The following is a 72,089-nucleotide window of genomic DNA, read 5'->3' on the forward strand; positions in this document are numbered from 1 at the left end:
TCATAGCCATTACCAAGCCATTCCAACTTTCAAGCAAAGAACACAAAATCAACATAACCATAATTTCTTCATCAAAATTGATACCCATAGAAGATAACTGACTATTAATAGTACTAAACTCATTTAAATGATCTATAATAGATCCACCTTCTACCATTTTCATATTAAATAAGCGCTTCGTAAGAAATACCTTGCTTGAAGTGGAGGGCTCTTCATATAGTGTCGCTAGGGTTTTCATCAACTCTTCTATTGTCTTCACTTTTGTTATATTAAATGCCACTAATGGTGCTAGGCATAATTGAATGCTTCCAAGTGTGTTTTTGTCCAAAATATCTCATTCATCATTTGACATAGATCCTTAATTCTTGGTTTTTCCTTCCAGCAGCTTCCATAAATCTTTCTGATAAAGATAGTCCTCCATTTTCATTTTTCATAACTAAAATTTTTATCCATTAAACCTATCAACCCTCAACTTACCCTCATCTACCATTGCTCTCACTCAACCATGAGACTTTCTTGTAGAATATAACTGAAAAATAACCTCGCTCTAATACCACTTGTTAGGATTAAACCACAGATAGAAATAACAATTACATGCAAATATAACCAATATTAGAAAATAATAGATCACATAGAAAAGAACACAAGACACCAAGATTTAACATGGTTCACCCAAACCCTAGGCTACGTCCACCAAATAGCAAGTCCAATAATTTTATGATCTAGTGATTACAACTAGATTACAATCCATAATTCCTTATGGCTCAATACTGCCGCAAGAACCAATTTTGCATCACCTTATAAAATAATCCCTAACCCTAAGCCCTTTTTATTAAATTATTAAACTACTCTAGGGTTATAATTAGTAATTACAGTCGGCCTAAAATCTCAATAAAATAGGGCCTAACTTTTTTTATGAAGTATGTACAGTACTTTCCTAATTAGTCACCATAATCTAACAATCTCCCACTTGGAGATTGATCAGGCTCCACACTAAACAACATTAAGATCTTTAAGACCAGGTCATAAGTTTCAACAATTGGCATGTAAAAACATCTTTTCTTAGTAAACTTGGTGTTCCTGTCAAATGTTTGTGGTTTCAAACCCTCTTGTTGTTTTGTACTGTAAATATCATTAGAAAGGTTGAACATAAACTCCTTAGTTTTAGAAGCATCCATTACTCCATCATTGACAACATATTATTTTTGTTCCAAGGTTTATTTTTGTCCTTGCCATTTCCATTGCCATTTTTATCTTTGCTCACAACAATGTCACCTCTCTTGATAGCAACATCGTCAATATGATATGCACTCTCAATGATTACATTAAAGGATGTGAAAAACTATTTTCTTAAGTCAAAGTAAAGTTCTAGTACAAGTATGTTGACAAAGATGTCAATTTTTTCAACCTTAGGAACTTGCCAATGGTACCTAGAGTATAGGGATCTCCATCCCTGAAAGTGTGTTGCAAAATGTTCTCCTCATTTTCGTTTAATGTTGCACAAGTCCAACATAATTACGAGATGTTGAATGTTATAAAAGTATTGTTGGATAAAATGTTGTGTGAGTTCATCAAATATTTTGAGAGGGGGAGTCAATTTTATGAACCACTCCATAGCTTGCCTTCTTAGAATCCTAGGAAATAATCACATAAGATAGGTGTCTTCATGCATGAAATCAATGCTAATAACATAAAAATGCCTCACATGATTGTGAGGGTAATCATTTCCATCACATTTGTCATACTTAGGAACCTCTATATCCTTAGGAAATGGAAGCATGTATAAAATCATATCAAGTTGGAGAACACATATTGACTCAATAAATGAAATTTTAGGTGGTTCCTTGGAAGTTTGTAATTTTGCAAGTTGTTTCCTCAATTCTTGTATTTCTTCTCTCAAGATTTCAGCCTTGGTGCGCTCTCACTTTTTGATTATTCATTGTACATCAAACTCTTTAGGGAGTTTCCATCCCTTTGTTTTCATTTGCTAGAAGTATTGGTCCCCATTTTTCTCCAAATCTTTGAGCATTAGTTTTGGAGTGACCTCATCTTGCTGAAATCTTATGACATTTTTTCTAATGATCTCATCATCACTTCTATGATGTGATTGTGATTATCTAGGCGGTGATGTTCATGCTCCCACATTGACTCTAGGATTCCTTGGAGATGTGTTGTTGTCATCATTTCCATCAAGGGGAATGTAATAAAATGGATTGCACTAATAGCCTCCTCTAGTTTCATCATTGTGTGTATGAGTGTTAGACTTAGCTTGTTGATAGCCTCTTTCTCTAGTGTGCATGGATTCCATTATTCTTTCATTTTCACACACTTGCTCTTCTAAGTAGTGTTTTATCTATTCATGATGCATGTTGGTCAAAATGTTGTCTTTAGCTGTAGGTGTGTTGAAGGGTGTATCAAATGTGTTTTTAAAGCTCTAAAGTATATTGTGTCAAATGTTGGTTTTTTGCATTTGATTGGAGTTAGGGTCTTCCACACAAGGTTATCCACAAGTGTAAGGTGGAGTTTCTAATTGTGTGAAAATGAAAGAGACATGACTACCATTACCAACTTAGAACCTAGTTGTGATCAAAATGTAAGGATGTGTCTTTGCTTAATAAGACAAGAGAAGTGTTTTAGATATGAAGCTCATACAATCAAGAATAATCACTTGTCAAAGTAAAATATATGGCTTGTCAAGAGTGTTCAAGAATTTACAACACTAGTGACTCAAGCTGAGAGAGCGAGCAAGAATCTCAGTAGCAAATAGCTAGTGTAGAGTAACTAGATATTTACAAGTGATCATCAATGACATTTTGAGACTTACATCTAACAAACTAGACTCATATTTTCAACTTAGGAAAACACCTAACATACAGATTTGAGACTAGATTTGGGAAGGAATGAGTGTTCAAGAATTTACAACACTAGTGACTCAAGTTGAGAGAGCGAGCAAGAATCTCAGTAGCAAATAGCTAGTGTAGAGTAACCATATATTGACAAGTGATCATCAATGACATTTTGAGACTTACATCTAACAAAATAGACTCATCTTTTCAACTTAGGACAACACCTAACATACAGATTTGAGACTAGATTTAGGAAGGAATGAAGTGAAAAAACCCTAGATCAATTAAAGCACACTTTAGACTCTATTTTGACAACAAAATAACCTAGGTGGTATTTTTCTAGAATCTAGGAAATAATAGGACAACAATTTGTATCGTGCGACAAAGTTTATAGTAACCAGGTGACACTTTTCTCTTGGGTGATAGATTTTCTTAAGAAGGGTGACAAAGTTCAGTATAACCAAGCAATGGAACTTAAAGTAATCAGGCAATACAATTTTGGAAAATAAGTATCGCATGATATTTCTCCAGAGATAGTGCAATAGTTTGCCAGTGAATTGTGAAAAAAGGATAGTTTTGACTCAAAATAATTTTGTTTTAGTTCTTCAATAAAGTAGTTTTCAGATTAGAGAGTGTGAGACTATAGTTTATGTCAAAGAACAATATAGTTTGCAAATAGTAGGGGTATTTAACATGTCTCAAACAATTGAACAAGGGACAAAACAACCTTGCCAATACACATTTGTGAAATTAGAACATCATTCCTACCAAATTTACTGAGATGTTTGATTTGTGAGAATGTTTACACACGTTAGCACATTTGAAAACACTTGCCAAGCAATCTACTTAAAAGTCACGATTCACTACTGAACAACTTGGCCCATGCTAAGTGCTCCTTCACCTCACACCAAGTGGTTGCCCACAAGAGATATTGGCTTTGTCATGGAGGTGTCATAGGAACAACCAAGGGAACATAGATGGTGACTCTAAAATCTTGGGGTGATCTGGGTAGTCCACTAGGATTGATCCTTGCACCAAGAAGTTGAGCGGCAAAAAAGGCTAGCTACTAACTTAAAATGTTTAGAAAGGGCTTCTATTTGTAATATTCCTCTTGTACCCAATTAATTGACACTCCACCTTGCAGTGGGTAATAGACCTTGTGTCCACAAGAGAACCTTAAGTATTCCTTCTTAGCATTTTCCTCATGGTCCTAATCTCACAAGTACTCACACTAAGTGAAGACAAACAAAACGTCTACCAAAGTTTTGTTTCCTTGATAGCCTTGAGTTTATAGTGGGTTGGAATAGTCGAGTTCACTTGTCTCCACTTGGGTAATTCCTCTTGGTTGCCCAAGAGCAGACCCTCTAAAGGATTCTAACAAAAAATAGATTAGATCCACTTTCAAGCATCAAGATTTCTGATTCACCATGCAGGTAAAGCGCATACTCTTTTATTTTGATCATTTCTCCCAAACACACCAAGAAGTTTCAATTATCCCCTTGCTTTTGAAATCCAAAGGTAAGTCAAGATTTTTTATTTACCATAGGGGTGAAGAGAATATTCTTTTATTGCCAAAGAATCCCAATCACAAGTTTAATGTGCCTATGAAATGAAAGAAACTAGTAGAGTGTCACACATAGAATAAAAGAAAGACAAGAAAGTTTGATTTTTGTGCTTTGGGAAATCTTGAAAAAAGGTGTTAGTAGCCCTTGCACATTTGAAGCTTTTCCATGCATTCTTTTTGAGGTAATTGTGCAAGTGTTTTAAGGCAATACCCTACAAGCACAACCATTAGTCCCACAAGTTAGTCCTAAAATAGCATAAAATCTGCAAAATAAACCTCTATCAAATAGTCACAAATCTTTAAAATCTTAAAAACAACAAGAAACAACTAAGAAACTAGCCTAATAACCCAAACAACAAAAAAATTCAAGCCAGGTGACAATTTTTGCTAGAAGACTATTGTACGATACTTCTCAGTATACCTGTGTGATAGTTTTCCTTCATGTGATATTTCTTCTTAAGTTGGGCAATAAAACTTACTATACTGAGGTGATAAAGTGTAATAAAGGTGTGTGATAATTTTACTAAAAAAGTATCACCCGATAGTACAAACAACTATCGTATGATAATAGAAAATTATCACCCAACATTACAAACACATGTCGTATGATACTGGAAAAGTATCGCCCAACACCTATGACTATAAAAAAAATGTGAATAGAAGCTAAAAATGCAGCAAGATAAATAGCAAAACTAGGATGTTCTACTCGATGGTGGGTACCAAAAATGTACACTCAAAAGGTGTCATACTCTAAACCCTTCTATCCAAGTGATTCCATGAGATCAAAATGCTTGGATGTCAGCTTAGAGCTCCCTATCCACAAAGTGCAAGAAAGTATGTTTCAAGTATATGAGGGTTCTCAGTCAAACTTTAGAGATATGTTTCTTGCTAGTAAACCATGAAATGAGAGGTTTCTTTGAGACAAGATACAAGAATGGAAGTGTCCACAAAGGGATTCCTCAAATATGCAATGCAAGCATGAATCTACTCTAGAATGGAATCAACAAATGCAGCTAGATTAATCAAAAGAAAGTATTACAAACCAGCCTAGTTATGCTATGTGAGCTAGATTATAGTAGAGGAAACTAAGCCATTATGAAATATGATTCTAAGATTAAATGCTATGGATGCTAGAAAGTAGACAAGAAGTACAAGTTCTCCACAAAAGCTCTTCAAGGATTTGAATGGTAAACCTATAACATAACAATACTCAAGAATGTGGATCATTGGAGAAGGGGAGAGCTCTTTCTTTTAAAGATGTATAGATGGTGGAGATCAAGATCAAATGATGAATGATCAAGGGTGGATTTTGAAAATGGGATTGATCCATGTGCACACACAAGTCAACCAATAAACAAAGAGTTGACCTTGCATGTGAGACAAAAAGAGTCTTTTCCTTTAATTTGCAAAATAGAAATAAGACTTTATGTGTGCACACTGAGTGGGTTAGAAGAATGGGGTTGTTTATTTAATTAAAAGGGGAATTTTATTTTAATCAAATAATGAAGTTAGGATAGCATAGTAAAACTATACATTATAATCAAATTAATTAATTTTTAGCAATTTGGTCTAGGAAAATGATTAATTAATTTAGTCAAAATGCTGAGAAGGGGGCTAATAGTCTATACAACCATTTTTAGGTTATTAAATTTCATACAAACCTTTGTGGACCTATTGACATAAAGAGATACAATGGAGATAAGTATTTTATTTTATTTGTTGATGATTATTCTTGAATGATGATAGTAATGTATCTAAAAGATAAGTCTGAATCTTTTCAAAAGTTCAAGTGGTATCTGACTAGAGTTGAGAAAGAAACATGAAATAAGCCAAACTTTTTAAGATTAGATAGAGGAGGTGAATTCATTTCTAATTAATTAAATGAATTCTTCACTGATAAAGGAATCAAAAGACATGTATCAGCTCTTGGTACACCTCATCGAATGGTATAGTAGAAAGAAGGAACATATCAATCATGGACTATGCAAGGACCTTGATGATAGAAAAGAATGTTGCAATCATATATTGGAAGGAATAAATTAGTACAATAGTTCATACCTTAAATAGAGTACAACTAAATAAAGATTCAAATAAGACTCCTTATGAACTATGGTATGGCTATAAACCTAATGTAAGTTCAAAGTATTTGGTGGAAAATTTTATATCTTGAAGGAGACTAGGAAAGGTAAATTTGATGTCAAAAGTGATGAAGGCATATTCCTAGGATACTCCAACAGAAGTAAAGCATACAAATGTTTGAATCTAACTACTCATAATATCATAGAAAGTGCACACGTGAATATTGATGAGTTTGCAGAAAAGGGTGAAGAAGAGAGCAATAAAGAACCTGAAGACTACAAAAAGTTTATTTATTTTGAACCTAATACATTGTCTAATCCAATTGGAAGTCAAAAAACTTTACCTCCCAAGTCACCAAAATCTCCAAAAGCACTCGAGTTGCAACTAGTGCAACTTGAGTCACAGTTTGAAGGACTAGAGTCACAGTTAGAAGCTACTGAGTTATAGCCACTACAACCTGAGTCTAAAGGACTCAAGTCACAAATAGTGGGACTTGAGCATGATGAAGAAGATCATGGTTAGGAAAGTGAAAAAAGCTCTAAATCCAAAGTGCCTATACTTGCAAGATATGTCAGAAGGCACATTGCACCTAGGAAAATCATTGGAGACAAGTTAGAAGGTACACTGACAAGGAACAAATTGAAAGGTACATTTTTGCTTACAAAATTTGAACCTAGAATAGTTAAAGATGCTTTGAATAATGAAAGTTGGATTGAAGCAATGAATGAAGGGATAGAATAAATAGAAATGAATAAGACTTGGACTCTTGTTCCTAGACCCAAGGATAAGAATGTAATTGGTACAAAATGGGTGTTCAGAAATAAGCTGAATGAAGATGGAGAAGTTTTAAGAAACAAAGCAAGGTTAGTATGCAAAGGTTATTCTCAAGAGGAAGGTATTGATTATGGTGAAACTTTTTCTCTTGTTGCAAGATTAGAAGGCATTAGGAATCTACTTGATTATGATGGACATTAAGGATTTAAAGTGTATCAGATGGAAGTGAAATCTACATTCTTGAATGAAATTCTAGAAGAAGTCTACATAGAGCAACCTAAAGGTTGTGTAATTCCTAGGAAAAAAAGTATATGGTTTGTAAACTGCCCAAAGCATTATATGGTCTCAAACAAGCTCCTAGAGCTTGGTATAAAGGACTTCATAATTATTTTATGAAGATTGGTTTTCAAAGGACAAATGATAACGACAATCTATACATCAAAGAAGGACCACACAAGAAGATTGTGTTCATAGAAATATTTGTGGATGATAAATTGTTTACTGGAAATGATGACTTGTGCCAATCTTTTTCAGAGGAAATGAATAAGAAATTTGAGATGTCAATGTTTGCAGAAATCAAGTTCTTTGTTGGCTTGCAGATTCAATAGAAGAAAGATGGTATCTACATTACTCAATCTAAGTATATCAAGGAGATACTAAAGAAGTTTGGAATGGATGATTCAAGACTATTTGGAACACCTATTTCTACTAGACATAAGCTTTCCATAATTGATGATTCCAAGGAGAAAAATTAGACCACATATAGATCTATGATTAGAAAACTTTAGTATGTCGTACATACTAGGCCTGATATTGCTCTTGCAGTTGGTATGGTGGCAAGATTTTCAGCTAATCCTAAAGAAAATCATATGATGGAAATAAAGAGAATGATGAGGTATCTAAAGGGCACTAAAGATTATGGATTATAGTACAAGAAAGGAGGCAACTTAGATTTGAAAGCCTTCACTAATGCAAATTGGCCAAAAAGTGTTGATGACAGGAAGAGCGCTAGTGGTGGAGCATTCTTTCTTGGTAAGAGACTAGTTTCTTGGATAAGTAAGAAGAAAAATTGTATCTCTTAGTTTACAAAAAAGGCATAATATGTTGTAGTAGTAGTCAATTGTTCCAATATTTTTTGGTTCAAACAATTGTTGGCAGGTATGAAGGTAGAAATCAAGGATCTAGTGGTTATCTTTTGTGATAACACTAATGCAATTAATATATGAAAGAATTCTATGATGCATACCAAGACCAAGCATCTTGCAATAAAATATCATTTTCTGAGAGAATTAGTGCAAGACAAAGATGAGATTGGAATATGTGAATACTAAAGAAAAAATTGCAAACATATTCGCCAAGCCATTATCTAAGGATGCATTTTCATATCTAAGAGGTAAGCTAGGGGTTAATCCCCTATTTGAAGCTTACTAAACAACATTTAGTGATGCATCAACAAAGTATTCTTGAAGATCAGTCAAATTGATGCAATAATGAAAGGGTAGATTACATATGAATCTATACATCAAGAACATTGAAAATCACTAAATATTGTCTTTGGCATAAGATATCAAAGAGGGAGAGTTTGCTATCATATCATAGAAATTTTGTAAAGAGAGGGTTTTCTATATTAGAGAAATTTATTTGAATACTTGAAGATGTTAAAGAGGAAGAGTTTGAAAAGTTTGGTGATAGAGGGAGAAACTCAAATCAGTGGAAGAGATTGATGTCAGAGGAAGTTCACACTGATAGAGAGAGTTCTCATGGTCATAGAATCATAATGAAACTAAGGATATTATCCTTATTTTTATTTTTCTCTAAAATTTCATTGTATTATGACATGTTGTGTTGCCATCAATGCCAAAGAGGGACATTGTTGAAAACAATTGATCAATTGTATATTGTCTTTCATATTACACAAAATGTCATATCTTTACTAGTTAGTGTCTATCAAGCTCACTTGGGTGATGAAGATAGTTTCTTGTGTCTTTTGAGCATTCTAATGTTTACTAAGTTTAGAAGATAGTGTCTACCAAGTTCACTTGGGCACCAAAGAGAAGTTCACAGAAGCTTAGTGTTAACCGAGCTCACTTGATTAACAAAGGAAAGTTGGATGGAACTATTGCTAACCAAGCTCACTCAGTTATCAAAGGAAGTCTATGAAGTTGAAGTGTTAACTAAGTCCACTTGGTTAATATAGGAAAATCATTTTAGAAGTTAGTGTCTACCAAGCTGGGTCGGCTAACAAAGTATTTTCTTGTTTTGGCATATTGAGTTTAATGGATTTGTTTGATGGTTCAAGCCAACTGAAGAGATGAATAATTATTATCATAAGTTGTATTCAAGCCAACTTAACAATGTATATGATATAAGTATAAGGTCAAGTTGAGGATTGAATGTGCAAGAATGTGTGTAGGATAAGAAGATTCTTAGAGGAAGCGAATTGGAAGGATAAGAAAAATATCCTTGTTGGGCTGCAAAGATTTCTGATTAGGAAGGATCAAGTATTCAAGCTAGAATTGAGATCTAAAATCAGCAATAAAATTGCATTAGCAATAAGGTCATATCATTGTTACTCTCTAACCATTGTAGCATTGCATCAAATCTCTTAATAGAGTTATTGAAACAACTATTTGTAAATCCTCTAACAAGGTGGCATTTCTATATTGAAGTGTCTAAAGACCTCTAACAATGCCACTCCTAACAGGACTATTAAATCCTCTAACAGAGTTACACCTAATAGTATGTATTATAACCTTTAACAAGGTTGGCTCCTAATAGGGTTCACTTCAGAAGAGTGAAAAACAATAACTAGTTGCAATTGGTGGTTTTTCCAAATTGGGCTTCGACGTTAAATCTTGGTGTCACTTGTGTTCATGTTATTTCTTTTATGTGTATGCAACTAAGTTAATTAAGGTTAATCACACTTAATATCTTAATTAAGGTTAACTAAGGACACTAAATATATGCATTTTTTCAAATTATATAATTTATTATCATAAAACTAAGAGATTAGTTACATACTGCTAAAAATTTACATACTTATTCTTTTTTCTATTTCAAATACTAAGGTTCTTTATCAAGACCCATTTTTTTACATAAGTTATAGATGGATGCTAGAGAAAAAAGAAAGACCATTTTGTTAAAAGAAAACCAATTTTGTTGTAATAAAAAAGAGGCAAGGGGAAGGATTGCAAGATAATATATACATATAAAACCTCATAACTTTCCCTCTATTGTAGTCATCCAAACTCTATGTAGGTGAACACATGAATATTAAAAACATGATTAAAATCATGCAAGAAAAGGGGTATAAATTAGAAGACTAAAAATTAAAGGAAATTCCAAAATCTAGACTAAATCTTGAGAAAGTGCAAATGTTACTAAAGGAATATGTAATAATTTTGAAAACAATATAGAGATAGTAGCTAAATTTAAACAACTTAAAACAAGAACTAGAACAGACAAGATCAACAAGGAATGATACCTTAAAAACTGTCATAATTTACAAATGGGAAGATTTACTTCTAGAGGGGGGCAGTGGTGGGGGGGTGGGGAGGTGGGGGGGGTGGGAGTGAATCAAAAGTACCAAACTTTATCCTCCAAAACTTATTTAACTAAAATCAATCTCATGCATCTAACACATATAATTATCATAAAAGTAAAGACATGCATGAAAATAGATAACACAAGATTTGGTCACCTAGAAACCCTCCAAAATGAGAAGGTAAAACTAGGGTGGGGATGACACCTACAACTTATCACTGTATCAATATGTAATTGGTTAAGGTTACAAAGTTTGACCACCATTAATGGTCTACCCTATGAAAGGTCTGCCCTATTAAAGGCTTTACACCCTATTAAAAGCGAACTGTCTAAAGGATTTACAAACACTCACTTGGAATGCCACCCTGTTAAAGGTTCTACAAAATAGCTATTAAGCCAACCTATCTTCATAGGATTTTCATTCTCCTAATACAATGGTTAGAAAGTATAGTAGAATGCATTGACCCGATGACTTCAATCTTCAATTGCTAATTCCAGATCCTTGTTCTGTCCAATCTAATATGATCCTTCCTAATCTAATATATCTTTATTTTAAGTGTTGATGCTCTGTTCTGATCAACTTGATTCTACAATGCTGCTCTTGGACTCTAAGTCTTTACACCCCTTAAAAACTTTACTAGCATTCCTTCATGCATTCCCACATGACCTCTTACATGCACAAATTATGGGGTTTCAACCTCCTTATAAAGGTTTCGAGACTTAGGGTTAGGTATGAATCTACGATCAAGATTCATCCATCTTTTCTTGCTCAATTCTTTCCATATTTCTTGATTGGTTGCATGCTCTCTCCATTTTTTTAATTGGTTGGATGCTGATTATAAAGGGAATGTAATAGATTTGATCTTATCTTTTAGATCCTTTGAGATTCATCTTGAGTCAACTCAAAAATGGTTTACATATGACTTTGTGAGGGCACAAACTTATATGTTGATTATGTGTTACTCCGCACTTACTAATTGATGATGCTCAACACATATAGGAATTCTATTTTTCTCAACTCCTAGAGTAACTTTGTCTTGCTTGACACCTATACTTTACTTGGCACATATACTAGCTCAGCATCTATTGTCACTCGACACTTGAATAACTCAGCACTTGTTGAATTTATGGCTCGGCATAGACTATAGCTCGATATCTATATTATACTCGACATCAACTTAGAAATTTCTTAAGTGTGTTGACACTCAATTGTCAAAACCAATCTAAGACCAACAATTTCCCCCTTTGACATGAGTGTCAAAAACACTTAACTAAGCATTATGAATATGATCTCTAAGAGGAAAATATACATCTTGTTCAGCATATGTATAAAAGTTCAAAAACTTGTTCAAAATTTTGTAGAAGACTATATACCTCAAAAACTTGTAACTCCCCTTGAGCTGATGTGCCATTTTTGTATCCAAAAATCCTTATGCTAGATTTGTTTCATGCTGATTATTCTTATGCTCTTTATCTCTGCCTTGTCATTCCTTCCCTTGTCTACTCTATTTCTATTTGTTCTATTTTTACTCCCCTTTTCACATATCTTCCATTGCAATTTTTGCATCCTTTTGGCTTTATCTCCTTATCTCTCCTCAAAACTCAAAATTTTATTATCTCCCCCTTTGGGTCTCATTTATTATCTCCATAATGTATTATCTCCTTGGTATCTCCCCCAATTTATTAAATCTCCCCCTTTTTGACACTTACGTCAAAGGGTTCTAGGAATGAATTGAATACTTAGCCAAAAAAGATTTATTTACCTCCATAATGATCTTTAGAGCAACATCCCAATTGTCTAATGCAATTTCAAGTGCTTTAAGTTGGATGGTTGCCTTTGCTACAAGGTGTAGCATTCCAATGTAGAAAGAGTGGGATCTTTCTTCAAGACATTTTCTGCATAGGTCATTTCTTTGTGCAAAACTTCCATGTGAGGGGTTATGGCAGACTAGATTTGTATTAATTTGGCCTTGGTGTTTGTCTCATCTACTATGAGTATAGCTAATTCCTTTTGTGTATGAAGTGTTGTAGCAAAATGCTTCTCACTTTGAGCTAGATCCTTTGGTAGCTACATGTTAGATACTTTAAGGTTCCTTTCCAAGCTCAATATCCTTTAGCTAGTCTCTTGTATGAAGTATGAAGAATCACACAGTTTGGAGTACAATGAGAATATATTCTCAAGTACTTCTTTTACCTTCTCTATCTTCTTTGCCAGCTCCACCTATGAAAGTGCTATCTCAGCATATTTTTTCTCATTTACCTTCATCTAGAATTTATTTATAGACCATTCAAGCAATTTGCCATTGGTTTCTAAGTCTTTATTTTGTACCTAGTCCACTATGTTGGATAATTGCTCCATTATGGGCTTTGTCTCATCAGTTACTTGCAAGCTGAAAGCATTTAGAAAGGTGTCCTTACTTTCTATCAATGCTTGCCTTTTTCTATACTCATTCCTAAGTATCTCTTGCTTCTTCTTCTTCTCCAGTGCCTCTTACACTTCATTGATCTACTCTATGTTCATTGTTTTATAGTTATAGCTTGGAATGACTATCTCTTCATCAAGTGAAAGGTCTCCATAGTGAAGTACCCTTGCTACCTTAGTAGAGCTCAAGCCTAGTGCTAATATTTGTACAGGTACTGCATCAGTGCTTAGTTTTTGTGTTGTTCCAGTGGGAGTCCCTGTTCTAGGAAATTTTTCAATGTTTGAATTGCCTCTTGTTCCTTCTCCCTAGGGGTTTTCTCCTCTTCTTTTTTACCTTGATCAATGATTGTGATCTAAGTAGGTGCACCTTGTCCTTGTATTATGATGATAGAGGTATCCTTCTATTATATTTTCTCCTTAGCTTGTTTCTTGGCAATTGAAGTCATTTTGACTATGGTGTCAACCTTAGTAGATGCATCTTGTGCTGCTTGCTCTTGTGGTTGTCCACTTGTAGCTGTTGGAGTTTGTGAAGGTGGTTCTTGTGGATTCACCTTCTCCTTTATTATCTCAGCTATTGCCTTTTGAAGTTCCTCCACACTCACCAAGACTAGATTGGTTTGCAATTGTTCTTGTAGTGTGGTTTGGTGAAGGATCTTTTTAAGATCCTTTGCAATTAGTGGGTTGATGTTCTGACTAGAGGTGTCAAGAACATCCTTTACAATTACTATCTTTGTAGGTGTGGGTGTTACATGCGGAGGGCTAGGTGGTGGCATCTATGTGTCTTGCACACTCTATTCTTGTTGTTGTTCCTCAGCTATTGCCATATCACCCTTTTGTGTTTCCTTCTCCACTATAACTTCTTTCTTCTCTTTCTTTCCTTCTTCCTCATTTTCATTTTCCTCTTCTTCCTCATCATTATTCCTTCCCTCAAAGGGATCTTCTTGTCCTTCCTTAACTATTTGGAGGCCATAAATCACTTTCCACATGAGAGTGGACTTCTTCACAACATCTTTAATTTTATTTTGCAAAATGTTGAATGCTCTGTATTTGGGTACAAATTTGCTCCCATGCTTCTTACTTGCCTTGCTTATTTGACCTTTTGTGAGGTCAGGCATCACATGAGCCAATGTTGACTCTCTTATTTCTTTCTCCATGTTTAGGCAATAATTCCATTTATTTTCTACAATTGTATATAGCTCCTTAGGCATAGTATTATCCAATTCAAGTGGAGTATTCTTGAACTTGGCCATCATAGTGTAAATTGATTCTTCCACTATGTTTTTATGTTCTCTTGTTAGCTTATTAAAATTAATGCCTTTAAGCCTTGATAAGTCTGCATTTCCCTAATATTGTCACAAATTTTTTCCAAATCTAATTTTGTGGAGCAACTTACCACTTTGAACTGGTTGTTATCATCAAACTCAGTTCTCTCTTCATCTGACTCTGGAGGTGCCACATATTTACTTCTCTTTTTCTCTATTGGTCCTCCCTATTCTGTGGCTTTCTTCTTTTCTTGTTCTTTGGCCACCTTTGTTGTAGCCCTTGTATCTGCCATTGTGGTAGGCTTTTTTGGGCTTGGCTTAGCTATTTTCTTCTTGCCTTTAGGTTGTGTTGCAGGCTATTTTTGTGCTTTCCTCTTTTTGGGCTCTGCCTTAGGTGCTTCTTCTTCTTGCTCGACACCTTCTTCTTCTTTAGCATCCTCACCCATGCATTGGGTTAGTCCTAGTGGTTCTTGGTCTTGTTCCTCCTCCTCCTCCTCCTTATCCCCTTCTTCTTCTTTTGCCTTTGTTGTGCCTTCTCCAAATTTGGCCTTGAGCTTCTTCACTAGTTTAACCTTTTTTTTTAGTGTAGAAGTAGTCTTTAGCTCCATATCCACCTTGGATCTTACTACATCATATGTGCCAAAGTGTTGGGAACTTTTGTCTACTTCTTTTGCAAGTAGAGCTATTATTGTTGTAGATGCTTCATCAATATTTATCTCATACCCAAGTGGTCTAAGCCATCTTACCCTTGGTATGGCTGCTTGAATGTAAGTGTAGTCAATATCAACAAGAAAACATATATCATTTATATGCTACTCCACAAGTGAGACTGGAATCCTAACTCTTTGTTTCATTGAATTCTTGAAATCTTCAAAGTAGTTGGTCATGAGTGTCTCAAAATTGGCTCCCATTTGTTCGATGTATTCATTCACTTGGGCTACTATGCACCTATTTGTCTTCCAGCTAACCTTTCCAAAGAAGGAAATTCATTCTATACTTAAAAGAATATACATATCAAAATTGCTCTGAATTTGCATTGAGCTCCCTTTGTTCTTCTTATAGCTCCCAAATTTTCATTGATTTGTTGTAATTGCAGTTCTACTAGATCATAAGTATGATTCTTTTTAACAAGTTTATAACCAACATCCACTGCAATACATGGAACACTATTGAGTCTGCTTGATTGATAAAACTTGTGGGATATGACTCTGACAACAAAATCAACAAGAGGATCCTTAATAGTATCTATGGTCATGCCTCTCTTGTTCCACTTGGCTCTAGTATTCTTCTCAATAACTTATTTAGAGTCACTCCTTAGTGTCTTGGGCTGATCTAGGGTTGGATACCCTATTACCCTATGGATAATCCTTTTTGATATCTTAACTGGCCCATCTTTTAACCAAAAGCTACCATCATGTATCCTATTGAGTACAATTCTAATCCATTTAGTCTTAAAAATAGTAGGGAAATCTAGGGCACGAGTTAAGCCCTTCTTCTCAACGATTTGAAATTCTTCCTTCAAGACTCCATTTTCAAACCACTTATCATATGCCTTCCTGATTTCCATGTCTCCAATAGCACCTATTTTGCAATTATAGCATCTCGTAACATCTTGAACCATTACTACCTTAGGATGAATCATGGATAGAGCTCTAACTAGGTCATTCTTGTATGCAACTTCAGGGACAGGTAAAAAATTAGGTTGCTTAACTTCATTTGACACTAACTAAACTTCAAATAGCTCTTTATCCTAAGGTTTTCTAGAACTAGAGGCCATTTGTGCAATCTAGGGTTTCAACACAAAGAAATTTTGAAACTGTGTAGCTTAGCACAAGTATAAATACCTTGAATCATCAAAATTGTGTTGAATCCGTGTGGAAATCTACTCAAATGCTTGAAACTCTTTTTGGAAATCATTCAACTCGCTTCTCATCTTTGCTCTTTTGTTCACGATGGTGAAAAATGATTCAAAATGAAAACATATACCCTTGTTTCATAGCATTTAATGCTTAGTGCATTTAAAACTATCAAATTAGCTCCTTAAGCAATTATGCTTTACTTGGCTTTCATTGTCTTTGTAACACTTGTCATATACTAGAGTTTCCCTTACTTGGCTTCAACTAGAATTTCCCTTTGCTCGACATCCACTACTAACTTAGTTATAAATAACCACTTAGCTTCTACTAATTTTGGCAAACAACTCGGCATATACTATGTCTTTACTTGGCATCTGAAGGCAACTTTTCTTACTCGACAACATTTGTGAAAACTTGAAATTTTAACTTTGCATCTTTATTTATGTTGATCTCTCCTTTTCAGTACTTACTTGTCTTGGAACTAATGTATGATAAAGATTTGTATATTAGTTCCACATACCTTATTTTTCTTATTTGGTTGTAGTGTGACCACTTGACCTTTTAGGTGAAGTGATCCCTTCATTGGATGTGTTGCCTCCATCTTTCTTCTTCCATGTTTTATTCATCTCTCCTCTAATGTGTTCAACATCTACCTTCTCTTTTCCTTTGTTGAGCTTTGAGTTGGGTACCTTTAACCTTGTTGGGCAATTCTTGCTGATATGTCCAATCTTCAAACAACTAAAGCATGTAGTTTGGCTTAACCATCTGCTATAATTTCCACCGAAATGTGTTCTTATGCAATTTTTAGGGATGTGTCCATATTCCTGACACTAGTGATAGCTTTGCCTAGTGTTGTAGTCCCAATTGTAGTGATGTCCATAATTATTTTCCATTGTTGGTTGATTAGGTGTCCACATAGGCTTTGATCTAAACTCAAAAGCTCTATGTCCATACATCTTGCAATTGTAGCAGTGACCTTCAAATCTTGATTTTCTGATGGTTCTAGTCCTATAATCATGTGCATGATGTCCTTTCTTGTTGCACTTGTGATAGTGACCCATATTCTTAAGTTTGTCATGTTGATGGGTGTTCTTGATCTTGCACACATTAGAGGTATGTCCCTTTTTACCACAAAAATGAAAAGCAGGTTTAGTATTCTTACCCTTGTCACTTCTTTCTTCTGCAATCTTGGATGACTCTCCTTTTTCAGTGTTGGTGTATCTTAGTCCTAAAATGTCATTGCTAGCTCTTGGTGATTTCAATAGCTATTAAAAATACTTGATAGCCTCATTAGGTTTGTTGAAGCTCTCTGCAATCTCCTTTTCTCTTTTCGAGTCATTTTGTAGTTGTTTATTTTGCATCTTCGGTGTGGAGATCTCAATGTCCTTGATATGCATTCATCATCTAGCTTAGGGTGTCTAGTTGCATGTTGAAAATTCTTGCAAGCTCAATTGACTTTTCCTCCAATTTGTTGGCAAGGTTTCTCTTGTCATCTTCTCTCATAGCCTTATCTTCAATAGCTCGTTTCTTTTGTTTAATCACTTCACAAAGCATCATGGCTTGTGATTCTTGTTCAATCTTGAGAATTCTGATCTCTTCTGCTTGGGCTCTATTTTTCTCCATTAGATCTGCTACTGCTACATCAAACTCCTTGGAATCTCCATTTGTAAACACTTTTGAGGCGTCAATCTCCTTGTACTGTGTATAATTCTTAGCTATGACAATCTCTCTTTTTCTCTTTAAGGATTTTCTCCATTCTTCCCTAGCTTCTACCAAACAATGTAGAATGAGACGTATCTCAATCTCCTAGTTTTCTATGATCTTCCCAAGTTTGTAGACTTCCATTTCTAGATCTTTTTCTCCAAGCTGTAAGGCTTCTCCTTGTGAGAACTAGGCTATGATACCAATTGTTGGAAATTACAAGTGGGAAGATTTACTTCTGAGGGGAAGGGGGGTGAATCAAAAGTACCAAACTTTATCCTCTAAAACTTATTTAACTAAAATCAATCTCATGGATCTAACACATCTAATTATCATGAAAGTAAAGACATGAATGAAAATCAATAACACAAGATTTGGTCACCCAAAAACCCTCCAAAATGAGAAGGTAAAACTAGGGTGAGGATGACACCCACAACTTATCACTGCAGCAATATGTAACTGTTATGGTGACAAAGTTTGACCACCATTAATGGTCTGCCTTGTGAAAGACCTACCTTGTTAAAGGCTTTACACCCTATTAGAAGTGACCTATCTAAAGGATTTACAAACAATCACTTGGAATGTCACCCTGTTAAAGGATTTAACACCTTGTTAAAGGTTCTACAAAATAGCTATTAAGCCAACCTATCTTCATAGGATTTTCATTCTCCTAATACAATGGTTAGAAAGTATAGTAGAATGTATTGACCTAATGACTTACAATCTTTAATTGCTAATTCCAAATCCTTGTTCTATCCAATCTAATCTGAACCTTCCTAATCTGATATATCTCTGTTCAAAGTGTTGATGCTCTGTTCTGATAAACTTGATTCTACAATGCTACTCTTGCTCTAAGTCTTTACACCCCTTAAAACTTTGCTAGCATTCACTCATGCATTCTCACTTGACCTCTTACACACACGAATTATCAAGTTTTGACCTCCTTATAAAGGTTTCAATATTTAGGGTTAGGTATGAATCTGTGATCGAGATTCATCCATCTTTTCCCTCTCAATTCTTTCCATATTTCCTAATTGGTTGCATGCTCTCTCCATTTTTCTAATTGGTTGCATGTTGATTGGATAGGGAATGTAATAGATTCGATCTTATCTTTTAGATCCTTTGAGATTTATCTTGAGTCAGCTCAAAAATAGTTTACATCTAAGTTTTTGAGGGCACAAACTCGAATGTTGATTTTGTGTTACTCGACACTTATTGATTGCTGATGCTCGACACATATAGGAATTTTGTTTTTCTTGGCTCCAATAGTAACTTTGTCTTGCTCCACACCTATCCTTTACTTAGCACATATACTGGCTTGGCATCTATTGTCACTCGACACTTGAAACTTGCTTGACACTTGAATAACTCAGCACTTGTTGAATTTTTGGCTCGACACATACTATAGCCCGACATCTATAATATACTCGGCATCAACTTAGAAATTTATTAAGTGTGTTGATACTCAATTTTCAAAACCAATATGAGACCAAAAAAATAATGAGAATAATTAACACAACACAATTTGGGTAGTTCATATCAATGATGGAAGACATGAAGAGGCCAAATCTTGGGCTAAAGTATTAAATGAATCATCAATCAAGAAAAAGTAAAAACTAGTAAAACAAATCAAGAGACAAATAAGGGAGAAAGATACAAACATGATAACTTGGTAATATTATCATTAAAAGTTTTAAGGAATTTGGTGATAAGGATAGAACAATTATTCTAGCAAGGCATTTTCTGAAAGACAAATTGAAGTAGACATGTGATATTCAACAAGAAAATGGGAGCAAAAGGAAAATAAGAGAAGGGAAGGATATGCATGCAAGAGTTACTTTAAGAAATATGGGAGTTAAATCTATGATTCTAAAGAATAGGGATGCTTAGAGTTTCTCATTTTTAACATGATGAAGATTGTATAGTGCAACAAGAAGAATTGATGAAGGAATAGGAGAAAGTGAAATTAGCAAGAGATGTCAAAACATGGGTATGGGTGAAAAGTAGGAAAGATCAAACTACCAAGCATTGGACATAGAAATAATAGGGACTTAGGGCTCCACAAGAGTATATAAACATGGTAAGTTGGAATTTTAGTGGTTACCTAAGAAGAAGAAAATTGAGGTTGGTGCTAATAACAAAGGGAAAGGAGATTATTTTTCCTATAAAAATACACTGAAATGATGGATAAAGAGTAAAAACTTTGAATGCTACAATAAAACCTCTTTCTAGAATGAAGAGACCAAAAAAAGTAAATGACATGACAAAATAACAATCTTAATAAAATAAATGTGGGAGGGTATCATGTAAAATTGGAGAAAGATATGTAATTGCAAGAAGGAAGGAATTAATTTCTTCATTGAATCATGAACCCAAAGGATTTTGGAGGGAGTAATTTTTTTATAGAAAACATAGAGAAAACAATATCATATGAATTCAATGTTTGGATTATGTAAAACTCATATACAAACAAACAAATGAGAAGAATAACCCACCCACAATTGATATAATAGGTGAACTCTTTTTAGTGGTAGACATCAAAGAACATTTAAATAATTTGGAATGTAGTAAAGCATATGATATTAATGGTTTGCACAATTTTTAAAAAAAATGGGGAAATGGTCTCCTAGCTCCACATATCAAGGAGATATTTAATTGAGTTACTCAAAATGTCTTTCCAAATGAATGTACAACTAGTATTGTTATACCTCTCTGCAAAAGTGGTGGCAAGAATAATCCTTCTAATTACCATATTACAATGGCTAACCCTATTTTGAAAAATTATCTAGGAGAACAATAGAACATAAAATTAGTAGATAAGAAAAAAAAGGAAAAATTAGCTAGAGTACAAGATGGATTTAGGTCCAAGTACTTTACCATTAACCATTTCATGATTGTAAGATACTCCATTAAAAAAGCTAGGGCTACCAAGGGGAAGAAATGTTTTCCTACTTTGTTGACTTCAAAATGGTTTTAGACATTGTTCTCAGAAATTAACTTTGACAAAAAATGCAAGAACTTGGGTTCTCAAAATAATTTAGATCTTCTATTCATAAACACTATGTGTAGGCCAAAGAAAAAAATAACTAAAGAGGGTATGCAAAAATGTTTTTGATAGTGACATTTAAGTCAAATAAGGATGTCCTTTTGTTAGGATTAACCGTAGACATAAATAACAATTACATGAAAATATAACCAATATCAGAAAATGATAAATTACACAGAAGAGAACACAAGACACCAAGATTTAATGTGGTTTACCCAATCCCTGGGCTACATCTACCAAATAATGAGTCCAATATTATTCCTATCCAGTGATTACAACCTGATTAGAATTTGTAATCCCTTACAACTCAATATTGCCACAAGAAGCAATTATCACATCACACCTTATACAAAATTCCTAACCCTAAGTCATTTTATACAAATATTTTTGCCACTTTAGGGTGAAAATTAGTTACAATATGTTGTCTCAAAAATGCCAAAAAATAGCCCCAAAAAAATTCCTTACCTCGCTGACAAATTATAGAGTATGTATAGTACTTCCTTGATCAGTCACCACGAACTGATAATCTCCCAGTTGGGGATTGATCAGGCTCCACATAAACAACAATCTCCTGCTTGGAGATTGGTCTTGTAGCAATCCTACTACTCCATGAGGCTCCCACTAGATCAAACCACCCTGAACTCTACTGTGATTTTATTCTATTCAATCTCAAAGAACAACTAAAATCGGAGAGGAGTTCAACTTCTCCCTTGTCACTACCTTTATAAAATTATCTATTAGATTGTCATCTATATGTATCTTGTCCAGCTTTAACTTTCCATCATCCAAAACTAACTAAATGAACTAGTACCACAACTATATGTGTTTTGTCTTTGAATGTAGAGAATAATTAATTGCAAGATGAATGACACTTTGGTTGTCTAAAAAAAAATAATCATCCCTCTATGGGTTTCCCAATTCTTCTAGGAAGAATTGAAGCTATATCATCTCCTTAACTATCTTTGTAGTAGTAACATACTTTGCCTTTGTAGTGGATAAAACATTCACCTTCTATAATCGAGAAACCTAGCTCAATGTTGCCCGACCAACAATAAATACATAACCTGCAGTACTCCTCTTGTTATTAATATCCTCTACCAAATCTAAGTCTACATAGCCCTATAAATTAGTAGTAGAGCCCCCAAAATGTAAACACTTACTCAATTTTCCACTCAAATACTTGAGAATCCATTTAATCACATTCCAATGCTCAAGCCCTAGATGACTCATATACCTGCTAACGACTCCCACTGCATGAGATATTTTTGGCCTCATACATACCATCAAATATATCAAGATTCCTACAACTAAAGCATTAGATACCTTGGACATCTTATCCTCCTCTTCTTGTGTCTTTGGACACATCTCCATAGTCAAATTCAAATGACTAGGTAAAGGTGTGTCAACAACTTTAGCATTCTTCATAGAGAAACATTGCAACACCTTCTCAATATAATCACCTTGAGATAATGTAAATTTTTTGTTCTTCTTATCTTTACAAATTTTCATACCAATTATTTGTTTTTCTACCCCAAAATCTTTCATGGAGAATGAATGTGCTAACTGGTGTTTTAGCCCATTGATGTAATCCATGTTAGACCCAGCTATAAGCATATCATCAACATATAAATGTAAAATAATGTATTTTTCATCATCCAACCTCTTTAAATAAACAAAATGATCTGCATGACACCTACTATATCCATGCTCATGCATAAAACTGCCAAATTTTAGATATCATTGTTGAGGTGCTTGCTTTAATCCATATAAACTTTTCTACAATTTGCACACTAAGTTCGCCTTACCTTTGACCTCAAATCCATATGGTCATGTCATTAATATCTTTACATCCAAATCACCATGAAGAAAGGTTGTTTTAACATCAAGTTGCTTTAAATGCAAATCTTTAGTAGCCACAATACTTAAAACAATGCGAATATAAGTCATTTTAATAATAGGAGAAAATATCTCATCAAAATTAATGCCCTTTTTCTATGAAAATCCTTTTACAACTAACCTAGTTTTAAATCTTTTCTTACCTCCATCCTCTTCTTTCAACTTGTAAACCCATTTATTTTGTAAGTCCTTTTTACTGATAGGCAACTTACATAAATCCCAAGTCTTATTTTTTGGAAAGGAACCCATTTCTTCTATCATTGCAGACTCCCACTGAATCTTAGTATCCACATGTGCATCTTCATCATAATATTTAGGTTTACTGCCATCAATTAATAAAATAGAGTACAAAGAGGGAGAAAATATTTTTGGAGGTCTTAGCCTTGTTGATCATCTAGCATTCACTAGGGTGTGTGGTATTTGTTGTTGTAGTTATTGCAGATCATGAGAAGTTGCTAGAGCATCATCTTTTGGAGTATCATCCAACACTATATAATCATCTTCTTTCTTCTCATGTTGCTGCAATAGATCTTTGTACAATATTTTCTCATTGAAGATGACATCCGTTCTTCTTTCAATTTTATGATTTTTAAAATCCTAAAGCATATAAAAAAATTCATCAATGCCATATCCAACAAATATACTTTCCTTTGACTTAGTTTCCAACTTAGTTCTATTTTCAAAATCTATATGTGCAAATGCTTTATAACCAAAGGTTTTGAGAAAATAATAACTCATCTTCTTACTAGTCCATGCTTCTTCTAGAATACCACAACCCAAAGGAGTAGAGGGACCTCTATTAATAAAATATATAAAAATATTGATAGCCTTTGCCCACATGTTTAAGGGAAACCTAACATGCAATCTCATGCTCCTTGCATGCTCCATTATTGTCCTATTCATGATTTTAGCCACTCCATTTTCTTATAGAATCCTTGGAACACTTTTTTGTCTATGAATACCATCAGTGGAGCAATAATGTTCAAATTTATGACTACAATATTCAGCACCATTATCAGATCTAAGACATTTTAATCTCTTACTAGCCTCATTTTCAATCAAGCATTTCCATTTCTTAAAAGTTTGAAATACATTCGATCTCTATCTAAGGAAATAAACTCATACTTTTCTAGTTGCATCATCAATAAATGTAACATAATAATGAGAGCCACTAAGGGAAGATACTTGAGCCGGTTCACATACATATGTATTCACAAGCTCTAATTTCTCTTATTTTTTTCTTTCCCACTCTTCACAAAACTCACTCTCTTTTTTTTTCATATACACAACTTTCACCAAGTTGTCATGCTGAAATTAAATTCCTACTCAACCTTGGAACATGTCTTACCTCATGTAGTAGCTAATGATTCCCATTCTACAACTTAATCTTAACTTTTACCTTTCCAACAATCTGCTAAGGTTTATTATCCCACAAATAAATAAGCTTGAAATCCCCTTAGACATAATAAATAAAATAACCTCTATGGGGTGTAGCATGAAGTGAAGCCCCATAATCTAAAACCCAAGAATAATCAACACTTTCTAAGGAAATAAGCAAAGAATCCTCTTTGGATTTGTTACTTACCACATTTGTCTCCTTGTTTCTATCTTGTTTATCTCCTTTATTGTTCTTTTGAGTTCAACAATCTTTCTTCTTATGCCCTTGTTTTCCATAGTACTTGAAATCTCTTGGTCCTTTGGATTGAAACCTCTTCCCCTTTGATTTTCCTCTTGATTTCCCATGATTTCCATAATTGTTTCCTCCCTTAGTTGTTCTACCTCTACTTAGTGAATTCAAAGCACTTCCTCATGTAGATCCACCTGAGGTTTTCCTACAAGTTTCCTCACTTAGAATACAACCAATCACATCATCAAATTTTAGGGTGTTAGATCTAGAAACAAAATTACTCACAATCATTACCAATCCATTCAATCTTTCCAGCAAAGAACACAAAATCAAGAGATCCCTAATTTATTCATCAAAATTGACATTCATAGAAGATAACTGACTAGTAATTAAATCATACTCATTTAAATAATCTGCAACAGATCTGCCTTTTGCCATCTTCATATTAAATAACTGCTTCATGAAATACCTTATTTGAAGTTGATGACTTTTTATACAATTTTGCTAGTGTTTGCATAAACTCTTCCATCATCTTTGCTTTTGTAATGTTAAATGTTATCGATGGTGTCAGGCATAATTGAATACTTCCAAGTGCCTTTTTATCTAGAATCTCCTAGTCCTCATTTGTCATAGTTCCTTGTTTCTTGGTTTTTCCTTCCAATGGCTTCCATAAATCCTTCAAAAAAAGATAGTCCTCCATTTGCATTTTCCATAACTAAAAGCTTTGCCCATTAAACTTCTCAACCTTTAGCTTACCCTTGTCTACCATCACTCCCACTCAATTGTGAGACTCTCATTCAACCATAAGACTTTTCTATAGAGAATAGCTGAAAAAAAAAAAACCTTTCTCTCATACCACTTGTTAGGATTAACCACAGACATAAATAATAATTACATGCGAAATATAACCACTACTAGAAAATAATAAAATGCATAGAAGAGAACACAAGACACCAAGATTTAATGTGGTTCATGATGTAGGAGTATCGAGCTTGGATTTTGGTGGAGTTATCTTTTTCATGGTTATGAATGTGTTGGAGACACATTGGAGAACCTTTTCTCATGATTGCATAGAGATTGGATGGATTGAGTTGAAGTTTGAATTGTTTTTACCTTGCTACTAGAAGTTTGTTTTTTAGTTTCTAGGTGCTTGTTGCAGGTTGTATAACTACTTTTGTGCAATGAATGAGAGGATGTAGATTTTAGGGTTTGAAGAGGACCTAGAGTACTTCCTTTTATCAAAGGCACAAGTCCTAATTCATTATAAGTTGGGAGATATGACAATTTTCTTGGAGTTTCAATTTTTGGCAGTTTGCACAATAGATTTTTGTGCCTGACTTTTGGGATGGATGCCTATATATCCTTAATGAATCAGCCTTTACACCCTTAAGGAGTTGTAGAGCACCTAAAGTTCTACCTTTAGTTTGAAGCATAAGTTCTAATTTAATTGGGGCTAGGAGATATCATGATTTTTCTCGGGTATCGATTTTTGAACATTTAATCGCTATTGGAGGCTGACTTGTGGCTCTTCAAGTATTTAATGTTAGCTTTATTTAATTTGTAATTTCTAGGCTATCTTGTGGCTTAATTGGGTATAAGTAAGGGGTCTTGTGGAGTATTTTATTTCATTCATGGATGGAGTGATTCATTTATTCAAAAGAGGAGTGAGTGTGGAGAGTAGCTGAAGAGCGAGTTTTTCCTGAGTTTATAGATAGAGTTTCGAATGTGAGGTAGTTTACAGTAGGATTATAATAGATTTGTGAGTGTGTGGATAGAATGTCGAATGTGAGGCAATTTACACTTGAATCTTGGATCAAGTTTGAGAAGGGCTAGTAGTTAGGGCTTGGAAAGCAAGGAGATTGCTTGGTGGGCTTGCAAACACAAATTTAGATCTTCCTTGGAGGTTTCTACTAGAGTGTTATCTAAACTAGCTAGTGTTTGGGTTAGATCTTGAGGGATTTTGCAGAATTGTTATTGTAATTACTTTGTATTTGGCCATAACCAGGAAGGCCTTACTGCCTAACACATTGCATGGTATAGTTATTTTATGAATAAATTATTGTAATTTGGTATCATATCTTGCATTGTTATTGTGTTTTCACTGTGTGGTTGTTTGCTAGAGGTTAGGACATCTCGTTTGGGGATTCTCCTGCCTTGCATTGGATCAAGTGGTATCAAAGCGAAGGTTGTTCCTAAGTGTGCAGACAGATCGTTGAAGTTGTGGCAGTTTGCATTAGGACTTTGGGAGGACATGCAAATGGATCTATGGTTGTGAAGATGGAAGGTTGATCTTGTTTAGGAAGATTAATCTATTGGTGATTTGCTGTAGAGAGTTAGCGAAGATTTTGGAAGATGGCTCTAAGAGGATTAGACCCTGAGATGATTGAAAATCTTCATGATGTGCTGCAAAGGAGGTTTTTTGAGATGTCTACTTGGGTTGAAGCTAGTTTGGTTGTTCAAACTAAGAAGGTGGTTGCTTAGTTTGAAACTAGTTTGGATGATTGAGATAAGGACAAGATGAGGAAGGTATTCCATAGATGTTTGTAGAGTTGGAGTCTATTGATTCAGAAGAGAGTTGTTTGGCTGATTAAGAGACTTGTTTGTGAGAGAAGATGGCATAGCAAGATCAAGGTGGAAGAGGTTGGTTTTGTTGATCAGTTTGTGGAGCTTGATACAGAACCTATAGAATAGCTGGAGGTTGTTACTGAAGATATTCCTAATCTTGTTAGTGCTAGGATGGAGATTGGTTTTTCATGATTAGTCGATTGGTTTTGACATGGAAATTGTAGAGCACTTGGTCATGGATGATCTAGTTGCTATTGGTGATGACGAGTTACATGTTGCAAAGCATCTTGTTTTGAGCAATGAGATGGTTGGTGTTGAGAGTTTTGCATATGTTGCTAAGGAGTTACATATTGCTGCTAATGTGGAGTATTTTGTTGCTGGTGTGGATTCACTAGTTGCTGATGTGCATAAGGATTTGCTAATGAAGCATTATGTTCAGTTTGTTCTTGGGTGTGAGAATGTTGATTGGGTTGTTGATATTATTTGATTCTAATGTTTTAGTGGATGAAGCATAGATGGTTGATTTTCAAATTTTTTCTATTGACTTTGATGAAGTGGAAACCTTTGGTGAAGATGAAGAAGGTTGCAAATGTTTCTTTGGGCATTAAAGTATGAGACATACTTTTCTATTTACTTGGGGAGTTTGATGTAGGAGCATCGAGCTTGGATTTTGGTGGAGTTATGATTTTCATGGTTAGGGATGTGTTAGAGATACATTGGAGAACCTTTGCTCATGATTGCATAGAGATTGAATGGATTGAGTTGAAGTTTGAACTATTTTTACCTTGTTGCTGGAACTATGTTTTCTAGTTTTTGGGTGCCTGTTGTAGGCTATGTAAGTTTGCAATGAATGAGAGGATGCATATTTCAATGACTAAAGAGGGCCTAGAGTACTTCCTTTTATCAAAGGAGCAAGTCCTAATTCATTATAAGTTGGGAGATATGGCAATTCTCTTGGAGTATCAATTTCTAGCAGTTTGCACAACGAATTTATGTGTGTGACTTTAAGGATGAACGCACAAATATCCTTAATGAATCATCCTTTGTGCCCTTAAGGAGTTGTAAAGGACCTAAAGTACTACCTTTAGTTTCAAGCACACGTTCTAATTCAATCGGGGCTAGGAGATATCACGATTTTTCTTGGATATCAATTTTTAGACATTTAATTGTTGTTGGAGGCCGACTTGTGGCTCTTCAAGTATTTAATGTTAATTTTATTTAATTTGTAATTTCTAGGATGAATTGTGGCTTACTTGCGTATAAGTAGGGGGTCTTGTGGAGTCTTTTTTTCAATTATGGATGGAGTGATTTCATTCATTTGGAAGAGAATTGAGTGTGGAGAGTAGTTGAAGAGCAATTTATCCTCAAGTTTGTGGATAGAGTGCTGAATGTGAGATAGTTTACAATAGGATTATGATGGAGTTGTGAGTGTGTGGATAGAGCGCCAAATGTGAGGTAGTTTACACTTGGATCTTGGATCAAGTTTGAGAAGGGCTAGTAGTTGTAGTTTGGAAAACAAGGAGATTGCTTGGTGGGCTTGCAAGCACAAGTTTAGATCTTCCTTAGAGGTTTCTACCAGAGTGTGATCTAGACTGGCTAGTGTTTGGCTTGGATCTTGAGGGATTTTGCAGAACTATTATTGTAATTGCTTTGCATTCAGCCATAACCAGGAAGGCCTTACAGCTCGACACATTGCATGTAACAGTTATTTTATGAATAAATTATTGTGATTTGGTATCAAATCTTACATTGTTATTGTGTTTCTATTGTGTAATTATTTGCTAGAGGCTAGGACATCTCCTTTGGGGATTCTCCTACCTTGCGCTGCATCAGTTCACCCAATCTCTGGGCTACGTCCACCAAACATTGAGTCCAATATTATTACGATCTAATGATTACAACCTGATTACAATCCATAATCCCTTACAACCCAATATCGCCACAAGAAGCAATTATCGTATCACACCTTATAGAAAATTCGTAACCTTAAGCCATTTTATACAAGTATTTTTGCTACTTTAGGATTAAAATTAGTTACAACATGTCAGCCCAAAAATATTGAAAAAATAGCCCCAAAAAAATTTAGAACCTCACCAAGGAATTATGGAGTATGTACAGTACTTCCTTGATGAGTCACCACAAACTAACACCTTTATCCCCTTGTTGGTGTTTGAAAACACTGGAGGGTTTTCAATTGTCCCCATGAGAATATGACACATCTAGGGGCAGCTAACTCCCATTATCAACATATCATTTCAGACACAGGGCCAACTATAAGGCTAAACCCTTCTTCTTCTTCAGGCTCTGCAAGACCGAGGCGGGTAGATCTTAGATTCAATTGATACCATACCAATGCAAAACATATCCCTGAATCTATTTAATGCAGATGAAAACCCCTTATATCTCCTAATAACTCATGAAATGACACAAATCTACATTAGCTAAATGCAAATCTATGAATCTCATAAGTTGAGTGAGGGTTAACCAATTATAACTCCTTTAACATGAAAGGTGAAAACACTTTTGATTTAATAATGTTGAATTTCAACAAAACCTCAGATATGCAGTAATAAGACCTAATGATCCTGTAACTGATCAGTGCCTTGACCATTGGGCAGTCCCATGAATCAAATGCACACATATGGATATTTGATAGTTGTTTATATACTCAGACATTTGATCTATCTATTTAACTTGTAAATAGACATCAATGCTCAAATTAAATCCCATTCTTACATGAGATCTCCATCAGTAAACTTGCAACCCTGTTGATTTCCTGAAGCATTTACACAACCTCTTGGGTCATAAGCAACAATGAATAACATACAGCCTTGAGGGACTGCAATTACAACCTAAGCTCTATGTCAAAGATTGTAAAACATTGAAAATTAGCTGATAAAGGAGACAAGATTCAACTGAAACTCAACTTGTTGTTCTTTGTATTAATTTTCTTGAAACTTATACAGTCATATGCATGAAATGAAAAACATGAAACAACCTAACAGATCTAAACTATCTGTATTAATCTTCCTATTGATGTTCATACAAGAGAGAATATGCTGAAAGAAATGGTTTCGTAGTAAAACAATGAAACCCTGCTGGTATTGCCTAGAGAAAACTGCCAACCTACTAGTTTCTCAGTGACAAAGACTGGAACCCTTACAATAGATGAGAAAAAGAAAGATATAGGAGAAGAGTTCATTCTCGGATCTGATCTGAACATGACATCTGTCCACTTGGAAAACCTTCTCAATAGGTTAAAAACAACTCTCTAATCTCTCCCCTCAACTGGTGAATCAAATCTTCATTATTAGGCCTCTACAAAAGCACAAAATATCTGAGGTATTTGAAGAATAACTGATTTGATTCCTGATTTGAACTCATAACAATAGCATAAAATCAGTTAAAATTGAACTCCAGAAGGATGAAAACTTTTCCAAAAATTTTTTTGGCATCAAAAGACTCCAATACATGTTCCCCAACTGATTGTAACATTTCATGATGAATTCTACCCCTTTTACTGAGAATGCTCCAGAAATTACAAATTAGCCTATAGACTGAACCAGTGAAGACCTGTGCATAATTTGACCCCAAATTTGGAAAATTCAAATTCTCCCAGTTCCGACGGTATATTACAGTGCATATTTCAGACAAAAAATGCTCCCCTGGTAGCAATTTGAAAATTAGACCCCTAGACTGAATCATAGCATTAAAATGAAAAAAAATAAAATTTTATATAGTAAAACTATATAAAACCTTAAGCTTCATTTAAATTTTTCCATCTTTGAATTATCTATGTTTGAACTTTTCTGAATCTTCATTTCATATTTCACTTTTATTTTTACCCTTTGCCTCTTGTTGAAATCTGACTGGCTGCCATCTATTTGAAATATTTTAATTAATTAATTAATATTAATTAATTAATTCCACTTCCTTCTCGTAACATCAGAGCCTTCATATTTTATCTTCACACTCATATGCCTTTACGTTTTCATGGCCTGAGCATATCCCTGTAGCCCTTTTAAATTTTCTTTACGTGCATACACTCATGTGAATGCTTTAAATTTTCCTTTTACGCCCATACGGGTACCAGCGTACCACCAGAAGCCTTTAAACTATGCTTCACGCTCATATGGGAAACTTTGCACTTTACGACCATACAGGAAGCCTCACGCGTACCACCATGAGCGTTTAGAGTTTGTTTTACGATCGCACGGTGGAAGCATTCTCATAGCATCATAAAAATTTATACTCCACACTCCTGACCTTATGCTCACGTATCAACGTAGGATGTTTGGAGCTCCAAGTCAAAACCACGTTCGAATTTGCATGGCTATTAGTTGGATGGGCCCCTCCCTCGAGCATCACTTGTTTTGAAAAAGCAGAAATGAAAAACATTTTATAACTCGTATGCTCTGCTATAAATATAGTAGATGTCTCTCCACATTATCAATGTGGGATATCTCTTCTACACTCCCCATTTTTTTTAAAACATAGGCCTCCATGTGAATACTCTGTTGCAGGTCGCTAATCAATTTTCTCTCTTCTTGGAACATAGCACATTTCCTTCTCACTTTGGATGAAGACTCTTTATTCTTCTATGCGTAGGCTATTCTCTTGTGCATGGAAACTCCCTGCCTCTATCATGGACTGTCTTTCCTATACTGGCGTGGAACTGTGTTTAATGTGCCATTGTTTCTCTTTTGCATGGGCAGACTTTGCTATTTGGAGTTCCTCCCTCATGTTGTTGGCAGCTTCTTTTAGTCTGGCATGGGCGTATTCCACTTGATAGCACAAGTTGGGGACTATTATTCTTCTTGCCTACAAAATAACCTCACTCAAATCTGATGACTTATTGGTTGATATTTGATGAGACTTGCCACTACTGCTACTAATGAATTCAACACCACTAGCCTTCAGCTTTCCTAAAGAGGAATCAAAGACGATTCTGTTGGCTGTCATATTCAGGAGAACTAAAATGTTGTCTGGATTTGCATACTGTAGGAGATTTGCAGTTGTGTGTCTGGTCCCATTCTTGTAAAAAATGGTAGCACTAATCTTGGTGCCCTCCAAATTATCAAGAGTAAACCCATTGTAAGGAAGCACTCCAGCTTCCAAAAGGCCAACTCGGACAGCATCGCTCCAAACAAAAAGGTGATCAGGTTTGAAGGCATTCAATCTCTCCACCCATTCACATGACTCGTTTACAAGCTTCTCGTCCCAACCCATCTTTTGAATGAATTGAAGGCTTTCCCTACTATAGAACCCAACATTGATTGACGTTCCATTTCTATTGTTGGCTCCATTTTAACATGTTTGCACATGCTGCTTCCTTTGATTGGCAACGAGTTTTCATTACTTGGTGCTTATTTCTTGCCCAAGTCGTGGGCTTTGCTCCTTCAGTCGTGTGCCTTGAGAAAGGCTTTTTCTAATGCTACCTGCGTGATCTTCTCTATCACTACCGGCTTTCTTATGCATGGATCTGCATGTGCGTGTATTTTATTTGGCGCTCCTGCTCCATGCCTTGTGTGGGCTTGCTTGCTAAGACACCTCCTCTTCCTACTTGCGGGTTGGCTCCTTTAGCGTTAAACTCCTCTGTTTTAACTTCCTCCGATTGTCTCTTTCAACCTGCATCTTTTTGCTTGCTCTCTGACTTCTTTGCAATGTTAGCCAGCTCCCCTTTTATTTGCATAGGGTCCGTGGCTAGTGAGGAGGCTTCAAAATGCATTGACCCAGAAGGAAATAAGCTGAGAGTTGATGGTCAATCAACAGAGTATTGCTTCTACATAGCCATTGCATCTCCTTCAAGGTACATGAAGAGAGCTTGATCAAGTTCCACTAGGTCGTAAGCTTCAAGATTATCTTTGATGAAGTCTGATCCAGTGTGTGTCCTCATGCAGCTTCTTCTTGCATGAGTGCTCCTTGCAACTCTTTCCATTGAATTTCGAGGCTTGTCTTCTTTTCTAGCAAGGTTATTTAAATCCATTACTTTAGGATATATTCTATCAATTGTCACTCGAAATTCATTTCTTTGGATATTCCTACGACCTTGTTCATGGGGCCTTCTGGCATCTAGAATAGACCACAAACCCTCTGATAAATTTGGCGATGCTCTTAATCCATTTGTCCTCACTCCATGCATAGTTCTATTTCCCAACTTGATCAGAACACTAACTCCTTGTCCCTTTGATATTGTCATATTTCATGATGAATTCATGAAATGTTCTTTGATAGATTAGGCTGCATTTTGAAGCTGCAATCTTATTGTCATAGTCAGTAAGCTTTGCATGAGTTTGAGTTTCCAAATTATGACAAACATCCAATTCAAACATTGCTTGAACTCAAAATGTTACCGGCTAATATGACTTCTGTAATATAGACTTTCATGGCATTCTTTTCAACTTTTCCATTGCTAATATTACTGGGCATGTCCAACTAAGTTCATCAGGTGTATACTTTGACAGATCCACTCAATCTCACAAAGCTTGTTTCATATATTTAGAGTTTATAATAATCAGAATCATTATGATTATTCTTTTCAATACATCTCAAATCCTTACTGGCTGTCACAAATCTGATGAATTTAGCCGAGCCCCAAAGTGGGTCTAGCGAATTTTTTTTTTGTTTCTAGACAATTGAAACCTCAAACTGGCCCATCAATCATCTCGAACTAATTGAAATTGATTTGGAGCATTAATTTGATCATTAAAAACTCATTTACCCACTTTTTGCAAACTGTGAATTTGGTGCTAGGAGGTCCTTTGATTGGCCTTGAAAATTGATCCAAAAAGCTGACCGAGCTCTGAAATTTGGCACACTGAATCTCTGCTCTGCATACTTGTACCATGTCGAATCTCGTCTCATGACGAATTCAGAGTCAAAAGATACTCGCTGTCAAAGCTGACCACTTAAAAACACCTACAGATAAACATGTCAGAAAACAATAAATTGTGTTCAGATTTGGCTTTGAAAACTAGGCAAATGAGCACATGGGGAAATGAAAATTGGGGCATTGGTTCCTGTCATAAGGACATTATGGATATGCGAATTGGGCTCATGATGAATAACAAGGCACAAATGGCAAGCGGTCAAAGTAGACTACTTGGAAATACTGACTGGAAATAATGTCAGAATAAGTGTTTTTTGTAAATGGAAATGACCCGAAAAAGTGTGCAAATGGATTCGTTAAGATGTGAAAATTGGCACACTTAAAGTATTTTCAGAGGACAACACAGTGGTACAATCCATTTGATCTCACCTATCACAGATTAGGAGTTATGACATCCCGAACAAGGGTACCAAACAACATGCATTTGTTGACACTAGTAAAAAGTTACAAATTGCGTTGGAAAAGTGTGCAAACAGATTCTCACGAGGTGAAACTTGGAACATAACAAGTCTCTGACATCTACAATACAACACAAAAAGAATTTTAAGATTTTGGTCAACTGGGTCAAAGTTATAACACGTCAAACAGGGCTTCCAAGAATTATGCACAATTGCAAATGCATGAAAACAATAACTGACCAACTTTGAGGGATTCAAAACATAATCAAACGAACTCGAAAGGACTTAAAATCTAAAACATAGGTTCTTAGATATGGACACTAAACACTCTCAAAATGGCATGTCATGAAACAATTTTGGGCACGAGATATTCAATGACAAACACAGGCTCTTGTCGCTGTTTGACACTTGGGGTAAAAATGCAAAAATGACACTGGCTCAAAACAAGACTTCGCCAAATGACTCGAAATGTCAATTTATCATCATGGAATGCTTGGACACACTAAATGAAGGGTGCTAGAAACATTACACACCTTACGGGGCTTAGAGGTACAGTCGAGTACATATGCATTTAAAAGCATTTATAGGGCTCAATTTCTCAAAATTGCTCAAAATTTGGGCTGCAATTTTGAGTGCCAACACCCCCATCTCTTGTGTTTTATATATTGATAAACTTCAAGAGTGGTTGAACAAGACTATTGGAGAAGGTACTTAACTAGCAAGGTATATGGTGAAGCTACGTTGTACACATGTAGATGACCTTATTGTTATTGCAAAATTTCTACAAGGTTTGAGAGAGCACTTGAAACCTCTTGAACTTTTTTGTTAGGAAGTTGGAAGGCAAGTGAATACCAACAAGACCAAAGGATCATGATCTTCTCTTTGAAAAAGAAGATGCATAAGATTAATTTTTTCTTTGAGGGAAACCCCTTGGAGGTAGCAAGGGAATAAAAGTACCTAGGAATTGATTTTCACTATAGGCTTGGTTGAAGGACATGTAGATCAAAGAGGATTCAAGACAGGGGGACGATTATACACCTTCTTCAAAATAGGTATAGTAAAGAGGAGTTGGAGGAGTGGAAGACTAAGAAAACCTTGTTTGGTTTGTTAATAGTGCCAATCATTGTAAATGCATTTCCACAATCCATAATCGTAACCGTGCTTCTGAATTTTGATTGTGTGTCTTTTTTGAGCCAACATTTCGGGTCACACTCTGTGAACCATCATCAGGACAGTAGAGTAGTAAAGAGTTGGGAAGTATGTGATGGTTCACAGAGTGTGAACTAAAATATTGGCTCAAAAAAGACGCACAATCAAAATCCAGAAGCATAGTTACAATAGTGGCAATCGTTCTTTATGGGTTTGAAGTTTGGGGGAATAACATTTCAGACTACAAAATGATGACAAACATAAATAATTTTAAAACATCTAATTAGTAGCCGTCTTAAAGTCAAATCAACGATATATTATGAGATCCTTTTAGCTGAGGTGAGTATGTTCCTAATTGAGGCCTGAATGATCGTTTCGTTTTTTTGTTACTTAAAAAGGCTAGAAAAATAGATAAACATCACTTTCTTAAAGTTATTGTTGGAGAAGAGCTACGTTTTTATAAAAAAAAGACTTGGAAGAAACAAAATAGCAAGTGAATGAACAAGTGGGAAATAAAGTTGCATGATTGCCCCAACAAAAATGATGAGATTAAAAAGTGGGTCAAAGAAATTTTACAAATTGTGGACAAAATAGTTAGGTGAGAAAAAATGCCTACTATGTCAAATAATTTAATGCCACATGGAAGTATGATGAAAAAGTTTATTTGAGATCTACAATTAATAGAAAGGTCATCTAAGATGTAAAATTGTTAGATGGAAGGTACCAAAAGACAAATTGGATGAAAAGACTTTTGTTTACTACAACAAAGGGATGGTGGAATTGAAATTACATTTCATTAAAGAATGAGTAATTTATGTAACATTACAATCAGTTTGAAAATAATTTAAATGTAGACAATGAATTTAAATGTAGACAATGAATGAACCTTTCAAAGAGGCAAAACAAAATAAAACTTCTAATTTCTTTCTCAACATTCATATCCACACAACATTTAAATTTAAAAAATATATATATTTTGATCCCTTGAACAACATAATCTTCTGAACTTATTTGAGAACTTACGTTGAGAATGCTTAAAAATACTGATATCAAAATACGCATAAATACCTATAAATGTTTAAGCTGAAATTTTTGGTTTCCATGGCGGATAAATTTTCCAGCCTGAGCAAAAAAGATCATGCCTTGCACTAAGCAGGTAAAGTGTAAAGGGTTTTTACACTTTACCTCTTAAGATTTTGCTATGCAGGGTAATAAGTGTGAGATGCTAACAGTCAATCTCTTTCCAAGATCCCAATTGTGGGTTCCTCGGATTCAATAGAATGGCTATCCGTTGTCCATTTCATATGGAACTCTTGGCATGTACGCCTCGTGAACAATAAATTTATTGGAAGCGATGGGTTTTACGGATGACCTGAGATTTTCACTCCATAACAATGACTGCGACAGAATGTTAAAGCAATGCATTACGTTGAATAATCCGAGGGAGGGTAAGCGAATACATGCTCATTTGATCAAAACTGGACTTGGATTATGTATATTTCTCGTGAACCGCCTCGTGGAAATGTACGCCAAGGGTAAGAATCTATTGGATGCTCGTAATATATTTGACAGGATGCCAACGCGCAATGTGTTTTCATGGAATACCATGATAGCTGGATATTTCAAATGGGGTAGCGTAGGCCATGCACGCCAACTGTTTGAAAATATGCCTGAAAGAGATGACGTCTCATGGAATACCATGATTACAGGTTACGATCTGAATGGACACTCTCAGGAGGCTCTTAATTGTTATTGGGAAATGATGGCTGAAGGATTTGTGCCTTCCGCCATAACCTTTTCTAGTGTTTTAAGTTCTTGCGCTAAGTTGCCTGCTCCAAAACAAGGCAAGCAGGTCCACGCTCATATAATCCGAGTTAAGCGTCAGTCAGATATGGTTGTGGGTGTAGGCCTTGTTGATATGTATGCGAAAGGTGGATGCATAGAGGATGCCCGCCTAGCGTTTGACAGAATGAACGAACGGAATGTGGTCTCCTGGAATGCTATGATTACAGGTTATGGTCATAATGGGCTTGGTGAGGAGGCTCTAATGTTGTTTTATGAGATGCAACAACGAGGAATGAATCCCGACCAAGTTACAATCGTCAGTATCCTCAGTGCTTGTTGCAAAAGTGGGAAGGTCCAGGAAGCTCGTAATGTGTTCGACGAAATACCTCAAAGGAATGTGAGCTCATGGAATGCGATGATTGCAGGTTATGTGCATAATGGTGAGATTGAGCAGGCCATGAAGTTGTTTCTACAGATGTTACAATATGTTAGACCAGATGAAACCACTTTTGCGAGTGTTGTAACAGCCTGCGCTAGTCTTGCAGCTCTGCAACAGGGAAAGCAGGTCCATGGACTTGTAACTAGATTTGGATTAGAATCTAGTGTGTTTGTTAGCAGTGCCCTTGTTGATGTGTATTGTAAATGTGGAAGTACAGAAGATGGACAACAAGTGTTTGACAATATGCTAGAAAGAACTCGTGTGTCCTGGAATACAATGATTACAGGATATGCTCAAAACGGGCAGGGGATACTCGCTATTCAGTTGTTTAAGGAAATGCTAAAGACTGGCGTAGTGCCAGACCATGTCACATATGTTTGCGTTCTATCAGCTTGTAGTCACGCTGGTCTATTTGACGAGGGTCTGCGGTACTTCAATAATATGTGGGAAAAACACCGCATTCTGCCCACAGTATCTCACTATACATGCATGGTTGACCTTCTTGGTAGAGCTGGAAGGCTGGAGGAAGCAGAGAAACTTGTGGAGAATTCTCCATTTGATTCAAATGCTGCCATGTGGCTTGCATTGCTTAGTGCATGTAGACTTCACGGGAATTTGGAGTTGGCTGAACTTGCAAGTAAGTGCCTATTTGAAATGGAGTCCCAAATCTCTGGACCATATATACTGATGTCAAACATCTATGCTGCAGCTGGGAAATGGCTTGGTGTTGCAAAAATGAGAAAATTGATGAGAGAAAGAGGTGTTAAAAAGGAACCAGGATGCAGCTGGATAGATATCAAGAACACAATTCATAATTTTGCGGACTGAGATCATTACCCACAATTGAAAATTTTCTTCATTATGTTATAGCAGAGTCGAGGAAGATGAGGGCCCGGAAACACAAAAAGGGGAGCATGTTCTTAAAATCATAGAAATGATACATGAATAGAAAAGCAGCCCAGGAATAAGGAAGAGATTGATTAGGGTCCATTAAATTGGGGCACATTGATCTAGAACATACTCGACACTGTAGACATCGACAGAGGTCATCAAAGGGCTCTGGAAATGCTGTTTGTATTCATTGTGGATGCAATATAGGCAATCACAGCGAGAAATTGGCTTCTCAATACGTCTTATGCAACGCCTATATACATTATAGAGAACCTTAGTATAGGTGGGACTCTCATAATATAAATTAACAATGTTTGGTTCTCTTCTCCAATTTTTCTCCTAAAAAGGTCTGCATTTTCATTTCCTTTAATGCATTTCTTAGTTCTTTACATGTGAGAAGTTCTGGCCAGCAAGATCTATTTATATTTCTCTAAGTTCCTGAAATCCCTTCTTTTTGGCAGAGCTCAAAAACGTATGTGAATGAATGAATGAAAGATTTTAATAATGTCCACAAGGCCAAAGCATCCTATGGGACCCCAAAGCTGCATAGGTGATTTGCTTGTTCTGATAACTATGCCTTACCATCCAGCCTATGGGACCACAGATTGGATCTCAATGCTGCAACAGAGTCTAGTTTGACTATCAAAGAAGCTACAGGTACTAGTCTTATGATATCTGAATATATTAATGTGTTGTTGACCAGTTTTATGAGAGAATTTCTAGTGTGCGCCATTTGGTGCTATTTGTGTATAGTTTTATTGCTGCTTTCTAGTGGCAGAAGATGAAGTCATGTGCATTCTCATATTGGTGTGTAACTTCCTTCCTGGATCTAAGAAGACTTTTGGGGGTGACTGGAATATAGCCGCTCTTTCATACAGATTATATGATCTCGAAGGAAAAACTATAGGTCATGTTGGTGCTGGTTGAATTGGCAAAGAACTACTCAAAAGATTGAAGGTATTGTTGACATGTTTCTATTGCATTTTGAACGCTTTCTAATACATTCCAGTGATAAACGCGATATGTATTGCTGAAAGTGACTGATGGCCCTTTCAATTGATCTTTTGTGTTGATTTCACTCCTCAGCCCTTAAACTGTAAGCTTCTTTACCATGACTGTCTTTCAGTTGGACCAGAGTTTAGAAAGGATGATGTGCCTATTTAAATGTAGGTGGGCATGGGTACTGTTTCTTCAACTTTTTCCAATCTATAGAAAACTATGTTTAGTGTACGTGTCATTGTTTATTTCCACCATGCCCATGTACCTACTATGTTGGACCCCTAGCCGATTATTGAAAAAAAGATATTGCATAATGATGCAATGCAGAAACTCCAAACACATAAAAACATCGCTTTGGTGTCTATGTCTTGCAATTTTTTTAATTGATGCTGCTTTATGCTATTTTACTGTTCTTTCTGATTTCTATGATGTTTCTGATTTTGTTTGAGTTACTTTATTTTTTTAATTTAAATCTCAATATCTTGGATTGTTGTTTGGTTAAAAAATTATATTCTAGTTCTTTGCTGTTTTCTCTTAACTATTTAAACTAGGTAGTCTTTGTGGTTGTGTTTCAATGGGTGCATGTAGGATCTCATATGGTTCCTCATACAAATACTTTGGCTTCTCATTCTCATCTTAATAAGTTTGTTTAGCTATTTATATGTATAGTGGATCAGCATACTATGCTTAATAACATCATTACATTCTATTTGCGCTTGGCTTCAAAATAAGTTAATAACATTCTATTTATATATATAGTGGATCAGCATACTATGCTTGATAACATGGCTTGCTACAACATGGGTAGTTGAAGAGCTATCTACAACAAGGGTACTTGTAGAGCTGATGCAGTGCAAGGTAGTAAAATCTCCAATGGAGATGTCCTAGCCCATAACAAATAATCACACAACGGAAACACAACAACGATGCAACATAAATGCAAGATCTGATACCAAATCACATCTTTTTATTCATAGCTATAACCATTTACATGCAATATGCCCAATTGTAAGGCCTTCTGGGTTAGGGCCAAATACAACAGCAATTACAATAACAATTCTGCAAGATCCAACTTACAAGCCCAATCCCAACTAGTCCAGAACCACAACTGGATAAGAACACTAAGAAGAATCCACACTTGTACCCTCAGGTCCACCAAACAATTCTATGGTTCTCAAGCTGCAGCTACTAGCTCTTCAAAGTTCACACCTAGCCTTCATCCTCTTCTCCAAGCCGGATGATAATGCCTAAAGACTCCACAAAACCCCCTACTTATAACCAATTAAGCCACAATTCGGCCTAGTTCATTACAAATTAAATTAAATCCCTTACATTAAATATATGTTGAGCCACAAGTCGGCTACAACACAAATTAAATACCCAAAGTCAGCTCACAGACAACTCAGCACCAATAGGAACCAAGACCAAGCCGAGCGTCAGAAAGACCAAGCCGAGCATCAGTAAATTTTCAAGCAAGCGGAGCTCCTAGTGCATGCTGAGCACCACAGTGTACACTGAGCTCCTAGTGTACGCTGAGCTCCACAGATTATGCTGAGCTTCCTTCAATGACCAAGTTACACTTCCTTCTTTGACCGAGTCCACATCTCCAAGCCAAAATCCCTCCAATCATGCAAGATTGCAAGCAAACCCAGGATGGTCCTACATCAGATACCCCAGGTTTAAAAAGATGTTCTCAATAGCTGGAAAAACATCTTTCGGGATTCAACACATAAATCCCAAACTGGTTCTTCACATACAATTCCTCCAAGTCCTCAACTTTTACACTCTTTCCCTTGTTCCACTTCTGCTTCGCATCCATCCCCGGTGTTCGACAAGTCTACTTTCCATGTTGATCTCCAACCCTTTTAGAATCTACTAACTCAACTTGGCTACTGATACTCACGTTCCTTCTACTGACCTCTGCATTCTTCAAATGAATTAGGGAATGCTTCCTGCTACCTTTCACAATTGTAAACACATTCTTGACACAATTATGCACAGCCTTGCAATCATACTGCCAAGGTTTGCTGAGCAACACATGCCAACTATTCATGTCCACAATATCACACAACACTTGTTCCTTATGCTACCCAATCTCGAAATGAACAAGGCATTGCTCCCTCACTTCCAAAGCATGCACACCTTACAACCAACCAATCTTATAAGGATAAGGATGTCGGTACTACGTCTCTTTAGCAACAAGGTTATCAGTACTACCACCATCCACATTCACACAATAGGCTTTACAACTAGACTTACAACGAGCCCTTGAACAAGCTAGTCCTTTGACAATAATCCAGTGTTCTTTAACCAACTAGGACTCGCCGAGTTAGTAGACTCTCCTCTTGTTTAGGTTGACTATCTTGGACTGCAACCTCATTCACAACAGTAGCTTTCCTACCATGAGGACATTCAAAAGATCTATGCCCTTCTTCACCACATCTAAAACAATTACCCCTAAACTCACCTCCACCTATCCTTCTCTTCTAAATATTGAATCTCAAACCATTAATGTACCGCGCTACCTTCTCCCTTGACAATTCTCTATGCCCAGACCGAATAGTCAACTTGTAGAACTCCTCGGTATAATCTTTTAGTCATATTTTTCTGCTACAGATTTTGCACCTTCTTAAACAACTCAAGTTCATAATCAGTAGGAATGAACTTAGCCTTCAACTTAGTCACCATCAATCTCAATCTAGTGATCTTCATTTCACCTTTTTCTTCTTTGTCTCTTTGCAGTTCTTTCCACCAAAGAGCAACATGTCCTTTCAGTTTAGTTTGTGCCAACCTCACTCTGAGCATATCCTCAATATCTTCAAGCTCAAAGTAGTCTTCCAATTCACCAATCCAATCAATTAGGTCTTCGAGAGTCAAAGTACCTGAGAAATTAGAAACCTCCATCTTATGCTTTAGCTTTAACTGAGATCCAGGTCAAGCAAACTGACTAGCCCTAGTTCTAATAGGTCGCTCCATGCAATCAGTTATGTCCTCACCACTGGATCCAACAACTTCAAAGTCTTCAACAACTTCCTCATAGCCATCATTAGTACCCACATGCTTAGGTACACCACCTAAAACACTCATAATTTTAACAATCATGTCACTCTTCATCAATGCAATATCAGATATGAATTTTGCTCTAATCTTCTCTGAGATCCTTTCCTCCACAACATCACTAAGATCATCAATTGCCCTAGGGTCCAATGTTCTTGGAGGCATCTTCCAAAAATTTCGCAAACCCAAAGCAAGATATCCACCAATCCATAAGATCAATAAGCTCCACAAGATCAACTTTCTCCAACCCAAGATCCTGGTGCAAATTGCCTCAACTTCAGCAATAAGTTCACACACTTAGGAATAACCTTCTTTATGATACCACCTGATGTAGTGCAAGATAGTAAAATCCTCAATGGAGATGTCTTAACCCCCAGCAAATAACTACATAGCAGAAACACAACAATGCAACACAAATGCAAGATCTGATACCAAATCAGATGTCTTTATTCATAGCTATAACTATTCACATGCAATATGCCTGACTGTAAGGCCTTCCCGGTTAGGGCCAAATACAACAGCAATTACAATAACAATTCTACAAGATCCAATAAGATCCAACTTACAAACCCAATTCCAATTAGTCCAGGACCACAATTGGATAATAACACCAAGAAGAATCCACACTTGTACTCTCAGGTCCACCAAGCAATCCTCTAGTTCTTAAGCCGCATCTATTAGCTCATCAAAGTTCACATCTAGCCTTCATCCTCTTCTCCAAACTAGATGATAATGCCTAAAAGCTCCACAAAACCCCCTACTTATACCCAACTAAGCGACAAGTCGGCTCAGTTCATTACAAATTAAATTAAGTCTCTTGCATTAAATAATGCTGAGCCACAAGTCGATTACAACACAAATTAAATACCCAAAGTTGGCTCACAGACAACTTGGCACCAAAAGGAACCAAGATGAAGCCGAGCGTCAAAAAGACCAAGCTGAGCATCAGTAAATTTCCAAGCATTGCTGAGCTCCCAGTGCATGTCGAGCACCACAATGTACGACGAGCTCCTGGTGAATGCCGAGCTCCCATGTATGTCGAGCTCCTAGTGTATGTCGAGCACCGCAGGTTATGACGAGCTCCTTGTATTTGTTGAGCTCCCTTCAATGATTGAGTTACACTTTTGTCTTTGATTAAGTCCACTACTCCAAGCCAAAATCCCTCCAATCATGTAAGATTGCAAGCAAGCCTAAGATGCTCTTGCATCAAGAGCCTCGTAGGGAAGATGACACTCACTAATGCTCTATGTCGTTACAGCCACTTGAAAATTGTAATTTCTGTCTTGACATAATAGCTGTAGCTTAAGAGGTGCATATGTTCGCTTCTGCAAATGATCACTTTTCCTTTAAAAGCTTTGTAGAGTGAAGTATAAGATGATATCAATTCCATCTTGGAGATTATACCTATCTATTAGTTCTAATGATATGGTGAAATTCAGGGCAAGAGCCTTCAACATACGGTAAATTGTGAGCCTCTTATGGAAGAGGTTTTGGGGTCGAATCTACTCGTGCTTAATAAAATAATAATTATTAACAATACATAATAATTAATCTTGGCTTCAACCTCTTATCGATAAAAAAAAGATATGGTGAAATTCAATTTCACAAAGCAAATATTTCCTACATTGACAATTCAATTTATAGAATTGTAGTAGATTAACTGCCATCTTAAAAATAGTAAATGCAATTATGTTCTCAAGGGCAAACAAGAACTGTGGATATTAACATTCCACATGGGAAATAATCCACTTCATGATGCTCTATTTGATAGTCATTCACTGTTGCACAAATATAAAGCTAAAGCATTCATGAGCAAAGTTTTTAAAATGTGGGGATTCTTATAATTAAAATCAAATGACAGTAGTAGTGTTTATAAATGTAAAAAATGGTTCATGAGATTAAAAGTAAAAAGTAGAAATGAAAAGAGGGTGGAAGTTTAATTTTTGAAAATAAATATTAGAGAGAAATGAATAGAATCTTTATGTTTCATGTGATTGCTTTCTTTTTAACTAGAGTAAATAATGTAAAAGAGAAAAATAATCTTTCAAATGAAGCAATGTCTTCAATTAGAAGTAACAAAGGTCTCACATCTCCTCAAAGGACCCGAAAGCCTTTTTGATCTTTGTAACCCATGAAAGTATCGAAAGAATTATAAGCGAGTATTTAAAAGGCTCATGATCGTTGATTTTTGGTTTTATCAATCAGATCTCATAAATGCAAGGTTCTTAAGAAACATGGTAATAAATTTTAATTGAAAAGGTGATTGACCAAAATCTAAACCATACAAAAGTGACCCTCAAATAATGAGACAATTGAAACTTAGAACTTTGAGACTTGATAATCCCATCACCAAAATGAAAATATATATTATTGTAATGTTAAGACATCCAATATCCTAACAAAATAGATACTTGTTTTTCATATATGGTTGGATTGTTATAGATGTAGTATGCAAGAAAGTTTGTACTACTTGGTAATCAAGGTTTGATTACTGGTCTCCAAGTAATATGTTTTTAGTTGGAAACTACAATTGAAACAATTCTTGTATTGTTGTTGATGTCAATTCTACTGATGACACATGTTGCTATCTGATCTAAATGTCATATCTATTTGATTGATGAAGAGGATTTGAGAAGTTGCTTATAACAAAAGCACCTAGAGGGAAGGTTGAGTTATGAAAAAGAAGCTACAATGGACATTTGATTAGTTAGACTTTGATGAGACAAAGTGATTGGTTATATCATGTTGATGTTCAAATCTTTACAGTACAAGTCAAGATATAACACTTATGTAAAGCTTGACTGAATAATAGAGTAAAAGATCAAGGAACTTTGAAGTTTATGCCGAGTGATGCTAGTGTCAACAGAGACATGATAAGTGTTGAGTAAATTGAGTGTTGACCGAACATCAGTATCGATTGAGCAAACAAGTTGACGTTGAGCTAGAAGTTCTATAGTGATCGAACAATCTAGTGATGAACGAGTGTCAAAACTTAGTGATGGCCAAGTGATAATATTTTGAATGTGTATGAAAAATCGTGATTTCCAGCAGACTCAATTGATTTCTTGAGATATGTAAACCATGTTGAAGATAAGATTGATGAGTTGGATCATTTAATTCAAGGAGAGGATTATGTATCATAGCTAATGAATGAATTCGATGAGAAGTTTCTAGAAAGGAAGGAAGATGAGTAGATACAGTGAATCTGTTGGATCATATAGTAGACCCTAAGATCTATGGTGATTGTGAAAACAAAAGAGGACCAAAATTACCTATTTAAGGAGGAGCGGAGCCAAACTTTAGAGTATGAATGAGGGAGTGCATGAACAAGGTGATACGAGCATGAATGAGATATACAAAGATCTGTGTGTGTTTCCAGTGAGGTGGAACAAAGCTGCTAAGGTTGATAAGTTCATCTAAGAAGAAGGCTTAAGTTTGAGAAGGATGATTGCTTGAAGAGCTACCAAGCGAATCAAGGACAAAGGTGACAAGGAAGGCTTATTAGAGAATCAACACATGAACTGAATAGAGATATGAAATTGCAAAGTGAGTTCTAATCATATAGATCAAGCCCTACTATTTTCTTTCTAATCATTGTAAACAGTTTGCATTAAAATCCTTTTAGTCAAAGGTTCACCTAACAATCATTCACGATTTAACAGTCTGTGTAAATCCTTTAGCAAGGTGACATTCTAATGAAATGATCAAAGTCATCTTACAAGGTCACTCCTAACAAGGTGATTAAATCCTCTACCCATGTTACATTTAACACTGTGTATTGTTTAACATAGTTGGCTCCTAACAAGGCTCACTTCAAAAGAGTGAAGAAGTGGTGACATGTTGGTGGTTTTTCACAAATTGGGTTTCCATGTTAAATCCTAGCGTCAAACTTGTGTTGAATGTTTTATGATGTTTTACATTTACATGTTTACATTTAACAAGTCTATTATCTAAGGACAGTGAACTAGTAGTTAATTTTGTTATTGAGTTTTAAAGTAGAGACCAAGTTACAACAAGATAAGTAAAACAAATCATGTTTAATGTTTGATTGTTCAAATGATTCTTATGGACCTTGAGTAATTGATTCACCCCCCCTCTCAGTTATTCTAAACATTCTAACAATTGGTATTAGAGCATTGGTGCTTATAAGAGAAGTTTGAAGGTACTCAAAGCTAAAGATCATGACTCACAAAAGGGAGGTATCAAAGCTAAGCAAGGGAAACTTTCCTGCATGGAAAACACTAATGAGGCTACATGTAGCCAATATTAGTGATGCAACAATAAAATTTGTGGACAATGAATATATGAAGATAACAATTGTTCCTTTGATAAAAGAATTTGATAGTGCAAAATAGATGTGGGTCAAACTAAAGACCATATATGGACGAGATGACAATGTCTTGAGAGGCAAATTACAGAGAAATGAGAATGATGGAAGGTGAGAACATAGTACATCACTATACAAGAATCAAGGAAGTTGTCAATGCTATTTGAGGTGCAAATGGAATGATCGAAGATGAAACAATGATAAACAAGTTATTGGAAACTCTACTTCCTGTATATGCCATTAGGGTTTTTACAATATAAGAGTTGAGATGTACTCTAGGTAACACTTTAACTTTGGAAGGTGTAATTGGTAGACTTACTTCTTTTGAGATGTCCAATTTTGATAACTACACACCTGCTACTATTGAATTTGCTTTTAAGTCAAAACTGGTTCTTAGCAAAATAGAATACAAACATGTGAAGAGTGACAATGACACTTCTGATGATGAGCTTGATGAACTTGAAGCACTTATTGTAATTTTTTTTTGGAAGAGGTAGAGGTAAATTCAAAGGTAAATTACCCATAGTTTTTTTTTCATACAACAAGGTTGGTCATACAGCTGCAAGATGTCCTAACAGAGAAGACATGGATGAGAGAAAGAAAATTAAGTACAAAGAAATGAAAGATGACCGAGACTACAAGAAGAACAAGGATGACAAACTTAAGAATCTTGTTACATTGCTGAAGAAGAAACTAACACTAAATCTGAAAGCAATGATGAAGTTGTCGATGTTGCTATAAAAGAAGATTTTGATAAAGATGAGAAAACAACTTTAGTTTCATATGTGAACAAAAGCGACAGACAAATAATTGATAGTGGATGCTCTAATCATATGAATACCGATAGAAATAAATTTGAGGATATTGGACCATACAAAGGTGGTTGCATTAAATTTAGTAATGATATTCCATGTGTTGTGAAAGGAAAATGTACAATTCAATTGATTGACAAAATCAAGTCTGATAATGTTTACTGGGTGGAAGAACTTAACTATAATATGTTGAGTGTTTCACACTTAAACAAATAAGAATACAGAGTTGAATTCCATCACAAAAAGGCCATGATATATGATTTTGATGGTAAGATGATTGGAAGTGGTGACCAGACAAATGCTAACTTGTTCTATCTAGATTTATCTAATGAGACATGTTTGTTTGCAGCACAAGATGTTTGGTTATGACACAAAAGGTTATGTCATGTGAATTTTGACAATTTGGTAAACATTAATAAAATGTAGAAAGTAAAAGGGTTGCCAAAACTAAAGAAGCTTGACAATGCTATGTGTAAACAATGTCAATTGAGAAAAATGGCAAAGTCTAGTTTCAGGAGAAAAACATACACATCTAGTGATATTTTGGAATTGGTTCACACTAGACCTTTGTGGACCCATTGATGTTCAAAGCCATTGTGGAGATAAGTATTTCATTCTATTTGTAGATGACTATTCTAGGATGATGGGTGTGATGTTTCTCAAAGCTAAATTTGATGATTTCAGTTATTTAAGTGGTATTTGGTCAGAGTTGAAAAAGAAACAAGGAAGAGTCTTAAGTGTTTGAGATCTGACAAAGGTGGCGAATTCATTTCCAATGAGTTCAATACATTTTGCAATGATAGAGGAATTAAGAGACGTGTCAGCACCAAGGACCCCTCCTGAAAATGGGATAGCTGAAAGGAGAAATAGAGCAATAATGGATTATGTAAGAATGTTTATGATGGAGAAGAGTGTATAACAAGAGTATTGGAGAGAAGCTATTAGTGTTGTCTATACCATGAATAGAGTACAAGTCAAGAAAGGTACAAATCTACACCTTTTGAATTATGGTATGGATATGCTCCTAATGTGAAATATTTCAAAATCGTTGGAAGCAAATGCTATATATTCAAGGATAATAGGAATGGAAAACTTGATGCAAAGAGTGATGAAGGTATATTCTTAGGATATTCCACCAAGAGTAAAGATTACAAGTGTTTAACACTAACAAAGTTGTAGAAAGTGCAAATATGAAATTTGACGAATTTGTAGAAAGAAATGATATTGAATGTAAGGAAGAACATGAAGATTATAGTACATTCATATATATGGATGATGATGCTCCTAGCATTCCTACTAATCAAGCAAACAAAGTTGCAGTTTCTCAGCAGACAGGGCATGACGAAGTGGAACAATAGGTTGCCAAGTAGAAGATAGTGGGTGTCGAGCAATAGGTTGAAGATGTTGAGTTACAGATAGACAATGTTGACCATCAGATAGAGAATGCTGAGCATGCAAAATTAGAACTAGAACTTAAACAAAGAAGAGAAAATGAGCTTGAGATCATTTTTCAAGATGAACCCGTAGAAGAACAAAGAAGGAAACTACATGTGCTTGCCAACTATGCAAGAAGGCATCATAACCTCAACAAATCATTGGAGATGCAAAATTTGGTGTTATGACAAGAAAGAAACTCAAAAATGATACATGCTTACTTTGTGAATTTGATCCCAAACTAGTGAAGGATGCTCTAGACAATGAATATTGGATCCTAATAATGAATGAAGAAATTGAACAAATTGAGAAGAATAACACTTGGACCCTAGTACCAACAACAAAAGACAAGAATGTTATTGGAACAAAATGGGTTTTTAAAAATAAGCTAAATGAAAATGGTGAAGTTACAAGGAACAAGGTTAGATTGGTATGCAAGGATATGCTTTTGCTCTTGTATCAACACTCAAAGGAGTCAAAACTCTACTTGCACATTCAACCTACAAGAATTTCAAGGTATATTAGATGGATGTCAAATATGTGTTTTTAAATGGTATACTTGAGGAAGAAGTGTACTTTGAACAACCCAAAGGATTTGTGGACCTAGACAAGAAGAATATGGTATGTAAACTGAACAAATCTATATATGGATTGAAACAAGCTCTAAGAATATGGAATGAAAGACTACATAATTATTTGGTGAAGATTGGTTTTGAAAGGACAAATGATAACAATAATCTATACTTGAAGACTGGTAAGAACAATGAAGTATTGCTATTTGAAATATCTATTGATAACATTATATTTGGAGGAAAAGAAACATTATGCAAATTATTTGCTGATGAAATGAAGAAGGAATTTGAGATGTTAATGTTTGACAAAATCATTTCTCTGTTGGATTGCAAGTATATCAAATGAAGTTTGGTATTTTCATTACTTAGTTCAAATATATCAAGGAGATACTAAAAACTTTTGGAATGGAAGAGTCAAGACCAATGAACACACCTATGTCTACAAGACATAAGTTATCTAAAAATGACAAATTTGTTGATGTGATCCAAACACTATATAGATCAATGATTAGAAAATTGCAATATGTTGTTCATAACAGACCTAATATTGCATTAGCCGTTGCGATAGTTGCTAGATTTTCAACAAATCCTAAGGAGAACCGTATGATGGCAGTGAAAATGATATTGATATATCTGAAAGGTACATAAGACTATGGATTGTATTACAAGAGAAGTGATAGATTTGAACAGAATGTATTCACTGACTCTAATTGGGTGGGAAATATTGATGACAAAAAAAACACTAGTAGAGGTCCATTCTTTTTAGGAAAAAGATTGGTGTCATGGACAAGTAAGAAGCAAAACTGTATTTCCCAATCAACAACTGAGGCCGAGTATGTGGCAGCTACAGTGAACTGTTCAAACATTATGTGGATCAAGCAATTGCTGAAAGGAATGTAAGAAGAAATTATAGATTCAATGGTTATCTATTGTGATAACACAAATGCTACCAACAAATCAAAGAATCCAATGATGCACACTAAAATAAAGCACATTACTATCAAGTATCACTACTTGAGAGAACTAGTTCAAGACAAAGTAGTGAAGTTAGAATATGTGCACACTAGAGAACAAATTGTAGGCATATTCACTAAAGCCTTACCTAAAGATGCTCATGAATAACTTAGAGGTAAATTGAGGGTGATTCCCCTAAGCTACACAACTTAAGGAGAAATGGTACATTGCATTAAATGTGCTAATCAAAATATCATACACATTGATGCAAATAGTTCTACTTTAAGAGATGCCTAAGGTAGTCAAGTTCATGAAGAAGAAGAACTGCATAACAGATTAGTCATAGATAGATGACCAAATTCAATCAGACATGTAGATATCTACATAATCAAGATGTATAAAGTAAATCAAGCCAAGAAATCTAGTGCCTTTGGCATTGTTGTCAAAGAGGGAGAGATATACTATAGAGGGAGATAATTAATAAAGGGGAAGAGATACATAATGAAAGAGGGAGAGATTTGTATAAGAATGTAGAGGGAGTTTTTGACATTTTATGGATGAGAATCAGAATGAAACTAAGGATATTGTTCACTCATGAAAGTGAAATCTTTTGGATTGCATGGCAACAAAGAGAGAAACTATATACTTGAGATATTTTAAGATGTTGCCATCAATGCCAAAGAGGAAGATTGTTAGAAACTACAATTGTAATAATTGTTGTATTGTCATTGATGTCAAATCTACTGATGAGACATGTTTTTGATTAAGGAAAACAGGTTTTGAAGGGAGCCTGAAACCCTTTACAGATCAAATAATATTCAATGAAGCCCAAACATTATAACAACAAACCTTAGTAGAAACAAGTAACCTGACAAACCAAGGTAACCAGGGTGGCCTCACAGATAACACAGTTCTCTACTACCACCTAAACAGGTTTTAAACAAGAACTTGAAAACCCATGGTTACAAGATAAGACAATAAATCCAAGACCATGTCATAATACAAAACAATAGGCTAAAGAGACCAGGAGAACCAAAACAAAAAAGGGACAACCTCAAAAAGACTAGGCGATCAATAGGAAAAGAAAATTGAGCTTCAAGATTTACCTTTAGATCTCATCTTTTGAGAACATAAAGACCTATCAAATGGTGGAATGGAGGGCTTGATGTAACGCCCCGCCAAGGGACCCAAAAGAAATGACCTAAAGTTTTACTAAGTTTGCCAAATTTTTTTTTTTGAAGTAAGAAAGTATAACATGCACATCAAACACATAGTAGCGGAAGCAATAACATACAATCAACTAAAACATACATAACAGGTTACATTTCTTAAGGATCCCATGACGTTGAATTACATATAAATTTAATCTAAAATTAACTCTATCAAATACCACACCCATATATAAGAATAATCATAAAGTCCAATGTCCATTTAATATACATTTGTTCCAAATGCCTCTTGGCAAATTAATTCGGAATGCTCAATCATCCACTGTACATGTCATAGTGTATGAAAGGCTTAAAAGAATATACATGTATAGAAATGGAAATACATCATCCTCCCCGGATCTATGATACAAGTACAATGCAAATAAAAGAAACCATCTACCATACATGATACATCCATCCATCATAAAAGATATAACATCCATCATGAAATATGGAAAGAATGAAAGTAAAAAGAATGAAAGTAAATGCAGATAAGGAATGCTCTAGCCATGGTGACTACGGACAGATCTCAATGGTAAGAGTGAAAAAGCACTACCACCCGACCGCGTGGAACCTAAATGGCCCACTCTCACCACGTTGAGGAGATAGTCTCAAGTCCCAAATAGGATATCAAACCACATATCAAAAGTACACTCTAAGTCCAGGAAGTCCTAAAAGTATTCTAACTGAAACGGTTCTAAGATAAGTCGACATCTATACCCAGAGGCACCCAAAGATACGTAGGAAACCTACTATGTAAGCGGGCAAGTGTCATCGCAAGAATCACGCTAGAGTTACCTTGGTAGTCTCTCAGGACTCTGGTCCCCTAGTGATCCCTTTGCGGCCACTAGTATCCTCTTGTACCTACAAGGCATACTATAGAATGCAAGGTCGCAACCAAGTGTTATCTCTACTCCCATCCTAGTCTGTACTAACACTCAAGGCATGGGCGAGAAAATACAATTAACTCTTATTAGGTTCATTTTACTCTCATTTAGTGTAATGTTATCACTTATTAAACAACTTACAATGAGTTACTCTGGAAACCACTTAGGGCCCCGACCCCCATTGCAAGCCACTTCCTGACACTACATATAGATTTCCTACCCTAGGCTCATGAAATCACAAATCACAGAATCAAGGTAAAATCACTTCAGTCCTATACAAGTGACTGAAAAGCATCATAAAGATAATCGTAATTATCACATTAGTTCTCTACGAGCAACTGTAAAACATCAAAGATAAATCATAATATCCTTCGGTTCTCAACAAGCAATTGGAAGGTATCCCAACAAATACTAATCAAGTACTCAAAAATTCAAGTCAGGTATCTCATAGCATAAATCATGCTATCCCACAAAAACATTGAAACATAGTAACCAACAATTTAAACACACTCAACATAGAGCATACCATCACATACATGGTTAAGTAAAAGTAATTAGATCGAGTCAACATGATACCACACTCACAAAACTCCCGAGCCTCTGGTAGATGTCCTATAACTGGTCAACAATCTAGTCAACCCCTAAATCCCAACACAGATAGCATATAGAAACAAGATGCAAGTACATGTTTTAATTCGTTTTGAATCACAAGGTTTAAGTTATACATGAGGTTCCAGTTTTCGTTTCGGAGTTTGTTATCAAGTGAGAAGACTCTCTCTTTTACCCTATAGTTATCTCATATATATATTCAATTAAATTAAGGTTTAACCGCCGTAATATTTGATATCAACCTTTCTAAAATTTACTAAAGGTAAGTTATAAGCTCGTTTAGATTTGCTAAGTGAAAGTCATATTATTGTCCAATAAGATAATTTGTATTCCTAGTAAGTCGTAATTTGAATAATCTCCAACAATTGTACGAAAGTCTTCTATTTATCTAACACTCCTAATTTATTAAAATTTATTTAAAATAGACTAATATCCATTAATATAACATTAATTATAAGTTCATTTTAAATAAGTTAATGTCTTTTAAATATCATTTATTTATTATGAATTAAAAATCTTTAATAAGCTTAATTAATAAAAATAATATTAACAAATTATAATAATTAATATTTAAATCTTTTAATAAAATTAAAACTTTTTAATAAAAAAATATATTAAAAAAAATACATATTTTTTATAAGCTTGCTAGCTTAATTAAAGGGTCGGGCCTTGCATGCAGCACCTTGCTGTTGTAGGGCCTGCGGCACCAGAGTACAACATACTCTGTCTTCACAGTACTTGCGATGGTAGGTACTATTGCAAGGTGGTGACAGGGGGATACGGGGTAATTCCCTCCCCCTCCAAAATATATTAATTTTAATTTTTTTTTTATAAAACGTTTAAAAAAAAACCATTCTCATATATATATATATATAAACAAAATCTCCAGCCCTATTCTAATAGGGAAATTACGGCCAACTGGTCAATTTTTTATTTTATTTTTAAAAACATCTTTTCAAACAAACGTTTTTCCATGTAAATGTATTTAATCCCCACTTTGTAAATAAAGGATTTTAGGGCACAATTTTTTTTTTAATGTATATATATTTTTCTTATCAAATCCTAGAATTAATCTGAAAGAGGAATACAACATATCCATTTATTAAATTATTCCTCTAAGCAGATTTTCCATTTAAATTCAAACCCTACCAATAAATTTCTCATTACTTTAATCCACTGAAGAGGGTTATACAGATCCTTTGATTTCCCAATATACAGATGATCAATTATCCATATTAAGAATGCATATTATTGGAAACATTCGTCACAAAAATTCTACAGAAAACACTCAACAGGCACGATGAAGACAGGAAAGAAAAGAGCATTTTAAGATATATGAAAATCACAAGCGTCTACCTGGACATTGATGCTAATTGCTATGCCCTAGAAACAGTAGAGAAGAATCCCTCCTTTCAGAACCTCCTCTTTTTTGAAAATTCCTTCCTTATCCAAAAATTCACGGTGAATTGAAAAATGAACCCCCAAATTGTGATATGGAGTTCTCTCCCAAAAATCAAGGAACTAGTTGTGCGTTCACCCCAGAGAACTCCTTGCTCACAACTCTTAACTCAAAATTAACTTTTATTTATCTTTCCTTTTATCTTTTCTATGCACATTGATTAATGAATTAAATTACTTTATTTTAATTTTCACTTGACTCTTTTTAAATTAATTTATTAAATTTAATATCATGCACACTACATGCGATCATGAAATTTTAATAAATTAATTTCTTTTCCCACTTCTAAATTTATTTTTGAACATTAAATTGATAATTATTTATTAACTTAAATAATAATAATATTTAGCATTTATTTAAACAAAATGATCTCTAAATATATTATTATTAAATTAAATAAATATTATCACGTTCCAAATTTATACTTATGACTTTTATCTTCAAACTTAATTCTTTTATTTAATTAATTTCTCAATTAATTAAATATAGTTAAATATTAAAATATTATAGTAATTTTTCATTAGATTAAATCATTAATTTTAATCTTTTTAATTAGACTTAATTAATAGAAAATTCACCAAAGGCTCATAAAGTAAAATACAAAAATCCATCATGGTAAATCACATACAAAATCAAACTAAAGGGTTAAAATTGTGAATTAATGTCATCCGACGCATTCGAAGGGTACACGACTCAAATACTTGTCCTAATTGTCAATTAGAACAAATGACTCAAAGGTTTAAGATTTGGACTTAAGAATTTATCTCCCCCTCTCTTACCATTGAGATAATGCGATAGGGTACACTCATCCTGACAATTCAAGGAAGTTGATACCTAGTACCTGCAGGCTGCATAAAATCCACACATATACATACACAATATATACTAAGTTAAATAGGCAATGGCAGGAAGTGGTGCATCGTGTAGATCTCGACTAACAGGTGACTACGACTCCCTTCCTTAACCACATCAGAAACTCCATACATAAAGAAAACAAACATGCACACCATACACATGCAGTATGGGGTAAGTATCTATAATAAAACACATGCGATAATTGATTTACCTAAACATCATCAATAACTGAACAACATTGTAATAATCATCATGCACACATGAAATATAGTGTACCAAGTAATCTCATCATATATCAAGTGAGTTTGAAACAATATCTAATAATCTCAAGATAATGCTACTAATCATCAAACATAAAACTGACCTAAAAGAGTTTGGCAATGATAGCAAAAATGTAAACTAGGAAAATGTAGACTAGGGGCAGGCACTACACTTGACCTTTTTTCCCTTAACTATTGTCCATCCATCCTCCAACATTACAATAGCCTTTAGCCACGCAAAGTTATCCACACCACAAACAACTCCCAAATCTCGCTCATCCAGGGAAGAAGATTCACCACCACATGAAAGAGGGGCAACAATTTCCCTTGAAGCTAAAGCCACGTGAGGAATAATAATCGAAATAGCATTAGTAGCATCCAAAAGAGGAACACCAGTATTGGCCACCTCCAAAGGGGAAACATTTAAATCACGAGGAGCAACAACAGAGTCCGCCACCAACAAATCTTGAGGAGAATCAACCAACCCACCCCCAACAGAGGGAGCTTTCTGAATAGTATAGTGATCATCTGAAACTCCCATCCGCCAAGAAGGAGACTTCTTTGATCGAACCTTTCCAGAGGAGCAATGTGTTGTGAGGTGGCTAGTCTTATGCCATATCTATTTGATTGATATGGATTTAAGGAGTTGCTCATAACAAAAGCACCTAGAGGGAAGGTTGAGTTATGAAAAGGATGCTACAATGGACATTTGATTAGTTAGACTTTGAGAAGACAAAGTGATTATTTATATTATGTTGATGTTCAAGTCTTTATAGTACAAGTCAAGATATAACACTTATGTAAAGCTTGACCGAGGAACTTTGAAATTTATGCCGAGTGATGCTAGTGTCAACCAAGTCATAGTAAGTGTCTAGTAAATTGATTGTTGACTGAGCATCAGTATCAACATAGAAAATAAGTTGATGTCGAGCTAGAAGTTATATAGCGACTGAGCAATCTAGTGATGAGCAAGTGTCAGAACTTAGTGCTGGCCGAGTGACAGTATTTTGAATGCGTATGAGGAATCATGATTTCCAGCCGACTCAGTTGATTACTTGGGATATGGAAACCATATTGAAGATAAGATTGATAAGATGGATCATTTAAGTCAAGGAGAGAATTAGGTATCATAGCTAATGAATGAATTTGATGAGTAGTTTCTAGAAAAGAAGGAAGATGAACATATACAATGAATTTGTTTGATTAGATCGTAAACCCTAAGATCTACGATGATTTTGAAAATGACAAGGACCAGAATTGCCTATTTAAGGAGGTGTAGAGCCACACTTTAGAGTATGGGTGAGAGCACATGAAGGGGATATGAGTGCGAATGAGATATGCTAAGATCTATGTGCGTTTCTAGTGAGATGGAACAAAGCTACTGAGGTCGATAAGCTAATCTATGCAAAAGGCTTAAGTTTGAGAAGGGTGATTGCTTGAAGGGTTGCCAAGTGAATCAAGGACAAAGTTGACAAGGCGTATCAGAGAATCAACACATGAACTGAAAAAAGATCTAAAATTGCAAAGTGAGTTGTAAATATACAAATCAATCCTTATTATTTTATTTCTAATCATTGTAAACAATTTGTATTGAAATCCTTTTAATCAAAGGTTGATGTAACAACCATTTAGGACTTAACAGTCTGTGCAAATCCTTTAGCAATGTGACATTCTAATGGAATGATCAAAGTCCTCTCTAACAAGCGCTTTCTTAACAAGGTGATTAAATCCTCTAACCAAGTCACATTTAACTATGTGTATTGTAACCTTTAACAAGGTTGGCTCCTAATAGGGCTCACTTCAAAAGAGTGAAGATGTGGTGACATCTTGTTGGTGGTTTTTCCCAAATTGGGTTTCGAAAAAAATCCTAGTGTCAAACTTGTGTTGAATGTTCTATGATGTTTTTACATTTACATGTTTACATTCAGCAAGTTTTTTATCTTAAGATAGTGAATTACTAGTTAATTTTGTTCTTGAGCTTTATAGTAGAGATTGAGTTGCAACAAGATAAGAAGAACATATATTGTTTAATGTTTGGTTTTTCAAATGGTACTTATGGACCTTAACTGATTCACCCCTCTTAGTTATTTTAAAATCAAGGTTTGATTTTTAGTCTCTAAGTAGCATATTTTCAAGGACCTTTTTTATGGGGGATGAGATGATGGAAGTATGAGTTTTGGGGATGAGGAACTCAATGATTAAAGTCTGGGAATGGACAAGGGATGATAAGGGGACAATGACAAGGTGGTAGTGAGGTTATATAATTGAAATAAATATAACAATTGTTTGAGAATTGGTTGTAAAAAGATGTATAAGTATAAAAAATACAAATTTAATGTTTGCAAACTAGTAAAACTACTAAATTTTAAAGTTTTAAATTTAAACACAATACAATGAGTCTATTGAACATTTGAATTTTGAAGCCAAAATTAACAATGGAAATATTGAATTCAAAATATATTATTCAAACATTCATAATGATTTATTATAATGACAATTTCTCAAAATGACAAAAGAGTGAAGGAAGGCCTATAAACATTCCCGAACTCCTTATAACCATAAATACATATTATCTTTGACTTTGGTAGTATCACATAAACTCTTTTAGACTTGATTGCTTAATAGACTGTTTTCACACTTAATTAATGTGCATTATGGAAGTTAGACTAATAATTTAATAATTAAGTGATATGCATAGTTTTGACATTTATATGATCATTTCAAATATGAGAATAAAGTTATTTGTTATTATAAGGAATTTTGAACTATGGAATGAATTTGTGTCATATATGTTGTAAGTGTTTGATAAGAGTCAAAGGTAATATGGCTCAAGTCGAAGTCGTTAGCAATTTCAAAGGGGTTGGTTTGAAAGAATTCTAATTTCACACACTTAGATATAAATTCATTTTTGTTTTACAAGGATGTATCACCTTATTTGCAATTTCTTCTTTTTGAAATATGTATACATGTGTTGATTATCAATTTTACATTCACTACACTATTATAATAATAGTAATAATTGTCTTTTATTAAAAAAAAAAACATTGTAGACCCTAAAATTTAAACACTATGGAAAGAAAACTAAAAAATTAGTAGGCAACCTACTCCCAACAAAGTAGAAAAGAGAACCCCACAAAAGACCAAATGTTGCCACTAATAAAATAAAAATAAATTGATAACCTAAAGTATCCCTTTCTATTGAATAGTTCTTAGTATTTAATATGGTTTTCATTTTCTAATTTAAATTATATGTATATTTTAAATTTTAATTAAAATATGAAATCAATAAATAACAAATATGTAAATTCATTAATTTGAAAAAAATAAAAAAGAAAGAGTACCATGCTCCTATGCTGTAATGGATGTTTCTTACGAAACATTCACACCAAACATGAAAGAAATTTCAAAAGGAAGTCATACTATATATAAAGATGAAGGAAAGAAAATAGAGGGGTTGAAATAGGGTCAATCCAAAAATAAATCAATTAGAGGTGTTAGATAAGTGAAAGGGGAGGTGAATCAGTTATAACCAATTATCCTATAGGCCTTTGAACACTTTTCCACAATCTTTACTCTTTAAACTTTCATATCACTACCTCGGTAAAAAAATCAATTTTCACAATAACTTTCAACACAATCTTTCCAACAAATTGTTAACTTCTTATACTGAGTATTAGAGTAAACTTTATATGTAAACTAAGTTGCAAAAGCAAATAGTAAACATGAAATTAACATTCAACAAAATAAACATCCACATAATTTGACACAAGTATTTTAATGTGGAACCCTGTTAAGGGAAAAACCACCAAGGACCGAGAACCTAAAATTTTTACTCTTCTGAAGTGAGGTATGTTAGGAGCCAACTTTGTTAGAGGATACATACACATTGTTAATCTAACCTTGTTAGAGGATTTTCACCAAAGATCAACTAGACTTTATCACTTTTAAAATAACTAGAGTGGTCTTCTCTAAAGGACTTACAAAACATTCAACAAAATGTCACCATATAATAGATTTACAAATAAGATTGTTAGGTACACTGAATTAAGAGATATTTTTCTACAATGATTAGAGAGTAACGATGAAATGGAAAGAGGAGACTAGAAGGAACATAGTGGATGGGAGCGAAAGGACCATCCCAAAGATCTACTTTGCTAAGAGGAAATGAAGGTCCTATCCTGGAACATAAGGGGTCTCAATGGAGTCCACAAACAAGAGGTAATAAGAAATATGATTATCGATCATAGGCCCGACTTTTTCTTGATTCAAGAAACAAAAATGAGAAAGGGGGGAGTGGAAAGAATCTCTCTTAGTAGTATCGAAGGCTTTGCAAATAATTTGGAAGGAGCTTCAGGAGGTTTGTTCACCCTTTGTAGGTCTTATCTCTTTAAGCCTCAAGTTGTGTATGGTGAAGGTAATATTCTCCTCATTCTTGTTGAAAATAATAAAAACAAAGAATCTTGGTTTTTGATGAATGTTTATGCTCCTAATACTAAGAATGGCGAGAAAAATTTTTGGGGTAAAATTAAGAATGTTTTATCTAGATTCAAAGTGGGAAGGTGTATTATAATGGAGGACTTCAATACCCCTTTAAGTGAGGATGAAAAGAAGGGCGGTTTGCCTTCGGACCTAGACAGTCAGATGGACCTCTCAGATTTTATCAATGACTTGGTTTATCTTGATGTTGATCTCCAGGGAGGTCTCTTCACTTGGTGTAATAAGAGAGTGGGAAGATATTGTATTCAGGTCCACTTCGATAGGGCTCTTATTACTTTAGATTGGTTGATGTCGTATAATTGCAATCTCTCGTTATTAGCCAGGGTTGGTTCAGATCACTCTCCCATCTCTCTCACTTTAGATCCTATTGATTTAAAGTGTTACTTCCCTTTCAAATTTGAGAAAATGTGGACTTCTCACCTGGATATCATGATGCATATCTCAGAGTGGTGGAATATCCATGTCAAGGGATCTGCTATGTTCAAGGTGGTTAAGAAAATGAGAAATGTGAATTTGAATCTTAGAAAGTGGAAGAAGTTTGATTTTGGAAATATCTTTCACTCCAAAGCTTGGATCTCAGAGGACCTTGGAATCATCCAGGAAGAAATCTAGAAGGAGGGATATAATGATGAAAGGATGGAGGTGGAGAAATCTGTCTTGTCTAAGCTTCGTAATGTTATTAGTCAAGAAGAGACCTATTGGAAGCAAGGGTGGAGAGCTATCTAGCTGAAAGAGGGGGACATGAACATTAGGTTCTTCCACACCTCTTCTTTGAAACATAGAGCACATAACAGAATTAACATCATCAAGAAGGGGAAGAGTTTTTTGAAGAAGAAGATGAAATAGTAGGAGAGGCTATTTCCTTCTTTTCTGAACTTCTTGAGAAAGACGATAACCTAGTGGAACAAGATTAGAGGGAAATCTTATCTAACATCCCTTCTTTGATTCAACTCGAGAAGAATAAGATGATTGGGGCTATTCCTTCCCCTCTGGAAGTGGAATAGGCTATTTTCTCCCATGTTGTAGAAAAATCCCTAGGTTTGGATAGGTTTCCATCTTTCTTCTTCCAAATATTCTAGAAAGTGGTTAAATAAGATGTAACTAGAGCAGTGCGAGAATTCTTTGGAGCTAAAAGCCTTCTCAAGGAGATAAATGCCACTTCTCTGGTGCTCATCCTGAAGTTGGCAGGGGTGGACTCTATGGACTAATTCAGACTTATCAGCCTGTGTAACTCTTTCTATAAGATTATCTCCAAAGTGTTGGCTTCAATGATCATCAAAGTGCTCCCCTCTATAATAGCTTCCCAACAATCTGGTTTTGTCCTTGGAGGAAAAATACTAGACTCAATTATGACTATTCATGAGGTGATGCACTCTTTGGAGGAGGGTAAGAGAGAAGGGTTTCTTCTAAAGCTTGACTTGTCTAAGGCTTATGATTGTGTGGATTTTACCTTTCTCTTTAATGTTCTCAGGGCCTTTCGGTTTAACTCTAGGGTTATCAATCTTATAGGCTAGTTGGTTACCACTACTTCCTTGGCTATGCTGGTTAATGGTTCCCCTTTGGCTTTTTTAAAGCCTTCTAGAGGTCTCAAACAAGGAATCCAATATCCCCTATTCTTTTCATTATCTTGGCTGATTGTCTCGGAAGGATGATTTTTGCTAATATAATTTTAGGAGCTCTGACTAGTATTAAACCTTCTTCAAGACCCTTAGTTTTTTCCCATCAATAATTTGTTGATGACACTATTATGGGTGGGAAAGCTATAGGTTGGTGAAGCTAGGGTGGTGACAAATATTTTGAGCTCTTACTCTAGGGGATTGGGGCAACTTATCAATAGGAACAAGAGTTCAATTTTCTTCATTAATACTCTTATTGTGCATTAGAGGAAGATTGCTACTATTCTGAGCTGTTATATAAGTTGTCTTCCTTCTAGCTATTTGGGTCTCACTTTGGGGTTGAGGCCCCTAGATTCTTTTTGGAATAATATTTTAGATGGTTTAACAAAAAACTAACTGGTTGGAAGGGGGTCAATTTAAGCCAAGCTGGCAAGATTCAACTTGTCAAAGTTAGTCTTCAAAACCTTCCAACCTATGCTTTGAGTCTTTTTGGGATTCATAGTAAGGTTGTGGATCACATGGAGAAGATCCAAAGGGATTTTCTTTGATTTGGGTCAGAAGGCAACACGCATTTTCATCTGGTGGCTTGGGATAATGCGTGTCTCCCAAAACAGAATGGTGGCTTGGGGATTAGGAAATTGCATCCTTTCAATAAAGCCCTCCAAGTGAAAAAGACATGGAGAATCTTTTCTAGTAAAGGGGAGTGGAGGGACATCATGGAAGCAGACCTTCTTTTAGAAATTTTCCTTTTTATGATTCTATTCCTAGAGGTTTTAATATTTGGAATGGACTTCTTAGTGCAAGAGATGTAGCTATCAATAGGGTGAAATGGTGTGTTGGGAGTGGAGAGGTAACACTTTTTTGCAAGATAATTGGTTGATTCAAGGGCCTCTTATTAGCATCCTTGAATTTGAGAGATGGGCCAACATTTGCATCCAAAGAGTGGGGAGTTTTGTTTTTGAGTATAAAAATGAATAGGGCTAGAGGGATCTAACTATCATTTCTATGGACCTTGAACTCCTTATGAATATTCTAATCTCAGTGGTTGTTAATGAGGATCAAGAAAAGATTTTTTGAGAGGATACGTCAGATGGAACCTATTCAATGGCCTCAGGGTACCAAGCTATTATGAAGTAGGATTTGAAGCTGAAATGGGAAAAAGCCTTGTACTATGGTCTTACCCCAAAAATCAATATTTTTTCTAGCTTTTACTCTAGAACAAGATTCTGACTATTGACAAGTTTTTAAAGAGGGAACATCCCATTCCAAATAGGTCTGTCCTTTGCAAAACCTAGATAGAGATGGTAGATCATATGTTTATCCAATGCTTATTTTCTAGAGAGGTTTGGTCTTTATTCATTCAAGGTTTTAGTTTGAGTTGGTGTGCTCCTAGCTTAGCTATTAAATTCTTAAGGAAGTGGGATAATTCTTGGAATGGTTTTGGTCTCCATATTATAAGAAAATGGGCCTTGCCTCATTTTGGTTGGGGTATATGGAAGGAACACAATAACAAGATTTCTAGGGATGCTAACCTAACAGCTAGAATAGTATCTAAAAAAATTCAAAATGCCCTATTGGAAAACTATATGTTTATAAAAGGAACTAACCCTTTTGTAGGTGAAATTGAGAGATTGTTGATTCTCAGACTTAAAGAAAGGCATGTTCCTTGTCCTTACCTCCAAAAGGTTAGCACAAGGCCAACTTTGATGGTGCAACTAAAGGTAACCTAGGAGAGGCAGGATGTGGAGGAGTGATAAGAAATAGTCAGGGGTATGTGATGGGAACACAACCCAAGAACAGAATGGACACAACAGAAAAAGGGAAATTGTATTAACTGAAAAATAAGCTAGTACATTCAGTAAAGAGAAAATAAATTTCAAAACATGCCCTAAGGGCTTACAATAGCATGAATGTGGAGATAATTTCTCCTTTCAGTACCTCCTCTCAAACTCCACTCCGAACTGCCTTCTACAATGCCAGGAATCTCCTAAAATAGACCCTGGAGGGTTAAGGACTATGAATACATTCTAGAAAGTGCTAGTAGGCATCCACCGACCAAATAGAAGGCTCCAGAAGCTGCGTTAGAAGTCGGTGAAAATCTAGAAGAATCCAAAAATGATAATTGAACTTTCGGGAGGCATAACTTTTGAACTGTAGCTCCGATTGACAAACCGTTTACATTTCTGAAAAGCTCTCAAAGCACTCTATAGCCCTATGGACAAGCCTCGCTCGTCCCCCATTTTTTGGCCATTTTCGAGGTCATTTAATGCCCCTAACCTGACTTTGAAGCATTCTTAGGAGGTCTCCAAAACTCAAAAAATTGCAATAACTTTCAAACCGTAGGGCCTTTTGACCTGATTCTTTTTTAGAATGCTCTAAATCAAAATTACATTCATCTGGCCAATTCACACCTTCTAGTTTACCAAAATGATGGCCCAATTATATACTCCTATTTTTTTGAGATTTACTAGCACACTGATAGTGGCACTGTGAGAGTTGGAACCTTTAATTGACCCATATGGGTGTCCAAAAATGAAAACACATGAAACAGAAACTAAGTCTAAGTACATTTTTTTGGGTGACACAGGATTACCCTTATACCTTTGGATGCTCCTGCATTAGACACCTAGGGTAGATTGAAAAGTGACCCTGTCACTTTATGAATGGTAGAGGAAATCCCAAATAGAAAATGTCAGCTACTGAATTCCAAGTTGAGTCCTCGATCAATCGTCCTTTCCATTTGACAAAATACTCTTCATACTGCCTGTTTCTGGTACTCCTACCCACTCGATGATCTAGTATGTCTTCTATCTCCTCCTTCTTAGAAGCAGGAATTGGACATGGCTCTAACACCAGCTCCTCATTTGCACCATCATCATGATACTCTGCTAAATCTACAATGTTGAAAATGGGAGAAATGTGAATACCATCTAGCAGCTTTACCTCATATGCATTTCTTGAGTCATGTTTCTTCAAAATTTTGTAGGGGCCAAATTTCTTCATTTTCAGCTTGTTGTAAGTACCGGCTAGAAATCTTTCTTTTTGTAAGTGCACCATGACTAGATCCCCTACTTGGAATTCCTTATGTCTTCTCCTTTGATTAGCCCTAGCTTTATACTCTTGATTCATCTTGGTAACTTGTGTCTGAACCTCCTCATGTAGACGCTTGATATGTTCAACAAATTCCTCCGCTTCAACACTTGTCCTCTCCCCTTGCTATATCTTCCTCAATTCTGGGGCAGTCCTTGGGCTATTCCCATATACAATTTGGAATGGTGATCTTCTAGTACTCCTATTTATAGAGTTATTGTAAGCAAACTCTGCTTGTGGTAGAACCAAATCCCATCCCTTGGGCTTATCCCCAACTAAACATCTCAGCAAATTGCCCAGACTTCTGTTTACCACTTTTGTTTGGCCATCAGTTTGTGGGTGATGCGTGGAATTGAATTTCAAGTCAGTTCTTAACTTTTTCCACAATGTCCTCCAGAAATACCCCAAAAATTTAGTATCTCTGTCAGAAACTATGCTCCTTGGAGGACCATGTAGTCTTACCACCTCTTTGAAAAACAAGTCTGCAATATGGACATTATCATGAGTTTTGTGGCATGGAATGAAATGTGCCATTTTTGAGAACCTATCAACCACCACGAATACTGAGTCATTACCCCTTTGTGTCCTTGGCAATCCAAGAACAAAATCCATACTTATGTCCTCCCATGGCCTTGATGGAACAGGTAATGGCTAATATAGGCCAGCATTGTGACTAAACCCCTTGGCAACTTGACAAACCTGGCAGCTCTGTACAAACTTCTTCACATCCTATGAAATTTGAGGCCAAAAATAATGTTCTCTAAGAATGGCAATGGTCTTATCTGGACCAAAATGTCCTGCCATCCCTCCACTATGTTTCTCCTTAATCAAATTTTTCCTCATGGAACTCCTTGGAATGAACAATTGACTACCTTCGAACAACATGCCATCCTGAATCAAATAGTCTAAACACTTGGTTCTATCTATAGCAACAGGTTCTTTACAAGCTTTCCATGCTTCATCAAAATCAGGATCCTCGGGGTACAAATTCTTGAGTTCATCAAACCCAACTACTTCAACCTGCATTACTGTAAGCAACAACTGTCTCCTACTTAGTGCATCTGCAACCCTATTAGATTTTCCACTTCTATGCTTCAACACAAATGTATAACTCTGCAAGAACTCTACCAACTTCATATGCCTCTGATTCAATTTACCTTGGCTATTTAGGTACTGTAATGCCTGATGATCAGTATACAAAACAAATTTCTTTGGCAATAAATAATGCCTCCATTTCTTTAAGGCCTGAACTATTGCATAGAACTCTTGATCATAAACATAATACTTCTTCTTTGCATCGTTCAATTTTTCACTAAAATATGCAATAGGCTTACCTTCTTGGCTTAATACAGCCCCAATAGCGCTGCCACTGGCATCACAATCCAATTGAAAAACCTTTCTCAAATCTGGAAGTGCCAACACAAGTTGTTCTATTACCTTCTTCTTCAGCAATTCAAAACTTCTCGCAGCTGCTGCAGTCCATTTGAACTCTTTTCTATCCCCTCTTATTGTATCAGTTAGGGGTGCACATATGCCACTGAAATTCTTAATAAACTTCTTGTAAAAACTAACCAGACCATGAAATGATCTTACCTCAGTAGCAGACCTTGGAGTAGGCCATTCCAAGATGGCTTTTACCTTCTCCGGATCCATTTTGAGACCTTCGGGTGATATAACAAACCCAAAATAGACTAACTCCCTTTTTGCAAAGATACACTTCTTCGGATTAATTAACAGTTTCTCTTCCCTTAGCCTTTCAAGGACACTACGAATATGCAGTAAATGTTCTTCCAAAATCTTGCTGAAAATTAAAATATCATCCAAATAGACAATAACAAATTTTTCGAAGAACTTCTTAAGTACCTCATTCATGAGCGACATGAAGGTGCTTGGGGCGTTTGTCAATCCAAAGGGCATGACTAACCACTCATAAAGACCCTTCTTGATCTTGAAGGCCGTTTTCCACTCATCTCCTTCTCAAATCTGTATCTGATGATAGCCACTCTTGAGATCTATCTTTGTGAAGTACTGAGCTCCACTCAAGCAGTCCATAAGATCATCCATCCTTGGATAAGGAAATCGGTACTTGATGGTTATCCTATTTATAGCTCGAGAATCTGTACACATCCTCCACTCTCCATCCTTCTTTTGTGCAAGTACTGCAGGTACTGCACATGGACGTAGGCTTTCTCGAATCAAGACCTTCGTCAACAGCTCCTGAACTTGTCTATTTAGCTCCTTTATTTCAGTAGGAGTGATCCTGTGAGCAGCCTTGTTAGGAAAACTAGCTCCTGGAATTGGATCTACTTGATGACTGATTTGCCTTACTGGTGGCAATCCATCTGGAACATTATCAAAGATAATATCTCCAAACTCCCCTAGTAAATCTGAAACTTCAAGTGGTATTTCACTACTACCTTCGTTATCTTTCTTAGGAATCAAATCATAGAGCATATGCTGATGTTTCATGCCATCTAAAAACTTCCTTCCATCAACAAGACAAATCCTAGCACTACTACATACCTTTTCACCTTCCTTTTTTATGGGCTTTAGTTTCTGGTGAACTCCATCCTTTGTCAGAGAGTATGTGTTTGCATGTCCATCATGTACTGCATGTCTATCAAACTTCCATGGTCTACCCAACAATAGATGGAAAACATCCATCGGAATAACATCACAGAGAACTTCATCATGGTAACTCCCAATTTTGAATTTCACTAAACATTGTTCACTTACCAGGACCTTATGATCATCTTTTACCCAAGCAATTTGATAGGGCTGGGGATGTTTCTCCCTCTTGAGCTTTACCTTAGAGACCATCTCTTCTGATACCAAATTATCAGTGCTACCACCATTAATGATCACGTCACAACATTTATCCTCACACTTGCATTTGGTATAAAAAAAACTCCTCCGATGTCCTGGTTCAATCTCACCACTTAGTAGGACTCTTTCATTTACCAAGGTCTCTCCTCTTTCTTCATCCTCTGAATATGATGATTGTGCATCTTCATCCACATGAGCAACCCTAGTTTGGCCATCAGCTCTCCTATCTATTCTTCCTTGTCGTTGAGGGCATTCAAAGGCACGATGACCTTCTTCATTGCAATGGAAACAGGTACCACGAAAGCCTCCTCTTCCTTTTCCTCATCCTCTAATTCTTCCTCTCTGATTTCCAAAGTCTTGATCATGGGAGCGGTTGAAACCCTCATTCCTCTGGTTCCTGCTAGTACCCAAATCTTCATTTTTCTTTTGGCTTTCATTGCGGCCTCCAGATGATCTACCGGTTCCCCTTCCTCCTTGACTACGCCCTCTTTGTCTTCCTTCAAACCTTTTATTCAGCTTCTCTTCAACTCGTTGGGAAAACTTGTATGCCTCTTCAACACTGGTCATTCTTACTAGACTTAATTCTTCCTGGATGCTAGGTTGCAACCCACTGATATAACGAGCAACCTTGTCCTTATTTGCTTCTGCATGCCCCGCTCTAATCAAGAGTCGGTAAAATTCCTTTATATATTCTTGGACTGATCTTCCTGCTTGCTTTAACCCATGCATCTTCTTAAACAAATCAAGCTCGTAGTCCACAAGAATGAACTGCTTCTTCAATTTGTCCACCATGCGATCCCATCTTGTGATCTTCTCCTTTCCTCTTCTATTTCTTTCCAATTGAACCTCTTGCCACCAGATTTTGGCATGGCCTTTCAGTTTGGCCTTTGCAAACTTAACCCTATCTGTGTCCCTGATATCCTCATACTCAAAGTATTCTTCCAATTCATTGATCCAATCGATCAACTCATTTGGTTTTAGATTTCCTAAAAATACACCCACTTCAATTGTGAGTCTTTTCCCAAACTTAGTGATGGCCCTAAAAAGCCTTTCCTCTGCATGATTCAGAACTTCCCTATCAAATTCCCATTCTGGTCCCATTTCTTCTTCTTCATTGTCATCCTCACTGTCGTCACCTGCGGCAACATTTACTCCTCTATGGAGCTCCTCTTGCAATGCCTATACCTGCCTTTGGAGGGCTCTAACCTCCCCAAGATTAATAGCTCTTGCCCTTGTGCCATGCTCTCTTAATGGAGGCATCTTCTAACTCGAACCCACAACCACACAGTCCTGATGCAAACTGCCACACAGTCGGTGCTATGGCTACACACTCAGGAAAACCAGCTCTGATACCACTTGATGGGAACACAACCCAAGAACAGAATGGACACAATAGAAAAAGGGAAATTTTATTAACTGAAAAATAAGCTAGTACATTCAGTACAGAGAAAATAAACTTCAAAACATGCCCTAAGAGCTTACAATAGCATGAATGTGGAGATAATTTCTCCTTTCAGTACCTCCTCTCAAACTCCACTCCGAACTGCCTTCTACAATGCCAAGAATCTCCTAAAATAGACCCCGGAGGGTTAAGGACTAGGAATACATTCTAGAAAGTGCTAGTAGGCATCCACTGACCAAATAGAAGGCTCCAAAAGCTACATTAGAAGTTGGCGCAAATCTAGAAGAATCCAAAAACGGTAACTGAACTTTCGAGAGGTATAACTTTTGAACCGTAGTTTTGATTGACAAACCATTTACATTTCTGAAAAGCTCTCAAAGCGCTCTATAGCCCTAATTACAAGCCTCAGTCATCCTCCATTTTTTGGCCCTTTTCAAGGTCATTTAATGCCCCTAACCAGACTTTGGAGCATTCTTAGGAGGTCTCCAAAACTCAAAAAACTGCAATAACTTTCAAACCGTGGGGCCTTTTGACCTGATTCTTTTTTTGGAATTCTTTAAATCACAATTACATTCATCTGGCCAATTCACACCTTCTAGTTTACCAAAGTGATGGCCCAATTACATACTCCTATTTTTTTGGGATTTACTAGCATACTGATAGTGGAACTGTGAGAGTTGGAACCTTTAATTTACCCAAATGGGTGTCCAAAAATGAAAACACATGAAACAGAAACTAAGTCTAAGTACATTTTTTTGGGTGACATAGGATTGCCCTTATACCTCTGAATGCTCCTGCATCAGACATCCAGGGTAGATTGAAAAGTGACCCTGTCACATTATGAATGGTAAAGGAAATCCCAAATGGGAAATCTTAGCTGCTGAAATCCAAGTTGAGTCCTCGATCGGTCGTCCTTTCCATTTGACCAAATACTCTTTATACTGCCTGTTTCTGGTACTCCTACTCACACGATGATCTAGAATGTCTTCTATCTCCTCCTTCTTAGAAGTAGGAATTGGACATGGCTCTAACACCAGCTCCTCATCTGCACCATCATCATGATAGTTTGTTAAATCTGCAATGTTGAAAATGGGAGAAATGTGAATACCATCTGGCAGCTCCACCTCATATGCATTTCTTGATTCATGTTTCTTCAAAATTTTGCACGGGCCAAATTTCTTCATTTTCAACTTGTTTTAAGTACCGGCTGGAAATCTTTCTTTTCGTATAAGTGCACCATGACTAGATCCCCTACTTTGAATTCCTTATGTCTTCTCCATTGATCAGCCCTACCTTTATACTCTTGATTCATCTTGATAATGTGTGCCTAAACCTCCTCATGTAGACACTTGATATGTTCAGCAAATTCTTTCGCTTCAACACTTGTCCTCTCCCCTTGCTCTATCTTTCTCAATTCTGGTGCATTCCTTGGGCTATTCCCATATACAGTTTTGAATGGTGATTTTCCAGTACTCCTATTTATAGAGTTATTGTAAGAAAACTCTGCTTGTGGTAGAGCCAAATCCCATCCCTTGGGCTTATCCCCAACTAAACATCTCAGCAAATTGCCCAGACTTCTTTTTACCACTTCTGTTTGGCCATCAGTTTGTGGGTGATGCGTGGAACTGAATTTCAAGTCGATTCTTAACATTTTCCACAATGTCCTCTAGAAATACACCACAAATTTAGTATCTCTATCAGAAACTATGCTCCTTGGAAGACCATGTAGTCTTACCAACTCTTTGAAAAACAAGTCTGCAATATGGACATCATCATGAGTTTTGTGGCATGGAATGAAATGTGCCATTTTTGGGAACCTATCAACCACCACGAATACTGAGTCATTACCCCTTTGTGTCCTTGGCAATCCAAGAACAAAATCCATACTTATGTCCTCCCATGGCCTTGATGGAACAAGCAATGGCTGATATAGGCCAGAATTGTGACTAAACCCCTTGGCAACTTGACAAACCTGGAAACTCTGTACAAACTTCTTCACATCTTGTGAAATTTGAGGAAAAAAATAATGTTCTCTAAGAATGGTAATGGTCTTATCTCGACCAAAATGTCCTGCCATCCCTCCATTGTGTTTCTCCTTAATCAAATTTTCCCTCATGGAACTCCTTGGAATGCATAGTTGACTACCTTTGAACAACATGCCATCCTGAATCAAATAGTCTAACCACTTGGTTATATCTATAGCAATAGGTTCTTTACAAGCTTTTCGTGCTTCAGCAAAATCAGGATCCTCGAGGTACAAATTCTTGAGTTCATCAAACCCAACTACTTCAACCTGCATTATTGTAAGCAACAAGTGTCTCTTACTTAGTGCATCTGCAACCCCGTTAGATTTTCCACTTCTATGCTTCAACACAAATGTATAACTCTGCAAGAACTCTACCCACTTCATATGCCTCTAATTCAATTTACCTTGGCTATTTAGGTACTGTAATGCCTGATGATCAATATACAAAACAAATTATTTTGGCAATA

At 35.7% G+C, this 72,089-nt stretch overlaps 1 pseudogene across 2 annotated transcripts; it reads left to right on the top strand.

Moving 5' to 3' along the window:
- Nucleotides 1–36,620: 36,620 nt before the first annotated feature.
- LOC149578657 (pentatricopeptide repeat-containing protein At2g13600 pseudogene) lies at nucleotides 36,621–40,093 on the top strand (annotated as a pseudogene). 2 transcript variants are annotated; one of them, XR_016364694.1, is made up of 2 exons: nucleotides 36,621–39,079; nucleotides 39,194–40,093. The product of XR_016364694.1 is annotated as a pentatricopeptide repeat-containing protein At2g13600 pseudogene, transcript variant X1 (transcript). The 2 variants fall into 2 exon arrangements; XR_016364695.1 differs by having other exon boundaries at nucleotides 36,651–39,015.
- Nucleotides 40,094–72,089: the final 31,996 nt, after the last annotated feature.

This window comes from Cupressus sempervirens, chromosome 1, assembly GCF_028749045.1.
Source record: "Cupressus sempervirens isolate cs-2001-9-10 chromosome 1, ASM2874904v1, whole genome shotgun sequence".
NCBI classification, from domain to species: Eukaryota; Viridiplantae; Streptophyta; class Pinopsida; order Cupressales; family Cupressaceae; genus Cupressus; species Cupressus sempervirens.